At 48.0% G+C, this 71,259-nt stretch overlaps 1 protein-coding gene and 1 long non-coding RNA gene across 3 annotated transcripts; one reads left to right on the top strand and one right to left on the bottom strand.

Moving 5' to 3' along the window:
• Positions 1 to 17,927: 17,927 nt before the first annotated feature.
• Positions 17,928 to 57,650, bottom strand: Adgra1 (adhesion G protein-coupled receptor A1). Of its 2 annotated transcripts, XM_005402051.2 has the most exons (7): positions 56,992 to 57,650; positions 56,009 to 56,215; positions 48,227 to 48,354; positions 46,428 to 46,551; positions 42,138 to 42,283; positions 22,138 to 22,236; positions 17,929 to 21,233 (listed from the first exon to the last, which is right to left on the bottom strand). In XM_005402051.2, the coding sequence occupies exons 2-7, from the start codon at positions 56,009 to 56,011 to the stop codon at positions 20,027 to 20,029; spliced, it is 1,707 nt and encodes a 568-aa protein (XP_005402108.1). In that variant the 5' UTR covers positions 56,012 to 56,215; positions 56,992 to 57,650; the 3' UTR covers positions 17,929 to 20,026. The 2 variants fall into 2 exon arrangements, with proteins under 2 accessions (XP_005402109.1, XP_005402108.1); XM_005402052.2 differs by lacking the exons at positions 46,428 to 46,551; positions 48,227 to 48,354; positions 56,009 to 56,215; positions 56,992 to 57,650 and adding an exon at positions 43,590 to 43,725 and having other exon boundaries at positions 17,928 to 21,233.
• Positions 45,504 to 61,748, top strand: LOC102028746. The gene is made up of 5 exons (XR_263672.1): positions 45,504 to 45,568; positions 55,947 to 56,032; positions 56,657 to 56,875; positions 58,054 to 58,158; positions 60,789 to 61,748. It is a non-coding gene; the product is annotated as an uncharacterized LOC102028746 (long non-coding RNA).
• The last annotated feature ends 9,511 nt before the right edge of the window (positions 61,749 to 71,259 follow it).

Here is a 71,259-nt window from a genome sequence, read left to right as displayed (position 1 = left end):
GGAATTAAACTTTAAAAGACTACAAAATAGAAGACAAATAAGATGCAACCTCATATATCTCATTCACCAAAGGCAAATCCAAGGGACAATGAGGTGGGACAATCTGAAAGCTATCCACCTGGACTCACTGAAGTGAGTTAGAAAGAGCTGTGGCCCTTCCTTGCTTGTTTTGTTGCCTTCTACCTGCCATGAACTGTTTCTCCTCTGCAATGCTTGTCAGCCATCCCACCCTCCTTGGAGCCAGCCAGTTATGGACTAAAACATGTACAAACTGTGAGCTAAATAAACTTTTTCTCCTTTACTTTGAGTGTCAGGTATTCTGTCTCAGCAATGAGAAAAGTAACTAAGACACAATTTGGTACTGAGAGTGGGGTCATTTTATGACTGTACCTGTCCATGTGCTTTAAGAGCCTTTGCAGCTGGCTTGTGGGAAAGGTAAGTGTTAGGAAAGATTTGGAGAATTAGCCTGGAAACGTAGAAGTGGAATGCCTGAGGCTGTACTTGATGAGAGATACCGGTCAGAGCTTGCAACACCATAATGCTGATAGAAATTATGTTGATAAAGACCAGGCTTAAGAGGTTTCTGCTGGGAAGAAAGACTGAATTGATTTTTGGACTCCAGACAGTGTGTGTTATGCCTTGGCGGAAAGTTTGTCTGTATTTTGCTTATGTCCAGAGACTTTGCCTTAGACTGAGATCAGAAGAACTGAGAACACAGGGTTTTTAAAAAATTAGCAGGGAATGGGGAGCTGCAGAACAATATCCTATGCTCTGGTGTGTGTGTGTGTGTGTGTGTGTGTGTGTGTGTGTGTGTGTGTACAACCAGTCTCAGAAGAAAAGAGGAATATATTTGAAGAAACAATAACCAATAATTTCCCAAATTTGATGAAAACTTCATTTTACATATCCAAGTTCTGAGAGAACCTCATGCCTGAGACATTGCCTGAGACTGAGATTAGTGGAGGCAGACTAGGTAATCTGGCAGAAGAAATTTCAAGGCAGTCTAATGTTGAGGTGGTGGCATGGCTATTGTTGGGGGCTTTTAACCAGATCTATGTTGAGAATCAAGAGCACAGAGGTTGCCAGAATGACTTAAAACATTTTGAGTTTGGCCAGAAAAGAAGCTCCAGTAAAGCTGTGGACTGAAAAAATAGAGCAGAGGAGATCTTGATGGCTGAGAAGGAACAGGAGAGTACAAAGGATGGCCTGAGAGCCTGACAAGAAGCAGCAGGAGTCCACTCTTTGCAGCCTCAAAATTGCAAAAGTGAAAGACTTTGCTTTGAGGAGAGAGACCCAGAGTACCACATTTCAGAATGTCGGTAGCATTGGGAAGTTGTTCCTCAGGATTTGGTTCATAGGCACTGGACCCCTACAGTTAAGAGAGAAGGAAGCCTGCTTACTGCTCCAGCTGGTAGCAAGACCTTGACATCATTCACGTGGCGCTCATTTTAGGTGCCTGCAGAATGCAAGGGCTGTGGGGTCAGGAAGGCTTCCATCCAGATTTCAGAAGGTCCAGGAGACCAGGGAGTGTGCCCCTGAGAGGGCAGTGTGTGAAACTGTGTGTTTGAAGCCAGAGGTCCAGTGGAGACCCAAACAGGTTAGAGAAGCCAGGAATATGAACCATCTGAGGTAAGCTTCAAGGAATGAGCAAAGCTAGTCAAAGAAAGAAGCCATGGGTGCTACAACCACCAGAAGTGCTGAAGAGGCAGAGCCACCCAAGCCTTTTGGAATTCACAACTTGCCACAGATCGCCTGAGATTCTGGAAGTGGAACCGTGGGATTTAATGTTTGTCCTACTGGATTTGGATCTTGCTTTGTTCCAATTGCTTCCTATCTCCCTGCTTGTAACTTTTGGAATGGGAATGTTTATCTTGTGCCATTGAATGTTAGTTAGTGTTTGACTTTCTTTTCATTTGTACAATTGTCTAATTGCTCTGCAGCTAAGAGTTTGCCTTGGGGCTGAGGATTTAGCTCAGCAGCACAGCATCTGCCTGGCAAGCGCAGGGTGGTGAGTTCGATTCTGCTACCGGAAAAAAAACCAAAAAACCAAAAAACAAAAAAAAAAGTTTGCCTTAAATCTCAGAGGAGACTTGGGACAATCTGAAACTGTTAGGACTTTGGCAACTCTTGGAGTGGACTAAATTCCTTTTGCATAAAGAATATGCATGACTCATGGGGGAGCAGGGAAGAATGATATGGCTTGTGTTTAGCTGTCCCCCCAAAGCCTCATGTGGGTCATAGGTGGGGCTTTTCAGAGGTGGCTGGATCTACAGTGACACTGAAATTGTTTCATGGTGGAATGCGAGGATGAAGGGCATTAAAATTAAGGTTGTGAGTGCTACCTGCCCTAAGTAGGCTGGATAAAATATAAGGCATAAAGAGCTATGGTTGTCCTTTGCTTATTTTACTACCTTCTGCCTGCCATGAACTGTTTCTCCTCTGCAATGCTTGTCTGCCATGCCACCCTGCCTTGGAGCCAGCTGATTATGGATGAAACCTCTACAAACTGAGCAAATAAACCTTTCCCCCTTTAATTTTGGGTGTCAGGTATTTTGTCTCAGCAAAAGAAAAGTAACTAAGACATGTATCATATCATCCACAAATAATGGTAATTTAACTTCTTCCTTTCCTATCCTTTTTCCTTTTATTTTTCTCTCTTGTCTAATTGCTCTGGCTAATGTTTCCAGAACTATATTGAATAGGAGTAGTGATAGTGAACATTCTTGTCTTACTCCTGATTTTCCTGTGAAAGCTTTCAGTTTTTGATCATTTAGCGTGATGTTGGCTGTTGGTTTGTCATAGATGGCTTTTATCAGATTGAGATAAAGACCACCTATTACAATTTTTTGTAGGTTTTTTTTCATGAATGGATGTTGGACTTTGTCAAATGCTTTTTGTGTGTCTATTGAGATGATCATGTGATTTTTAACTTTGGTTCTGTTCATGTGGTATATTACACTTATCGATTTGCATGTGTTGAACCATTCCTGCATCCTGAGATGAATCCTACTTGGTCATGGTGTAAAATCTTCTTGATAATTTGTTGCAGTATGTTGCCTGCATCTTACTGAGGATTTTTTACATCTGTGTTCATTGAGGAGATTGGTTTGTAGTTCTCTTTCTTGATTAGATCATTCTCTGGTTTTTGTATCAGAGTAATGCTTGTTTCCAGGAATAAGTTTGGGAATATTACTTTCATTTCAATTTCATTAACGAGTTTGAGGAGTAGGGGCATTAGACTTCTAGATTTCTTGTAGAATTCAGCAGTGAATCCATCAGGACTCAGGCTTTTCTTTCTTTCTTTCTTTCTTTCTTTCTTTCTTTCTTTCTTTCTTTCTTTGGTGTATATTCTGGTCTTTATTTACACTTTTGGTTTTTCACACCAGAGAAACAATGTGGTATTTACACATGTATGTCTGACTTATTACACTTAAGAGTATGGTCTCAAGGTGCATCCATTTAGCTAGAAATGTCTCAAGCTTATTCTTCTTTATGATAGACTAATACTCCGCTGTATAAAAAATAACACATCCTCTTTATGCATTCACCAGTTGATGGGCATTTGGGCTGTTTCCAAGATTCGGCTATTACAAACTGTGTTGCTATAAACATGGGTGTGTATAATATCACTGTGATATGATGCTTTTAATTCTTCTGGGAAGACACCCAGAAGGGGCATAGCTAGGCCAAATGGGACCACTAATCCACGTTTTTTGAGGAATCTCTACACTGATTTCCACAGTGGTTGTACCAGCCCCAGGCTTTTCTTTGTTAAATTACTTCTTTAATTTCATTGATTGGTACTGGGTTAGTTAGAGTTTTTATATCTTCTTGATTCAGCTTTGATAACATACATATTGAGGAATCTGTCCCTTTCTTCTATGTTTTCTATCTTATTAGAGTGCAGGTTCTCAAAGTGGATACTGAAGATCTGGATTTCTTCAGGATCCATTGTGATTTCACAGTTTTCATTCCTAATTGCATGGATTTGACTCTTTTACTTCTTTTTTGATAAGGTTGGCTAAGGGTTTGTTGATTTTATTTAATCTTTCAAAGAACCAACTTTTGGATTCATTCTTTCTATGGTTTTCTTAGGCTCAACTGCATTAATTTTTGCTCTGATATTAATTATTTCTTTCCTCATTAAGCTTTGGGCTTGACTTGCTCTTCTTTTTCTAGAAGCTTGAGCTTCAATATTAGGTTATTTATTTGAATTCACTCTGTTTTTCTGATGTGGGAATTCACCACTATAGATTTTCCTCATAGGACTGCTTTCATTGCATCTCATAAATTCCAGTGTGTTGTTTTGGCATTATTGTTTATTGTATAAACTGTTGAAATTTATCTATGACCCACTGGTTGTTCAAGATGGTGTTATTTAATTTCCATGTGTTTGTGCTGTTTTTATGGTTTCTTTTGCCACTGATTTCCAATTTTATTGCATTATTATTTGATAATATGCAAGGGATAATTTCTATTCTTTTGTGTTTACTTAAACATGTTCTATGAGATAGTATGTGGTCTATTTTGGAGAAAATTCCTTGTGCAGCTGAGAAACACATATCCTGTTGTTGTGGGGTGTAACACTGTAGATTTCTACTAAATCTATCTGTTCAAATGTTTGGTTCAACTCTGATTTTTTATTTTATTTTTTTTACCTACTTGATCTGTCTATTTGTGCCAGTGCGGTATTGAGGTATGCCATTACAATTGTATTAGTGCTTAATTGATTTTTCCTGTCAATTAATGCTTGTTTTATATAGTTGGTGCTTGTATTTGGTGCATATGTAGTTATGATTGTTATCTCTTCCTCTTGTTCCCTGAACAAGTGTGTAGCAACCTTTGTTTCTCCTGATCAATCTTGGCTTGAAATCTACTTTCTGACTAGAATATATACCCCTCTTTTTCTGGGTTCCTCTCACATAAATATTGTTTTCCATCCTTCAATTTTCAGTCTATGCATTTCCTTTTGAGTTAGATGTGTTTCTTGTATATTGTTGGATCTTGTTTCTTGATCCATTCTGCTAACCTGTTTCTTTTGATTGTTGAATTGAGGCCATTTATGTTGATGGTTATAACTGATATATATTTTCTTATCCTTATCATATTATTTTCCTGTTGTTGGTTCTTGTTTTAGTTACTTTTCTCATTGCTGAGACAAAATACCCAACAGCCAACAGTTAAGGGAGGAAAGATTTATTTAGCTCACAATTTGTACAGGTTTTAGTCCATAACTGGGTGACTCCAAGGCAGTGTGGCACATGGTAGAGGGGCATCCTTTCATGGTGGGAGAAGACAGCAAAAGCAATGAGAGAGAGAGAGATAAGCCTTTTTTGTCCCTTATATTGTACCCAGTCTACCAGGATTAGGGCTGGGCCAATCCAATCAATGGACTGATCCAGGAATCCCACAATGCTTAATCCCAGCATTGCACTGTGAATCAGTCACACACTCTAGATTCAGCCACCTTGGAAGAAATCCTATGAATGCATGAGACTTTGAGGGGGGAACATCTAGCTCTCTTTCTTTCCTTTTGGTTCAATTGCTTGTCTTACTGGAGGATTCATTCTGTTGGGACTCATGGAATTGTCTTTTTCTAGAATGTCCTTTAGAACTTTTTGGAGTGCTAGTTTGGTTGTCATGAATTTCTTCAGGTGTTCTTTATCATGGAAGTATCTTATTACTCCATCAATTTTGAAAGATAATTTTGTGGGGTACATTAATCTGGGTTAGAGGTTGTTTTCTTTTCACTCCAAGCTCTCCTTGTCTTATGGGTTTGTGTTGAGAAGCCTGATGTGATTCTGATGGGCTTGTCTTTATAAGAAATTTCTTTTCTCTCACAGCCTCTAATATTGTGTTCTTGTGTTGAATTTCTGGAATTTTGAATATTATATGCCTTAGTGTAGTTTTTTTTTCTGATCATGGCTGATTGGAGTTCTGTGTGCCTCATTCACTGTATGTGAAATTCTTTTTCCATGCTTGGGAAGTTTTCTGCCATTACTTTTGTGAACAGGTTTTTTTGTGTGTGTGTGTGTTAGCTTCTGATTTTTCATTGATTCCTATCAATTTTATGTTACTCTTCCTTGCATTATCTAGCAGCTGTTGGATTGATTTTTTGTAGTCCCTAGCTATTCTTAAGAAGTCTTTTATTTGATAATCAATAACTGCAAACCTGTTTCTTAGGTTTGATAGTATGCCCTCACATTGCTTGATCTGCTAGGTATACTTGCAGTAGAATTTTTAATCTCCTGGATATCTGTTTGAATCTGTTTCACAGAATCCAGTTTTTTCTTATATTGGGCATTCATGGTTTCTGTCACTTTCCTAAGCTCTCTGTTTTTAATCTGTTTCTACTCTAGATTCACTACCATATCCTTCTTTATGGTCATTATCTCTTTAGTTGCTAGTGGAACTACTTCTTTTTTTTTTTTCCCTAGAGTTCCATTCATCTGCTTTGCTACTTTCATTGCTACCATTTCAGAAAGTTTAGGTGGGTGGATTTTGATTTCTTCCACCTTACTGCCTCCTGGATTTGCCTTGGGTAAGCTGGAGGTCTGGGGCTGCATTTATTTCCATGCTTTCTCAGTTTTTATTTAAAAAATTTGTTTTGTACTTTGATGCTTGTAAATTGCTGATGGTAGGTAGTTTTATTACTAGGATGGAGACTTCCTTAAGAAGTGATTACTTTTCGGAGATATCTTCTAGGTGTAGCTGGCTTTTGAGTCTGTTTTAAGATTCTGCCTCTTCAATTTATTAGGAATGAAAAGTTGCTGCTTATTTGGCCTATCACCCAGTTCTTTGGTACTAGACTATGATATCATTTATGACCCTCAGACAATTTTAGTGTTGGCATACAAGGGAGAATTACTGATCAACAACTATGTCATCTTGGATAAAGTAGTATAATGAGTAATAACAATAGCATTAAGCACAGTCTAGAAAATGACAAACTGTGGTAACAAGATTTATAATTATATAACAAAATCCAAAATAAATCAGAAAATTATATACAGTAGATTTCCTCTCAATAAAATGATTTTTTACCCTTAGGGGAGAACATTTTAAAGGGATAAGAAGGAAAAATAAAAAAGAAAAGAAGAGAAAGAAATTAGAAGCAAGGTTGAAGGACAGAGGAAGTTTACCCAAGCTTTGGGAAACTGGTGAAGAAGATAGAAGGGAAAGAAAGAAGGAAAAAACATAAACTACATAAAACAAAGCTTAGAAACACTGTTCACACTCGTGAGAAAACAAAAACAAACAAGAAAAAGAAATTAAAACAGTAGCAGAGAGAGAGAGGAGAAAAAAGAGATTTCTCTGTGATTTCAAGCCTGTGGGTATCTTCTAGGGTCTCTTGTGATAGTGTCCAACTCAGGATTTGTCTCTGCTGTCACTCTTAGGCAGGCAAAGTCCAGATCTGTGCTGCATGATCACAGCAAGCCTGCAGTAGGAATGAGCAGAGTGTCAGTTGTGGTGCTTTCAACTTCACTGTTGCTCAGGTTGATCTTGGCTTCTGATTGTGGGGTTTGGGCCCGAGTTTTTCAGCCTGTAACACCCTGGGTGTCACTTGCCAGCCTGACCCCAGCTCCCTAACCCTGCATGTATCCCATGGGTAAGCCTCACTCAGTCACTTCCTGAGAGGTAGCCAACCCATGGCTGCTCCCAGTCCTGAGGTCAGTTTTCCTCCCCCTTAAATGGCACCTGGCCACAAAATTTCTCCAGGGGGCATTTGGCCTGGAGTCACTCACCAGCTTTGTAGTTCACAGCATTTACTGCTGTGTTCCACTGGTGCATTTCTCCATGGAGGCCTCTGGAATCACCCACCTTTACTGTGTCTATAGAGTCAAGTCTCCTCTTGCACACTACATGCCAGAGGTCAGGGAGAAAGTGCAGTTCCTCCTTTTTCTGTGTTGAACTTTGTCTCTTCACTTTCCTTGTGGGCTCTGTTTATCTCTTCAGATCCTTCCTGGGTCCCTAGGATCCACTTCCCTCTTTTTTTTCTCCCCCAAATTGTTACATTCTGGTGTCTGTAGTTTGAATTTCAGAAAATTCTTTACTTCCCCTTTCTCTCCCACCTCCCCTTGCCCTCTTAGTCCCTTGGACCCCTTTCCATTTGCAAAAGATCTATCCTTTGTGTCTTTTGCCCTCTTTGTATTATTTTCTTTTCAACTTTATTTTGGATATTTTTATAAGGTCTATCTTCCAATTCACAAATTTTTTCTTTAACTGTATCTAATCTACCACTACACTTAGTTATTGAATTCTTTCAGCTTATTGAGGGCATAGGCTAGGATTTACTTATATCACATTATTTATTTATTTATTGGTCCCAGGAATTGAACTCAGGACCTTGTGCTTGCCAGGTGGGCGTTTGTGCCACTGATCTATATCCCTGGCCCTATGTTACATTTCTAATGGTTTGTATTCACAGCTACTGTTCTCAGCCTGTTATGTCTTTGAGCAGAGCTGAAAAGGAAATTAAAATTTTAAATAAAGCCTTTCAAGAATGCCTGCCAAAACCAGATGGACATGTCTGGAAAAACCTGATAATGGGGCATTTCTTCCTTTGTGGAACCCATACTTGTTTCACTGATGGCCTTGCCATGTAACTTGAGATGTTTAAACTCTCTTAGCAATTCATGATGTCACTCGACCCTCTAATCACGATGTACCCAAACTGCCTTTGTACCTCCTTGCTTGCCCTTCCTATAAAAGTCCCAAACTCCACTGTGTGGGGCTCTGACTCTGGGAGCAGTTCCAGTCAAGCCCACCAGTGTAAATAAACTGCCTCCTAAACCTCAGCCATTTCTTCCCTTGTGTGGTCTGTTTTCTGTAACATAGCCATCACATTAAGCATGATTTTTTAACACATGTATCTGAAAACTCCCCATTAGCTGCTGCCCCTGTGGGTGTTTTCCTTTTGTCTGTTGTTTCTGCTAGCCTTTAATCATGTGGTCTTTTCTCTTTGTTTATGTGCTTTGTTATTTAAAATTATGTTCAGACTACTGTGTTTTTACATGTATCTTGGAAATCATTTAGGGACTAAGGCTGTTTAATTTTCCCACAGAGAGGGCTTTAGTTTGCTCCTTGGCACTATTTCTGCTAATCTATTTTGAAGTAAATCCCAGAATTAAGTACAAAAAGTAAATTATACAGTATATTTGAAACCTATAGGTTATTTTCAGAAAAAAAAAAAAAAAAAAAAAAAAAAAAAAAAAATAAAAGCACTTTATGGGACAGGGATGCCAGGAGTCAGGGTGTGTATGAGACCGGGAAAAGAGGTGGCCAGGGAAGTGCTGCCAGAGGTCACATTTGGCCAATTTCTAGGAGGAGGGAGGGAGTGAACCATGAAGAGATTTGGGGAAGAGCATTCCTGTAGAAGGGCAGCCAGGGCAAAGGGCCTGATATGCAGGAAAAGAGCAAGGCGTCTTGTCTGGCTGGAGCAGAGTGCATGATATGACAGTAGAAAGTCACTGAGTTGTAACAGGAAGCTTGCTCATGTTGGGCATCTTGTCTAAAGACTGGTGTCTGTGTTCATAGCCTGAGGCTGCTATAATAAATGGATTTAAAAAACTGGAACTGATCATCCAGCGGTTCTGGAGTGCAGGTGTCTGAATCAAGGTGTCATCAGGACCATGTAGCAAGGATTCATTCTGTGCTTTTCTACCAGCTTCTGGTTGCTGCCAGTAATCCTCCGTGTTCTTAGCTTTATACACATCACTCTGATCTCTGCCCCTGTAAACACTTTATGATTTTTCCCCTGTGTCTGTATCTGTGTCCACCTTCCTTCTCATAAGAGCGCCATCACACTGAGTTCATGCGGCCCAAGCTGGGGTTGCCACTGCACTAATTACAAGTGTAATAACTGACATCTACTGAAGTGTGTTTTCTTGTGTTGTTTTTACTGAATGCCATGCATGGATGATTTCTCTCAGGGAGAGATGCAGCAGGGCAGCCCAGAGTTGACTCTGACATTCCAATATAAGGGCAAGGACAGTGAGGGAGGCGTCTGGAGTCCCTTGGGCCCTTCCTATGCATAGTCTTAACCACCTGACCTGCATGGAGAAGGGCTGGGCAGACAGGGACCTGCCTGACCCACCCTCACCCCTCACCACTGTTTCTCTCCATTGCTCAGTCCATAATTGCAAAACCACTGGTCATTCAGTAAGACTACAGATTGACTGGGCTGCATGTTGGGTCAGCCTTCCCTAGCATAGGGGTCACTCCTGGAGTCAACTTGATCTGTATTGGATTTGGGAGTTGAGCAAATGCCTTGTCACCAGAATCAGCATGCTTTTTCCTTCCTTATTTGTGGTATTTCAGGCAATGCATTTTGCTTTTTGTCCTGTGTTCTGGTCACAGAGCTTCAGAACCCTAGGGCTTTCCTGAACAGCAAGAATATCTTTGTTATTCCTAGTGAGCCTCTTTGATAACCCAGGACCTTAGGTTACTGAGGTGAACCAGAATCCCCAGATAGTCTCAGGATGGGGCAGTTACCAGAAAGACAGAGGTGAGAGGGTTGGAACACTCTCCTCAGCTTCTCTCACAGCATGTCTGGAAGGGGGATTGGTTAGAGATCTAGCTCCATGAAAACTCTTGATTAAGGCTCATGAGCAAGGTGCTGCAGGGTGGCAGACAGCAGGAGCTCTGTGCCTCACATATCATCCCATGCAGCTCCTCATCTGGCTGCTCATCTGTATCCTTTGTAATATCCTTTAGAATAAACTGGTGAGTTTAGGTAAGAGTTTCCTGAGTTCTGCAAGCAGTCAAGAAGCGGAGACCCTGCCAGACCTGCCACTGGTATCTGAAGTGGAGTGAGTCTTGGAGATGGAAGGTGGGGTATGAAACCATCTCAGGTAAACAGTGTAAGAGCAAAACTGAATGATGAGACACCAAGCTGGTATCCACTGGAGACTTATGGCTGGCCACAGAAGTAGTCTGTATGAGAGTGGAGGGGAATGGCATCTTGGTCTACTCTCTTACACTAATCATGGGAACAAATTTCATGGTCAATTTTATGTTATGATGGGTAGAGCAGGGCCTAAGGTAGAATGGGCAGTGTTTGCCTTACACCTAGTGGTCTGTGTGTAGCATCCAGGTGATACTTTCTTGGCCTTTAGGTAAACCCACTGCAGACAAATACTGATAATCTGAAAACAAAATTCCAACGTAAACTCAATTAAACTGGCTCTATAAACAAGACACCATCAGGAGCTTGTTGGCTATGCCTTTCCCAAAATTGGAAAAGCCAATTTTGTTCTATACTGTAGGTGCCTGCAAAGAAACAGGCGCCTCTGTGGTTGAATGCTTATGATCTTTAAAAGGAACAGGTTCTTCATTGCATTCACTTAAATAGCATACATCTCTTGGGGAATGGAAAGGTTTGACAGTCACGCACACCCTTACAGGTTTATTCCCCCTGCTCTTTTTTTTCTTTTTCTGGCACTAATCTCAAGCCACCTATGGAGACCAGGACTCTGGGGACTTGGAACCTCCAGGTGGCTGGAGAGAGCTAGAAGGGCACAACAGGCCCCTGATGTTTTGGGAACCCTGTCTCCTCCTTGCTTCCAATTTTATGGAAGTTTCTTACTTTTATGGATACTCTGCAAATTTGCAGTGCCCTTTCTGGCTTCTGCGCATTTGCCTCAGGACATGGATTTGGAAAATTTATCCTGAGCTCACAGGAGCAAGGCTAAGCCTCAGCTTCAGTTGTGTACTTGGCTGCTGCGAGCCATTGCTTCTCAACACAGTGTGACAAAACACAGCTCTTTTTCCAAAGGAAATGAGATTGTTTTGAGCCAGGTATGAGTGCACATGGCCCAAGAACATAGATCCAGGTTACCCTGAATAATGTGTCCCACTGTGGAAGAGGTTAACATGAAATTTTATAGTCACAGAAGGAAAGAAAGTCATACATCCATGCATCTACCAAATACTTTGGAAGGACATTGGGTAGGCAGGCTATAGCAGAGAGAGAAATCTTTTGTATTTCTTTTTTATTTATCTTATAGCCTTCTTAGCCTTAGGTTTGCCAGAGGCTAAAAGTCTGCTAAACTGAGTGATCTGTTCAGACAAGTTTACCTACTAGTAAAAGAATGTTAGAATGGATACAAAGGTTGAAAGTAAATGGCAACTAGAGGGACTAAAGCAGCCCAAGCTGATTTTGGCTCTCAACCTGCACCATTCCACCTCTCTACAGTCATCATGTTCTACTGGGCCAAAGACAGTCCACAAACACATGGCTTCTTCAGAGAATTTCAGTGCCACACCTGTGAATAGCTTTGTTTTGTGTTTTGAGAGTTTAATCTATCATTTATCCTGATAGTCTGAGCAAGCTCTTCCTCTGGGCTTTACTGGAAGATTTCTGACTGTGATACAGATGAGGAGCTGGTTAATGTCAGGATGGACACTTTTGGGGCCCTGCCACACAGAACATCTGGTCTGCATGTTCAACTCAACAGACATTTATTGAGTTCCTGCTGTATGGCCGCTGGCACTGCTCAGGACACAGAGGGCCAGGAGATTAGGGCTAGGAGAATCAGGGCTGGCTGTGGTGGGGCCTCCTGCAGGCCTTTGTCTCCTGCACATCAAGTTCCACACTAACTGCGTTTCTTGTTTATAACTGGTTCAGCATGTGTCTTCCTCTTGTGCAGGTCCTGGCCTGTGGCTGTCTTCTGTGGTGCAAGAACTTATCAGAGTGGGTGCATAGTTCAGGGCAGGATGGTGCATTGGGGTTCCAGGACACAGAGGGCTCATGGCTGTTCTTCATCAGAGCTGGCCTTGGGTGAGTTGGGCCTCAGGGATCCCAGACCTCAGGGGGAAGGAGGTACAGGCGCAGGTGGCCTCCTTGTAGATGGTTTCCCAGTCCTCACTGATGTTATGTCTAGAGAAGGGTTAGGATCAGGAGGCGGCCTGATGCAGGGACATGTTCATGAGCTGTTGAGAAACCTGCACTGCAGCTGGTGGAGCTGATTCTGGACAGATGATACTCAGGTTCTGGTTCCATCCCTGACCAGCACTGGGACTCAAACCTATTCCCTCTTCTGAGTACTAGAATCCTGCCCCACCCAGGTCATTTGGGTCTCCTGCATATTCCCTCAAATCCTGGCCAGGAAGTCATCCCCTCACTTGGCCACTGCCGGTGGCTCCTGGGCCAGGCCTGTGAACACATAGGACTATATGTGTTCTTTGTCTTCCTTTAGGGCCTAGGCTTTGCTTGGTCCTTTCTGCCTCAGGCACCCTGGCACCCCATGATGGGTCTGGGTCCTACCCTGGTCCTGCTCTGTGGCCTTCCTGGGGCTTTCCCTGAGTCTGCTGGGAGGAACTTACAAGGGAGGCTCAGGTCCTGGACTCTTTTTCCTGAGTGATCCTTCCCGGAGGTGCTGGGCTGACTACCACATGGGCTGTCTCCTCCCAGGAACGCTAAGCTACAGCAGGCTTCTGCCGGCTCCCTCCTCCATTTCCTTGCTCTCCATACGCGGAGCAGCTAAGGGGTGCCTGCCTGGCTCTCAACTCCCCCTAGTGGCTGGCATCTGGATAGCTTTATTAATCTGGCCACAGGAGTTTCTGTGGTGTCCGTCTGCCCCATTACCCCATCCCTTCTCTCTGTGTCCATGTAGAGGCCCCAGCCAAGCAGGGAAGGGGGCTCTAGATCTGAAGACACGCTAGGCTGGTCAGCCTTTCTGCAGGTGCAGTGATGGAGATGGACACATGCGGGAGTGTGAGGACTGCTGTGGCACTGTGGGGCCTGAGTACCCTGAGCATGCCTGAGGCCTAGGGGATCACAAAATAGTCTGCAGTCCTGATTCTACTTCCCAAGGTGACCATTTTGCCCAAATGCAAACAAATCTGTTGCTGCTCTCACTGCGCAAGGAAGCTGAGGCTTTGAAGGCTGATGGACCAGGCATGGTACCCCAGGCTCACTCCTCCCTGTCCTGTCCCTTACTTCTTGCTGGTGTGTCAAGTTGTCTCATAGCATTGTTGAGGCAAAAGTGACGTGCAGTACGCTGCATGTTGCTGAAGTGCACAGCTTGGTGGGTTTGATGTGTGGCTGCACTGTGAGGCCATTGCCTCTCTCTGAGACAGGACATATCCACTCCCAGGCTTTCAGTGCCCTTTGCAGCCCAGATCAGCCCTCCCTGACCCCCCATTTTGCTTTGTGACACATAGGTCCCACTGGGGAGTGGTAAGTGGGGTTGGGGCTGATGCTACTGGAAGAGTAGGCAGATGTGCTGGGGAGGTCACGGGGGCAGGGATGACTGCTGGTGGGCAGCAGTGGTGAGAGCAGAGGAGGAGGGCACATTGGGCAGCATGCCTCTACCTGAAAAGGCCCTAGACGGTATGGGCCTCACCTGCCCTCAAGGGGGCCTTACCTGTCAGGCCCCACTAAATATACTGGGGGACACATGGGTGGCTGCACTTCCGCAACCCCCCGTCTCTTCCAAGTGCATGAGAATTTCTCAACAGTGTTTGTAGTCTTGTGATGTGTCACCCAGCCCACCACATCATTGCTGCAGACATCCACCTATTGTCAATCTTGATCATCTTCAGCCTGGTTACGTGAGAATGGAATTGAAGTCCAAACCACTTTGCATCTTCATTTGCTTCTAAATCCTCATACCTGGTGGGAAGAGGTGCGCTCCACTGGGGAGCACATTGGCTCTTGAACCTCCGTGCTGTACTCGGCACCAGTGAGGGAGCTGACTTCTATCTGGCTGCACATGTTCACGTAGAGCCCAGTCTCCTCCCTTACTGTAAGCTGTGTGCCTGCTGTGGTGGTCTTGAAAAAATCTGTCCTTCCATGCTATAGCAAGTGTCACAGGACAGATTTTTAACGATACTCATCTGGTGCAAGTCATTGCTCCTGTTCCACTGAAGCACTCAATCCTTGGACCCTGCAACAAGGCCGAGGGTCCTTGCCCAGGCAACTTACCTAACACCAGCATTCTGCACTAGGCTTCCTGCAGAGATGCAGATTGTGGAGACAGGGTTTGAATTAGCAGACCTCCCTGCGCCAAGATGCAGACCACAACTCTACAGTCCAGCATGACAGACCCAGCACACACTCTCTGTGGCCTTGACTGTGAATATCACTGTCTGCCTTGCCACAAACATCAAGTGCTCATGTGTTTCAGCATGTGCTGAGATGTAGACCACCTTGTACATGCTGACATGAATGCTCACCCTGGGTCTTGTTAACTCTCTCCACCAATATACCCAGGGAGGGGGCTCTGCTCTGAGGATAGGGTGATAACATCTGTGGTCAGGGAGGACCTGAGCTCTGTTGCCCCAACTGCAATGTCTTTGCTGTGGTTTGTGTGTGTCCCCTAAAGGTCCACATGTAACGATTTGGTCCCCAGGGTTGTGCCACTGGGAGGTGCTGTGGATCTTCAAGAGGTGGGGCCTCATGGGATGGGAGGTCCTTTTGTCATTGGGTCATGCCCTAGTGGGGGATTTTGAGTCCCAAGCCCCTCCTTCTTCCTTTTTGCTTCCTAGCTCGTATGAGTTGTTAGCTCTGCCCTGTGCTCCCCATCACTGCTTTGGCATCCTTAGCAGACGCCCAGAGCAATGGACCTCAGATTGTGGACTAGAACCTCTAAAACCCAGTAGGCCAAACCAACCCTCTTATTTTATGTTTATTATCTCAACTATTTTGTTATAGGGATAGAAAGCTGATTAACACAGTGCTGACCAGCAGGGCTCCCCTCAAAGGGGCTAGGCCAGGGGAACAGTTAGAGTTTAAATTGTGAAGAAAGGACTGTGCTTGTTGTTAAACTGGGAAGGTGTTGGCATGTATGCAGAGTTAAAATAATTTGAGTTAAAATAATTTAAGGGTATCTTCTTACAGTGTTGCTCTCAGCACCCATATTTCAGCCTGGGGAGATGGGGACAACCTGTGGCCCCTGGTGCCGGGTGATGTGCAGGACACACAAAGATAAGTTGCCAACACCGGCCTGGTTCTGGGATGTTCATGGTGTTGCTGTGCACTGGAGCTTCTGTGAGTTTGGGCCACAGCCTGGTGAGGCTGTCTGCATCCTCTGTCCTGGGCTTTGGAGGGTTGACTATGGGGCAGATGCATCTGTACTTAAGCCAGTGGCTCCACAGCCCAGGAGGCTCTGGAAGTTGGCCATGGGCAGTGGGAGTTGCCCACATGAATCCTTGCCCCTTCCAGCACCTCCTCCTTCTGGACCCACAGGAGTCAGGCTGGTGGAGCCTGTGGTGGTACAGTCGTTCTGTTGCTGAGCCCCTTGAAGCCTGACTCAACACACAGTGGGAATGGGGGGGTCTTCTAGCAGTGGCCCAGGGATGGACCTTTCCCTCATGCCTGGCCTCTGTGGTCTATTTCTTGCTCTGTGCATTCCTTTGAATGGCTGAGGGATTCAGGTGGCTGCTCAGGTTTTGCCTTGAGACCTTCCAACTTGGCCCTTCTGCTGGCCATCCCTGTATGGCCTCACCAGATGCTTATCAGGGCTCTGCCTCTGCCCTGCACCAGGTGTCTGGTGTTCATCCTTCTTTTTCCTACCTCATCCCTGCCTTCCTTGGGCACACCCTACTCCTGCAGATCTGGCTTCCATCATGGCCAGAGGCTCTGCCATTCCTAATTCAGTCTACAGAACAGTTTTTGGTTGTGACCATAACAAGCAATGTTTCAGCCTGATAATGATTCACAAAGTCAAGGTGTTACCGAGGCCTTCAGCCTCAAATGCAAATCCTGGCAACAGCCATGGTTGAGGAAGTGTAATGGGAAGATGTCCTGGGGATCTGTGGGCCTTGGGGAGGGCTCAGCATTCCTTAGGGCCAGCAGATACCCCTTGTCCCAGGCTGAGGACCATGCAGAGCCTGGCAGTATCCACCTAAAGACATGAAAAATCTCAAGGACATGTAGGAAGGCTAGACAAACTTCTTGCAGCTGCCTCCATTTCCTGGGACACTAGAGCCCAGAGCAACTTGGACGCCCCCAGGGCAGCTGCTTATGCAGAAGAAGGCATGCAGGTCTCATCTTGACGCTACTCCTTAGCCCATCCCTCTGACAGATAACTGACCATCCTTGGGGAGGTGAGAACTGTCCTTGGCCTCCTGTGTCTCTTAGAATCTCAGCTACGGAAGCAGGTGACAAGCCTGGACAGTGACAGGAACTTAAAACACTCCTTACTAGAAACCCCAGGGGCCTTTTAGCTGCTCCAAGCCCTCACAAGAATGACTCATTCAGAGGCTGTTCAGAGAGCTTCACAGAGGAGTTAAGGGCCAGAGAGATGCTCTTAATCTACCTAACCAGCTCTGGCACTGGGTGAGCAGACCTGCGACCTCTCTAGAGCTATAGGGCAACTTCTAGGAAAGACAGCAGCTGCCTTTGTGGCTTATAGACCTCTGGGAGCTTTCTCAGCTAGAATCACCACAGAGCCACCCATGTCCTACGGCACAGGGGACTTTCACTTTCCTGTATACTTCAGGCCATTAAACTTGTTACAGCTTCCCTGTGTGGTAGAGATGTCACCTCTGTGAGTTAGTACGTGTGCAGAGAGGGGGGGGGGATGCCTTCTCATACTGTTTCTTTCTAGAGTGCACATGTGCACGCATGTGCAGACACACATGCACACCTGCAACAACCTCACAAACACAGGCACACACATCCTCACAACCATGGGTGTTCATATCCATAGGACCCACGCACAGCTCACAAAGACACAACACACACATGCAGGCAGCACACCTACATGTGTATCCACATGGACACTCACAAAAGAAGGAAGGGACACAAAAACACCTGAGACAGAGGGCTGGGGTCTGCTTTCCTGACCCGTGTCCTGTGCAGGCTGGCTCCATGCTGCGTGCTCCTCCATACAGTTATGCTGGGAATCTTCGTACTCCCCAAAGAGGACACGTACATGGGATGTGTCACAACACTGGTCTCAGGTGGACTCACAAGGCTAAATCAATATCAAAACACAATGAAGTTCAATATTTAATGCTGAATTTCTTTGGTTGAATGGTGAGGTGCCCTCTTTGTTCTGCCAGGGGTGTGGAGGGCAGAAAGGGTGTGAGGGACCACAGCCCAAGGGAGCAATCTGTTTGGGGTCCCAGCCCCACTTGGACCATTGTCCCCTGTCAAGGGCAAGAAACACACACAGGATGCTATTGACCAGCCTCACCAAGGACAAACAATGCAAAATACTGTATTTTCATCGGACAGTCTGCATCTACAGTGTGCACACAGCATAGGCTTGTGTTCTGTGTGCATCAGCTACGGAAGCAGGTGACAAGCCTGGACAGTGACAGGAACTTAAAACACCCAGAGGTCATTGGTTGTCTGTTGGTTGACCTGTAAGGACACATGGGGTCTGTGTTGGGTGCAGCAAGCTGCAGTAAGTTACAATGTCACAGATGAGTTTATAAGTGTCAGGGCTGACAGCTCCTTACTCAGATACTGAGCATTGGGCTCCGGATGGCACTTCCCACTGCAGCACTGAAGAGTGTGCCCCCCTGGAAGGTGCTGCAGCACGCCTCACGCTCTCCCCTCCGAGGCACGCTCAGGGACGGTTCTGCTCCTGGTGAAGCCCCTTGTCCCAACAGCAGAGCACACTGACGAGTCACAGTGACACTAATCCTGATGCTGACATGAGCATCTGCAATGAAAACCCAGGGGTTGGGTGGATAGAAAACACACACGTGTGTGGGTACCTGTGTAAATGTGTATACACATGTGTGCATGTGTATATATGTATACACTGCAGTATGTGTGCACATGTGTGTTGCACAGGTAGATACATAGAGGTATGCATGTGTGTTTTGTACTATGTGCATACGTACACTCATACACATGCCTGTTCTGCAAGTGTGTGCATGTGCACTTTGCAGTACATGTGCATGTACCTGTGTGTACCCGTGCATGTTTGTGGTATGCACACTGTGTGAATGTATGTGTCCAGGTGTGTAGTGTACGCATATGTGCTTGTGTGCATGTATGTGTGTATACATGTGTGCGCACATGTGCCACAGGCTGGGAGGACAGAAGGAGGAATGCCTGTGCACAGTCCCATAGGCATGCCCCTCTGAACACAGATGCTCCAGCCTCAATGGGAACTCTTCCTGGGACAGGCTACTTCTTTTCACAAAAGGCTCATTGTCATCAACATCTGTCCTTTGATTTGGGGCTCTGTGCCCAGATGAAAATGAAAAGAGAAAAAGAAATTTTGTCTCTGATAACTGTCACCTCAGTCAGCTCCTCTTCTTTGTGGAACAGAGAAGTGCCCCCGATGGAGCGGAGTGCAGTCCAGTCCTGACAGTGGCTGGGTCTGGAAGCTGAGTCTCCATTAAGAAGTGCTTGGGCATCCGCATGGGCCCCCAAGAGCCCGTGACCAGAGGCGGTATGGGGGCCCCATCCCCCAGCATCCAAGATGCTCTCAGGTTGTTAGGGGTTAGGGTTAGGTGAGACGGCAGAAGTGCCAGGGGAGGATGCTGGTGTGACACAGACACAAGGATACTGGAAGGGACCTATGGAAACTTCCCAGTGGGAGAATGCTCTTGATAATTGGCCACTATGGCTCCTGGAACAAAATTTAACACACACACACACACACACACACACACACACACACACCTGTGCACGCACACAATGCCAGGAAGTATCAGATGGAGCCTCTGGCGAGGCTGCTTGGATTATCACCCAGCAATACAGCATAGGTGCAGGGCCCTGTGCTGGGGTCTGGGGTGGCTTCTTCGATAGAATCCTGTACTCTGTTCCTGGGCTTCCCTGGAGATGGGATGCTACAAACAGGAAGCGGGTGACAGTATGTGGACAGTCACATTCCACTTTGGGACTAACAGAGGCAGGTGTGGCCCAAAGCATTTTCCTGCTGGGATCTTTCACAACAAAGGGGACACAGCTCCAAGGTGTGAGCCGCTTCTGAAAGGCTCTGTCATTTTGGTGAGCCTCCCTACCAACCTCATGTGGCAAATGGGTCCCCTCTTTGCTCTGAAGCTCCTCCAGGGACATGGTGGTACTGGTGAGGGTGATGTGTTCCTGTCCCTATTACACAGTAGTTTCATTTTTCCAGGGACCTGTTCGGATGTTGCCCGTCCCATCCGTGCTGAATGACAGGCCTTCTTGAACAGTGCCCTTCAGCATCCCATTCTGGCTGGGGCCGCCAAAGGGCAGGGACTGTGTCCTCCGGAGCATCTCCAAGTGGGCGGGGCCTGGAGGCAGCCTTGGGGGACAGCCGTAGAGTGCAGGACCGGTGTCACTGCACTCAGGCTGGCTGACCATAGGGAAGGGGTCACCCTGGGCACAGCAGGCCAGCGTGTGCACCCCCATGGGACCCTCAAGAGAGCTGGGGGGACTGTCTGTGTGTGAGCTGTGGGGGCTGCCATCTAGGCTGGAGGGGATGTGGTAGGCATACTCGTGCTCAGTGGCAGCTGCCTGGTGCTGGCTGAAGTAGTGAGGCTTAGTTCGGCCCTTGAGGCACCTGTGCAAGTTTGGGTTGTGTGGGAAGGCGGCTTCCTCAGGCATGTGCACATGGGCTTCCTCCTCCATCAGCTGCTCACAGTGCATCTTGGCACAGCAGGGAGTGGCTGGCGAGAGGCAGCTGACATGGCCCTGGGCAGCCTGCAGGTTGGTCATCTTGCAGTGGCCAGTGGGTGGGTGGCTAAAGCCTCTTGGGTTGCCAGGACCCGGTGAGTCCTGCAGGCAGGTGTGCCCCAGTATGTCTCCATTGGCATCGAGTGCAGGGTGAGTGCTGGGCTTGGTGGTGGAGGCGTCCCCACGGGAAGGGCAGCAAGACCACCAGCACTGCCACACGTCCTCCCGCTTGGCGCAGTGATGGATGAGCACAAAGAGCCCCAGAGTCACGCAGAAGGCTCCATACAGACAGCTGAAAATCATGTCTAGGAAGTGGCCCTGAGACACAGCCAGTGCCCCGAAGGTCCATGTGGCCGTGAATAGGAACAGTGTGAAGGCAGCGGCCCGCAGCTGAGCCTTGAAGGAGTGCTCGTTCTGCAGCTGTGAGGCCATCAGGGCATCGCAGGCAGTTGGGGTACCGGGCCGCACTCCATGGCAGTGGCCTCCCTCCGGTACTGCCAACCGCTGCTGCTCTTCTGTGCGCTCTTTGAGCTCATACCTGCGCTCAGGGTGGCGCCGCAGCTGGATGTAGGTGCCGAGGAAGTACACACAGGTGACCAGGGCGATGAAGGCAGCCGGCCCATAGAACGCACCCAGGCTGGGCTCCCAGGCCATCCAGCAGCTGCAGGGAGATGCCAGTCAGTGCGGGCATGGTTGGACAGACTAAGGAGGGTTTCTATAGTGTGTTGGATTAATTTTGTGGGAAGGAAACAGATAGAAAAGGAAAGAAGCCAGAGCATCTGAGATGGGTCAGGGGAGAGGTGTAGGCATTGGCTAATGGGGACAGAACTGGAGCAGTCACTGACAGCTCAGATGTCACTAGATGGAAGTTTGGGGCCTGATCCCAGCCCTGCCAGCCTGGGAGGTGAGGGGAAGTGACAGGAAAGTAACGTGGACTGGAAGAAAGCAGAAGCAACGATGGATGGGGGAGGAGAGTGGGGCTGAAGTGAGAAGAACTTCGGGGGGCTTTAGGGCTTGAATGGCAGGACTGGATGCTCTGGGCCACAGGGAGAAGGTGGGCATGGTGGTCTGAGTGTGAGGGGTTTGACCAGAGCTCTGAGCATGGACAGGGTGTGAGGGGGAGTGGGTTTGTTCATGCTCAAGGTTAGGGTGTCCATTTTCAGCTGACCTCAGGGCCGCTGCTGAATCATTATCTGTGAGGCCCTTCCTATCTAAAGAAAACCAGGCCTTTGGTGTCCAGGCAAAGAGATTTAGCAGGAAACAGTCTGTAGAGAGGAGACAGCTCTACATGTCCAGGGGAAGGGGAGAGGAGCCATAGTTCTGAGTGGCCCCTTGGGCCCAGGATTTGCTGCTCCTTTCTCACCAGGGGCACCTCGGGGAGTCACTGACCCAGACTGACCCCATTGGATGCTTGTGGAGACCAGCTTTTCCCCACCCAGCATCTGGGCATGGAAATAATCATGTCCTTGCAGGGGTCCTGCCACCCTTCCCTGGTGTGGAGTGAGCAAGTGGTTCCACCCTCCCAACCCCTGCTGTCTTGTGGGTGGCTAGAACTCAGTACTCACTATGCTGTGTCCTCATCTTCAATCCCATAATTACTGATGTTTGTGGCAGCCGTGACCCCACAGATGATGAAAGGGATGCCTCCACTGATGAGGTAAAACCTGCCAGAAAGCAGAAGGCATTGACTCCTTGGGAATACCTGAGTCCACTGTTGTCTTTCTGCTTCCTTGGTGCAAATAGATGGCTGAGGGGTCCTGGGCCAAGCAGTCCCTCAGGACAGAGAAGCACAAGCCTGATGGAGGGGTCCTGGCCACTTGGCTGCCTGGTGGGCTGGCTGGTGCCTGTGGGAGGCATGAGCCTGTGGAGCTCCAATCTGCTGCAGACTCAGCCAGAGACATTACAAAGACCCTGGTGGAAGTGGGACAGGCACAGAGGGCTAGAGCAAGCCCGTCCCTAGTAAGGACAGGCTGTGGGAGACACTGAGTGAGATCACTTAGATCCCTTGGGCCAGGTGCTGGTGACTCAGTTTGGTTCCTTCTAGATTTGTCCTCAGCCAGAACCCAGGTCAAACTCCTCACTTCTGTGGGTCAGCCTCAGCTCCACCAAATATCTCAGGGTGAGGAATTTGGGCCCTTCCAACCCTGTGCAGCTCCTGAGGCAAGTTGTTCTCCCCTGGGCCAGTGTCCTGGAGGGACAGCATTCATCCCCATGAGAATTAGGAGGACTTCACCAGGGATGATCAAATGTCAGATACACCCAGCCTAGAGCTTGTGTGCCTTGGGTATGGGGCTGAGGGCACACTGGTTCTGACACCAAGGGTACCCAGAGATGGCCCCTCTGCTCAGCCATGGGTGACCTATTGAAAGGGCCACTGTGGGCACATTTATGAGAAGGGGCAACCCTCCTGCGGATTACAACACACCTGAAGAGCAGGGTGTGCTGTTCCAGAAAGCACAGTAATGAGCCCTCACATTCAAAGGGTAGGAGTAGGAGGCCCCCAGGGAATCTTCACCTCCTAGGATTCTGTAGCTAAAGAAATGGCCTACAAGAATGGAGGTGAAATAAATTTCCTGACAAAAATGTAACTGAGAATTTGTCCTCAGCCAAACCATGCTTTGAGAAATGTTACATTTAGTTCCCCAGTCAGAGGGATGTTGTACCTAGGGGAAAGGATAGAAATGTTAATTACTGGGTAACTGAAAAAATTGTTTTCTCTTAATTTCTTCAAAATACTAGAAACCATCATGTTAAATGAAATTAGACAGACTTGGAAAGCTAAAAATGCCATGTTTCCTCCTCTTTCATGAGAACACAAATAAATGAACAAAAAAAAAATGAATAAAATAAAGGAGAGATGACCGGAAACCAAAAGGTAGATTTTGGAGACAGGGAAGGAGATAGGTGGGAAATAAAAGGAGAGGTGGTAATGGGATTGAAGACTATCAAGATACATGACCAACTTCCCCAACCCAACTCCACCATTTTGTAATACTAATATGCACTACTAAAAATACATTTGGTTGTTTAAAGAGAGAGTTTTAACACCACTGCGTGGAGTTTATAATTTATATAGGGGTGACATATAGCACAGCACAAAAGGTAGCAGGGGGATGGTCCTACGTAACAAGGTTCCTCTTCTTTACAGGAGGTAGTAACTTTATACTGTACATGGATTGTGAAAAGCCTGTGGGTTTTAATCCCTAAAGTCTGCAAGACATTAATAGAAAGGAAGCTATAAATAAAAACAAAAAATATTAAAACAACCCAAAAGAAGGAATAAAAGGAGGAATGAGCAAAACAAAACAAGAAGGAAAGAGGTTAAAAATAGAAAGAAAATACTTGTAATCTTATTGGTTGATGGTAGTTCTGTTCCACCTTAGACATACCTCACCTTGTGGTTTTACTCTATAAAACTCCCTTGCGAAGTGGGGTCCCCGGCTACTCGCTTGGGACCCCTTCTGTCTCTCTTAGAGGGAAGCTTTCTTTCTCTCAATAAGTACTTCCTATTCTTAAGAAAAACAGAATGAAAGCAGAATAAAATGGAGAACCAATTCAAACTAAAATTCTATTAAATTTGAATGGATTAAAAGATCCAGTTCAAAGGCAGAGATTGTCAGAACAGGGGGGGAAAAGACCCAGCTATGTGTGGTCTACAACAGGAGCACTTTAAAAATGAAAATACAGAGTGGATAGAAAAAGCCATTTGTTCTCATTCATCTGTGATCCCCAAAAGTCTGGGGCAGTCATATTATCACCAGATAAAGTGGGTTTTGTGGCACTGGGAGAAAGCTGGCATTCTCTCACCATTGCAGTGCTTGTCAGGATGTACCCAGGAAAGGGCTCCAAATACTTAAATCAAAGTTGACAAGATGAAAGGAGAAATACCTGATTCCAAAATCATAACTGGTGACCCTAAGCCCTTTCTCTTAGCTAGTGATAGGACAGCTAAGCAAAACACAGGTAAAGGAATAGAAGATGTGAAGAATAATAACTGATTTCACCTAATTGCTATAGATCATCACACGCAACAGCGGTCTCCACACATTCTTTTCAAGAGCAAGTGGCATACCGTGATGGATGACATGATATGCTACGAAGTGAGCCTTCAACAATTCAAAGGACTTAAATTATGCAGAGTATATTCTGACTATAACTAAATTAAATAGGAAATTAACAACAATAACATAATAAGGAAAACACAAACATTTGTAGATTTAACGACAAACTTGTTAATAATTCATGGATCAAAGGAGAAATCACAAAGGAATTCAGAAATGATTCTAAGTAGAATGATAAAGAAGATACAACATACCAGAATTTTTGGGATACAGCTATAGCAGGGCGTATGGGGAAATGTATAGCTTTAAATGCTTGTATTTGAAAAAAAGGGAAGATCTAAAATTTAGTGACATAAAATTCCAGTTTAATGATAGAAAAATACGAGATCAAATTAGACCCAAAGGAGCCATAGGAAGATGATGATAAAGACAAGAGAAAAGTTGTGAAGGATGGTTCCATGAAAAAACAAAACAGAACAAAGAAAACTCCAAAACTTCTTAGCTAGATTGAGGAAGGAAAAAAGAGAAAAAGATAGAAGACAAATTACCAGTATTAAGAAAGAGGAGGTAATGTTATATACCTTATAGATATTGAAAAAAATAATAAAATGGTATAATAAAGAGCTACATACCAAAAAATTCAGAAACTGATGAAATGGATAAATTCCTTGGGAAAAATGCGAATTAACAAAATTAAACAAGAAGAATTAGAAAATCTCTGTATCCAATGTCTAATAAAAATTGATTCAATAACTAGAAACATTTACTAGGCAGGTTGGCTGGTAAGTTTGACCACACACCCACAGAAGGAATAACACCACTCTCATATCTGAAAAAGGGAGGCACCTCCTAATTTCTTTACAAGGTTAGCAGTGTCTGACCTCAAAACCAAACAGAGATACTGAAACAAAGTTACACTGTACTGTCCCTCATGACCACAGACACTAGTTGCTCTAAGAAAGTATCAGCAAATGACAACTAGAAGCGTCTTGCAAAGGCCAAACATTATGATTTGATTGAGCTAAAAGATGCAAAGCTAGTTTGGTATCCACAGAAATCAGTGAACATAGCTCAACATATGAACACAGCAAGGAGAACACAGTATTCAATAGGTTCAGAAAAAGATAAAATTAATTCATATTTGTCAAAAAAAACATAAATTAGAAATGGAAGGCAATTTCCTCAGCTTGTAAAATGCATTTATGGAAAACTTATATCAGATAACAGGTGAAGCAAACATATTTTTGCAGATAACATGACTGATTACATGCAATAGTCTGTAGAATCTACAACTATTAGCATTAGGAGATGAATTTAGAAAGTAGTAAGATTAATATCCAAATACCAATTTTATAGTCATATATTAACAGGAAAGCACTGGAAAATAAAATAAAAAATATTTTACAATGGCTTGAAAAGCATAATGACAATCATAATCCCAGCAGATTCTCCTTTTGTAAAGGCTGAAAAATCTACTCTAAAATTTATATCAGAATGTAATTAATGTGGAGTATTCAGAGGCATCTTGAGGACTCACCTCATCAGACTGAAGCCTTACTAAAAAGCCACAACTATCAAGACAATGTGGTCCAAGAGTAAAGACTGTCAAAAAACAAAACAAAACAAACAAACAAACAAACAAAAAATCAAACAATAACAAAACAAAACAAAAAATACAGAAAAGAACACAGTCATTTAGGAGGAGTCCAAGATAGACCAGTCACACAGGAGTGGTCCACAATAGACCCACACTCACACAGTGGAATGATTTTCTGTTAAGACATCGAACAATGTGATGAGGAAAGGGCATTCCTTTTGACAGTGGCGGAAGGCAAGAACTTGGCTCACCCTATACTGTACACAAACTTGGTGTGGGTGACTCATAAACATAAAAGGAAAAGTTCAAACACCAAAGATTTATGGAAAAATACAGGAGAAATTATCACAGTGTGGCGGTAGTGAGAGGGTTTTTTGGTGTCCCACAGAAAAGGTGTAAGTAGAAATGAAAAAACTGATAAGCAAAATTTCAGCAACTTCTGAACTGCCAAAATTCACAACTTCTGCTCATGAGAAACATTGTTAAGAAAATGTATAGGCAGCCAAGGAGTAGGAAAAGTAATTCACAGAAGATAGTCTTGACAAAGGAATGGCGTTCTGGATATATAGAGAACTCTAAAAGAATGAAAAATCCAGTGAAAGTGAGGAAAAGATTTGAGAAGTTACTTCACCAGTTAAGATATCTAAGTGACCAATAAGAACATGAAAAAGTGCTCAAGGTCATAAGCCACCAGGGAAATGCAAGGAGAAATCACATTTTTCTGGAGATGGCCCCCAGTCACTAATGTGAAGACTAGTCACCTCAATTTTGGAGGGAGAGTGGGGCAACTGCAGCACTCCTCACCCAGTGGGAAAATTGGTAGTCTGAAAGCACAGACCTATCCTCGAGAAAGAGACACAGCCACAGGTGTTTAACAGGGAAGAGTATAAATGAGGTAGGGGTTTTCAGGGCTTCCCAGTCTGGCTGGCAAACAGGATGTAACCTGTCAGTTACAGAGATCAGGAACAGAGGCTGAACAACAGGATGTGACCTGTCAATCACGGTCAGGATGCGTGGGCAGAGCAACTTCCCAGGGACCAGATCTGAGAGAGTATGAAAAACGGCAGCCACTGACTTTGTAGCCACTGCGATCTTTCTGTTGTTCTGTCTTCCTGCTTCTGTACTGGTCCATCCTGCATGCAGGATGTATCTTCACTTTTCTCTTTTTCCCTTTTCTTCCTTTACTGTATTATTTTTATTTTTATTTTTTCTGGCTTTTTGAGAGAGAATTTGCTGTGTAGTTCAGGCTGGCCTTGAATTCTATTGCTCAGGGTAGCCTCAAATGCAAGATGATCCTCCTGCCTCAGTCCACCCAGTGCTGGGATTATAGGTGTAAGCCACCAAACCCTGCTGTTCTTCCCTTTCTTCTTTCTGTCTCCCTCCTTCACCTCTTTCTTTCTTTCTTTTTCTTTCTCTCAAGACAAGGTCTTGCTATGTAGTTTGGGCTGGCCTTGAACTCACTATGCAGCCGAGGCTGGCCTTGAACCTGCAGCAGTCCTCCTGCCTTAGCTTCCCAAATGCGCAAGGCTCCTTTACTTTAAATAAAAGTTTCATTTACCTGTTCACTGGTTGGTCTGGCCAATACTTTGGATTGGAGAGAAAGAGTCTAGAACCACTGTATACTGTGCCATCCAGCAACATACACATAAAAGCACAGAAAGACTTGAGCCAGAGAGTTCACACAAATTTTATGTGTGTAGCCCAAATTGGAAGCAAGCAGGTGTTCAATAGCTGGAAATAGATGATACAGTGGAACCCACTCAGCAGGATGGCCCTAAAACATTCCAGGCTAAAGAAGTCTCAGGCAATAAGGCACATGCTGCAGTAACTTAACTTCCTTTTTTTCTTCCTTTCTCCCTCTCTCCCTCCTTCTCTCCCTTCCTTCCTACCTTCCTTTCTTCCTTTCCTTCTTTCCTTCCTTCCTTCCTTCCTTCCTTCCTTCCTTCCTTCCTTCCTTCCTTCCTTCCTTCCTCCCTTCCTTCCCTCCTCCCTTCCTCCCTTCTTTCCTTTCTTGGGTGGCACTGGGGCTGAAACCCAGGGCCTCTTGTATGCTAGGTCAGTGGTCTGCCGCTGAGCCACACTCTCGAGTGATTTTATTCATAGAAGCTGTAAGTCGGGCAAAATCACTCTATGATGGAAAAGAATCATAGTGGTTCCTCTGAGGGCAGATGGGGTTGCCTAAGCTGCTCATGAGGAAGTTGTGAGAATCAAAATAAAACAAATAGCTGGACGTTGTGACACTGCCTGTAATCTCAGTGGCTCAGGAGGCCAAGGCAGGAAGATCATCACGCTTGAGACCAGCCTTGGCAACTTAGTGAGACCCTGTCTCAAAATAAAAAATAAAGAGTGCTGGGATATAGCTCATTCCAAGTGCCCTGGGTTGGGTCCCTAGTATCAACCAACCAAACACTAACCCCTCCCCCAAGAGAAAACAACCCGATGCACAAAACATAAAAAGATAAAGCAGCAGGCAATGAAGGAAGGGAAACACGCATGTGCCTGATAACAGCAACCATCCCAGAAGGTGCTGCCACAGCCACCAGCTTGTGCAGTGGTCACTATACCTTGCAAAGAGCACTTCTCTGAGGATGTTACCCATCCACTTAGTCTTAGGCTGGCGCCACCCTCGCTGAGCCTTGCTGTGGAGGATTACCATTTCACAATACCTGAGTTTCTCCTCTTACTCCCTCTAAAACGTCCTCTTGCCCCTCTCCTTGAACAAGCTCGCCTTCCCCAATAACCTCATTTGCAGAGAATCTACCCTTGACTCCTCTTTAGCTGACTTGATCAAATTCTCCGTGTTGGTGGGCAAGAACACCTCCTGAACTCATTCTGTGTGTGTGTGTGTGTGTGCGTGTGTGTGTGTTTGATGCGTTTCACCATGAATACATTTCATACAATGGGAGAAATCCTGTAAATGAATATCAAACTCTGGCCTGATGAATAGTTTGAGGGTCTGTGCATATTGAAGTGTGCAGCTTACTTCCAGATGCACAAACAGAAGGGAGATGGCTGGATGGTGGGGTGGACAGGTGCAAGGGTGATAGACTGCTGGAAGGTGGCATAGAAAGACTAATGATAGACTCCCTAGGGTTACTAACTTCATGCGTGTGTGAATATTTTCACAGTAAAATGCCGGGGAGGTGGCCCATCCACCTCAGCACGGAGCATCCTCTTGATGTTTCCATGTTTCAGAGGAAAGAACAGGGACTGGATAGCAGGAGCTGCCTTTGCATAGGGCTGCTTGAAGTGGTGGCATCCATAGGCAGGTATGGCATGACAGACAGCAACGCAGGACAGCAGTGAAAGGGGGCAGAGACTCTGGCTGGGAGCTGGGCTCAGTCCTCAGTCACCCGTCACAGTCCCCAAAGTGTAGAAGGCATGGGGAGGGTTCAGTCCTGGTCCCATCCCTGGAGGCCACCAAGACCTATCTTGGCTTTGGGATATAGGGACCCCAGTGGGGCTTCCTGCAGCCAGGAGGAGCTTGTGGAAGGACACATGTCCTCTCAGTGACTGGCTCAGGCTGGACTCCCAGTTCCCCAGACCCACTAAAAGCCCTGACTCCTGCCTTTGCTCCCTCTCTGGAGCCCTTTCCCACTCAGGCCCTTAGTCTGTCCTGCTGAGCTCTGCCTGTCTTGGGAAGATCACAGTCTGACACTGAACACTCTAAGAACCTCTTAAGTACAGTATTCTCTTCATTCCAATACCCTAGCACCCAGCACTCACGGCTGGGACCATGCATATAGCCTCTCATCCCCCCCTGTCTGTCTGCCCATAGCATCCCCTTCACACTGGTCTCTGTGCTGGATTCCAAGGAGATGAGCCCAACCTATACCTTCTGTTTTTGTCCCATTAGAACATGGCCCCCACTGTCTGTGGACAAAACACCTGGCCAATTCTTCCTCACCCCAGAAGCCCTGCTGCTCCTGGAGACATGCCAAGGGGCCCCTCACTTCACTAGAAAGTGTTAAGGCTCTTTGGAAAACAGGAAACCTCCAAACCAACAGGCAGTATTTTCAGCCTATTAAGAAGGACCACAGAAACTTTTGACCAGGGATGACCAGTTCTTGTGTGGTTCAAGTGTATTCATAGACCACAGTCCTAGCAGGCTCAGAGACAGACCCCTGTTCACTTGACTCCTGCCTGGACCCTTTCCAGCCTTCCCTAGAAGGTCTGACCCATTCTATGGGTCTCCCAGAACCTCCTTGAAAGTCTTCTCTGCCCTATGTCAGCGTTCTTCAATTCTGTATACATTGTACCAACCTGCTTATTCACCTGTTGATCTCACCACAAAGGCAGGGACCTCACTGACATGAGCTAGATAGCTCCAGCATATAGCAGGCACCCAAAGGTGGGTAATGATTCTGTCTTTCCTGGTGAAATCAGATGTAACAGGAAGCCCTGGACTTGTCACAAGGATGATTCAAGGCTGTGAGCTTCCAAGGGCTTCCTCTGTTGCCCACCATGAATATACACCACACAGCTAGCCAAATGAGAGGAAGAGAGAGGGCAGTTTGCCAAGAAACAGCCCAACTTCAATGACAGTGTCACAGAACAAGCAGGACGACCAGGCCAGCGAGAGGCTGACCCGGGGTGGAATGTTGGGGAGCTGTTACCCGTGAGGGTAGAGGGAAATAAGCACAAATGCTTTTACATAGAATTCTCTGGATGTAAAGGGGCATGAATGAACCAGGCGAGACCTCCACGACAGCAGGTAGGAGGTGCTGGCATGTGCACGAGCAGACTAGCAGGACAAGGTGGCAGGAAAATGTCTCGATGTTTGTAATACCTGCAGGGACATTTCACAAGGGAGCTTGATGAAGCCTTGGCCCAAGACAGTCCTGTTGAGTTTGTTTCAGCTGTTGGGCTGCAGAAGGCAAGCATAGGCTTGGCCATCCATATCCATTGACCTGATGTCACACATGGGGCTCTCTGCTCAGCTCCCATGGTAGACAGCAGCAGTACAGGAGGTCCCTGGGGTCCTGCTGCTGTTGTGCATGGAGAATCCCAAGACCCTGCTCAGATCTTGCAGAACCCCATGCTACCTACCCAGCTTCTGTAGGCTGTGATTACGTTTCCCTTGATGTCCTTCATAGGGACTGAACAGCCACGTGACAATAAGGGCCTGGGGCTTATTCTGTTCAAAGGAAAACCTGGGATCCATCCCCCTTGTGGTCTCAGGACTCAGGGTAGCCCATGAGAGCAGGTCCCCTGGCATCCCAGGCTGGATGGAGAAAGCCTGGGGCCACTTGGAGGGAAGCTTATCCTAGAGACTCCACATGGGTTCCCATTTTGGCCACTCAGCCCTGTCCATGTTTGCTTTTCCTTTGGCTGTTGACATTCCTTCAGGGGACCGCCATGGGTCCTCCCATGCACTGTGGAGAAGCTGTTGCCACCACCAGCTCAGAGGGCACATCTCATGCACAAATGGTGGCCAAGGAGGTAGCCCCTCCTCTGTGCTGCTCCAGTTCCCCGCCTACCAGGCCTTCCCAAAACAAGGACCACACTGTTTTCGCTGGCTACTTCCCTGCATGTAGAGCCAATCTTGGTCAGCAGAGGGCGCAGGAGGCCACTGTAGTTGCCTCCCAGCCCAGCCACCTCTTTTATTGCTGTTACTGCTGTGCTTTCATGAGTGTGGATGTCTGTGAAGTCCTGCCTTATCCTGTAACTGCCATCCTGCAATCCATAATGGACCCTTTGCACTAACCCCACCAACCCCACCACCCTTGGCACCAACTTGGCTAAATTCTCACCAGCAGGGTCTGGCGCCCAGCTTGGGCAGCTCTCTCCTTGGGAACTCTCATGTGTCACAGTCACTTGAGTGTCACCTTATGTTATACTAAGTGCCACATCAAGCTGCGGGGAGGTTTCTGTCTTCTAGTTATATCAGTCTTGACCAGCATAGCACAGATGACTGTGGTCTTTAGGAAGTGACTTGTCCTATCCACCCCTCTGTGCTCAGCTCCTTAAATTTAACTCTTAGTGAAACTCTTATCTTTTAGATGTCAGAAGAACAAGGTGGGGAGGGCTTGTGTAGGCCTCACTATTAGATACAGAAATTCAGAGAGCCCCATGGTTAGGGCCACATGTAATAAAGCCACATAGAGCCACACAGATAGAGCAGTAGGACTACAACAGACCCTCACCTGAAGACAGACTGGAGAGTGCAAGGACCAGCCCTGAGCACAGAGCCATTTCATACCGGGAAAAGGGACATGTGTATAGTGGGAAGAAGGATGGCCCCGTTAATATTTGGGGTTGGGATAAATGATTGGTCCTACTCAAGACTGGGAAGTTGGCTCCTGTAGAAGTTAACTAATGCTTTCTAGGGATGTCTACATCCTAATCACCAGAACCTGTAAGTGTGGGCCCTTCTATGGCAAAAGGGACTTTGCAGATCTGATTATGTGAAAGATCCTGAGATGGTGACATTGTCCCAGACTGGGTGGGTCTGGTGTAATCACAGGTCCACATAGGAGGGAAGGCAGAGGGCAGGGGAGAGGGAAATGTCCATGCTGCTGGCCTGGAGGATGGAGGGAGGGGACATGAACTAAGAGTGAAGACACCAAGGTGGCCTCTGGGAGGGCTGAGGAGGTGAGACTTTCCCTGGAGCCTCCAGCGGGAAGCAGCCCTGCCTACATCTGGATTTTAGTCCAGTGTACTGACCGTGGACTTCTAACCTCTGGGCTGGTGTATTAAGTCACCAAGCTGTGGGCCGTGTGACAGCAGCCACTGGAAGCTGAATAAGTCCCCTGTTTATGGAATAATCCAGGTAGGTAGGAAGGAGCTGACTGTTGGTGTCAGAGTCCTCAATTGAGATACCAGCACAAAACACATGTCAGCACCATGAACTTTTGTTGCAAAAGCTTACTGAGTGGAAGCAGGGGTCTGATGTGCAGCCACTGGAAGACTGATATAATGCTGGCACAGGCCCCTGCTGGCCAGTGAGGGCCAGACAGTGGGCAAGAGAAGGGGAGGAGAGGCTCCAGCAGACAGTTTCCAAGAAGCAGTGGTGCTCATGGGACGTGTTGACTAAACCCAGTGAGAGTGCGCCATGGAAGGACGCCAGAGCAGCACCAGGGAACCTTCCTACCCAGATGGGGTCCATGGCAAATGAGTAAAACTGCTTTGGAGATGCCTACAGCTGAAGTCTGTGAGCATGTGGGACAGACGCTAGCTGTGACAGGAGGGCTGGACAAGCTGCTGTGCATTGTGAATCTGTCTTGTGCAACAGTTACACGATGGGTTGTAAAATCAACAGGCAGAGAATGAAACACAATGAAAACGATGTGAAATGATTTTATATACACCCAGCTCAGTGTCAGGGCAATATAAGTGTGAGGGATACAAACTCAGGTGGCAAAATGTGAACAAAGACAGTGAAGTGTCAGTGAGGCTGCTGAGGACCTGGGACTGGGACAAGCAGGGAGGTTTCCTGCTCACAGACCATGTGCCATGCACTTGATCCTTTTGGTATTTTTCTGGGTAAAAGCTCTGTCACACTCAGAAAGGGAGAGAGAAAGAGAGACAGAGAGAGAGACACAGAGACAGAGACACACAGAAAGAGAAAGACAGAAAGGTTATAACAAGAAATGTATTTTTAAAAAAGAAAAAAGAAGAGGAAGGGCGTAACTCCTGGTGCAGGCGGAGTGTCCCATAGGAGGGGTGCATGTTCCCTGACCCAGCTGGTTGGTGCTTGAGAGCAGCTAACCCTGCCTGTGCCCTTGAGCCTCATAGTCCACGTCCTCTGTGGAATCTGTGACCCCTACCTTGCACACTCACCTTGCTGTTGATTGAAACCAGTAGTCTCGTAGGAATAAACCAATTTTTAGGACATATAGAAACCATGAAAAAAACCCAAACCCAGAGCACAGCCCTACCACAAGTTCTGTTCACACACAAGCCCACTGTTTGCATGAGTGGCCTGGCAGTCACAGTTGGTCAAAGATGGTATGGGAATGACCATGCTGCTGCTCTGCCCTGACCCAGAACCCTCCTTCCTGGCTGCCCATATCCCCATGGACAGAGAGTCTCTACCATCTCTGCACCCTCAAGGTGCAAGGGACAGCCGATGCCTCGCAGTGCTGCTTGTGCTTCTGCTTGCGCAGGCATACCTGAGTGTACCCTAGTATGCTTACACACACACTACACAGTAGCACATGTACCCTTGCAACACACACTTACATGTACATCACACACAATAATGCACACCTTTGCACACACCACTGTATGCTTATGCAAACGCACCACTCTCATAGCACACTCATGCATACTTATAACATACTCATAGTGATACTTTACATGCATTTGCACACATGCACACTCACACATGGAGAATGTATGCCCACATTATAGCTTGCATTACTTGCACACTCACACAACCACAAAAACATGTACGTACTCTTCTATACACATACTTATACATAGTTGTACATATGTACATGTGTGTACTCACACACAGCTCTCATATAAACACAAACTCACACATTCACACATTTGTATGAACACATACACACACAAAACTCATATACTCACATTTTTACACATCACACATGTACACATTCACACATGTACGCATACAATCACATACTTCACATGCATGCACTCATATGTACATGCTCATGCATACATGCAAACACTCTCACACATACAGTTGTACATATGCACACACAACATGCACACACATGTCCCCAGTCTCACTCTGGGGACAACTTGAGCACACACACACTCATGGACTTACTCTTACCCTCATGCCTGCACACCCAGAGGAAGCACACAGGTTAGGATGTCAGCTGACATACAACTTAGAGAGACATGAGTAAAAGCAAGGCCTTGATATGGGACATGGGTGTCACAATATGAACCTCTCATGGGACTGTGGCAGCCAGTCAGAAAGGGGTTCCTGAAGAGTTCTGTTGTTTATATACAATCGTGCCTAAGAGTGTCGGGAATTAGGCAGAAAGGGAGTTGGGGCTTCAGATCCCTGAGGTGGTGAGACCTGAGAATCACCCAGAAGTCCATCATGGTGGATTCACCTCAGGGGTTTGTGCTCGCCCAGCGTCTCCGCCATTCCATGCAGCTTAGTTGGTAGACATGACACAGGCCCACTGTCCTCCTGGATGGGCAGATGGGACAGGAGCCAGTAAGGGAGCAGAGGGACAGGTCAGAGAGGTGGCAACAATTGCCAACTGGGACTGGCATTCCAGGGACTGCACCCTTTGCCAGCAGTTGTGGGGCTGGGTCCAGCCATGGCCGAGAGGCACTGGTTCTGTCTGCTAGCCCTACAGCTGGTCCAGATGTAAAAACACAGGCCAGGCCCCTCCAGCAGCTCAAGTGGTTGCAGTCAGTCTCAGCCAAATGACCATCACAAAGAAGTCTCTGTTGGGCACATAAAGCTTCAGACAAAAGCAGGCCCTGGGAGCTCCTGGGGGGCTCGGATGGACAGTAGAAGGAGAGAAGGGGTCAAGAAAGGGGCTGAGAGCTGGGGAGATAGCTCAGCGGCACAGCACCTGCCTGGCATGCACGAGGTCATGAGCTCGATTCTCAGTATGAAAGAAGGAAAGAAAGAAAAAAAGAAAGAAAGAAAGAAAGAAAGAAAGAAAGAAAGAAAGAAAAAGGGGCTAAAGATAGGGGCAGAGAGTGGCTGGGGGCTGGGTGTTGAGTGTAAAGTGCTGGCTCTTTCCTGAAAATGGTCTCTGGAAGGCAGGGAGGGACGGGGGGCTGTGTTGGCTGCTGAGGTGTGGCGACCACCCTGGACGCTGAGAAGGCAGAAGGCATGTGGCTGTTCTGAGACACTGAGGGACAAGGCTGCTTCCGCTAACAAGGGGGCCAAGAGTGCAGGTGGCCGAGAAGGTGGAACAAGGTCAGGCACCTGTAACCTACTTCTGGGCTGCGCTGAGTCCTCCACTGTCCCTGGCTGTGCGCTCCACTTGTAAACATGGTCTACATTCTTGTAGCTGAAAAATTCCTTGACCTCCAGTCTTACTCCAGAATGTCTTTTTTGCACATCCCCACCTTAATTTTCCTCTGAATGCCACTCCTTCTGCACTTGCAGCTAGTCTCCATGCAGGAGCTGCCTAGCTGCTGCGGCCTTCCAATGGAGCCATTAATCAGGCCTGGCCAACTACTGCTGGTCTTCCTGGGATGTCTCCAGCTCCAGTTCCTCTCAGGGCTCAGGAGTCCAGGCTGAAGGAGAGCTATTCTTTGGTTCCTTTACCCTGGAGCCCTCACCCTGGCATGCTGTTGCCCACCCAGGGTGGCCCGTGTGTGCCCTGTCCTGTTTATATGTGGGGATAGAATCCATAGCCTCACACAGGTTACAAAGCCCTGGAACACTTTGAACTCTGACGTGTTAGCCTTTTGAGGATGCCCTTGAAGGAGCAACCCCAACATCCAAAATGCACATCACTGAAGACCTCCCTCTGGACTACATAGGTAGTGCTACTCCCTACCCATCCCTGTCATAGAGGAAATCAGATCCTGCCAAGAGACCACTGGGTTAAATCTGATCTGGATACGAGGCTGATGCTAACCAGGGGAGTGTGACGCATGTGGAGACTGTGTATGTGGACCTGGCTCCCAGGAACTGGGGGGAGGAGCCCAGAAACCTCAGCACAGCACTTCGAGGCCATTTACATCTCTGAGATGCAAGATCCATCTGAGAGATGTTAATAATGACTTTAGTTTCAGCTATGGTACAAGAGCTACTTCCACCAATTTGTGTAAGTATACTGCCTCTTAGTCACCGCTGTGTCTCTGAGATCTCTCATGCCTACCTGCTTTCTACAGCCTTTGAGCAGGTGGGGTGGGGCGGTGGAGGAGCAGGGTGAGGCTTTGCATACATGGGGAGGACAGCTGGTGGACAAAGATGGTGGGGATCAAGTGCAGAATGAGATCAGCACACCCTGAGCTGCCACCTGCAGACCACACTGTGACATGCCATGTTCAGAAATGTAATGATTAATGAGATGCATTAAAATATCACAGCACCATTTGCTAGGATTTGCTTGGAGGCAGGTGCACACGCATAAGGTGACACGATCCTTTTGTCGTGAAGAATACTGGGTTTTCTGTATTAAGTCCATGTCCCAGAATGCCTTTGCTGAAGTGTGGTCTTGAGGGGCTGTTGCTGGATATGGACACCAGCTTCGGTATGACCAGCTCTGGCAAGGATCTGGACCCTTCAAAACGCTGCACAAGGGATCCAAGCAGCGGGTTTGTACTGGCTCCTATAGTGCCAGCAACGGGACTTGTGGAGAAGCCATAGGTTTTCCTGTGACTCCTGCCCCCGTCAGCCACTACGGTCCCCACTCTGTTTGGGTGAGGGGGTGCAGTGCCCGGTGAGGGGGCTGAGGGCCCTACTGAGTCTATGGGTTAGAGTGTGCGGCACTGCATCCTGACGGCCAATTGTGGCTCTGGGCAAGCCTCTCTGAACTTGGTTTTCCTATTTGTGAAGCTAGGTCTGGGCCAGGAGACTAACCCTAAGGGCCCTCCCGGCCCAAAGCCAGAGGATCCACTGGGAGGGGTGGGAATGCATACGGGGGCTGCTTCATGAAGCGCTCTGGGTTTCATTGCACCCTGGAGGCTTTTATAGCACACGAGTGCCTCAACTGCCCCTCTTACATCCCCTTGGCTCCATGAACCCCATGATCTCCTGAGCAACAGACACCTAGAAGAGGGTAGGTCAGCCATGTTCCCACCTCCTGCCCAGCATCTGTCCACTTGCCTGTGACCCCAGCCTGCTGGAAAGCAGCTCACCTGAAGACAGGTTCACAGGTGTGAGTTCAGCATGGAACATCGTGTTGGCTGTCCGTAGGGCTGGCATACCCTGAGGGGCCCAACTATGTGTAGGTCAAGCCTGGTTCGTGCCCGAATGTGAGCATGTTTCAACTGCATGGCAGTTGTTAGAATTTGCAACTATGCCCTAAGAAAAGGTTCCTGGCTGAGAAGGAAACCACTCTCTGCTGAGCAGAGAAATACCTAAGCAGAGCTGGGAAACAGAACGGTGTCCTTCACCGGTGCTGGCCTGTCAGGTTGAATATGGACCCAGTTGTGGTGCTACTGCAACTCTCCTTCCAAACAGACACCACCAGCAGACCTTCAGTAATGGAAACCACGTAGGCACACAACACATTACAAAATTAGGATATAGTTACGTGTAGCTAAATTGGAAATTAGGCTCTGAACACCTACAAGAGCATCTGTTGCTTCTGAAGGGTCTTCCCTTTGGCTAATGGAGGGAGCAGAAAACATACAGACCTGGATTCTCAGAGACCTTCCTGAATGAAGACTGATCAGCAGGGTTGGAGAAAGGCACCCATGGTGGGGAGCTGGCCCAGCCAACTGAAACCTATGCAGGCTCAGCCTCACTAACTTACAGGGTGTGGAACATGTCAAGAGCAGACCGTGTGTAAAATCCAAGCATGGGCTCAGGACTGTGATCACTGATCCCGCCAGCGGTCCCAGCTGTGGCGATAAGATTGAGCAGTTAAACTGAAGACAGAGACAGAGAAGTGCTTTGACTGTGATAACTAGAATTCAGGGAAATAGCAAGGCTGGACTGTGAAATTTTGGTGTGAAGTCCTAAGTATGCACCTGCTTTGTGAAGAAGGGTCAGCTTGAGGGACACAGTACTACACCTGTTCTTTCTTTCAGGGTTCTTACCCATGTCTTCTCTTCCATATAGTTAGCAGTGGACTGATTCAACAGCTTTCCTTTAAATGCAAGCCTTGGGCAGGAGGCAGTGGCCTCAGGGCCCAGGTTGCTCTATGAGGGGCCTCTTCCATGGCTGGCTCTTGGCTGGAGTCTGGGAACTTGGCTTCTGGCATGTCACTAGCAGAGGCAACTCAGCTTTCTAGGCTACATATGTAAGCAGTGTGGTGTGTGCCAGGCACCTGTACTCACCCTGAGGGCCTGCAGGATTTGCTCCTGTGGCCATTCTGTGGGTAGAGAACACCTGTGGCTAGTTCGGGTAAGAACCCTGAGGAGAACTGAGCTAGCCTCCCTGCATGTAAAGTGAGCATCTTGCTGTGTTTTGCTGCAGGAGGAGGGGAACAGGTCTTTTGTGTTCAAAAGACCCTTCAAAGCAGCAACTTTGAACCCTTTCCCTGGACCTCGCAGACCCTGTCCACTATGGCTTTTGTCCTTGCAGCCCTGTCAGATGACTTGCTGCATAGAGGAACCATGTTCAGGAAAGCTATACCTCTGTGTCCTGAGTCCTGGCCTGTTCTTCATGGTGGGTAGCAATGGGGTCCTGCTTGCCCACAAGGGTAGTTAATCCAGCTGGTCACTTACCTTAGCAGGCAGAAATTACACATTGTTGTTCAACAATGTCTAGATCAAACTAGATACTGAAGTGATTGTCTGGAGATTCATATACTGGGCCCTGATAGCTGACCAATTCATAGTGCCACATGTAACGGGCAGGAGCTAGTTGTCAGACTCTGATGACACAGACAGGAAAGGAATACATTTGTGGCCCTGAGAAGGGTAGTTCTAGCTCCTTGTGGTCACACTTGAGGTGCCTGGCAACGTCTGGGAGGAAGTGTCAGTGAGATCTGTGTTTCTGAAAGTCTAGACTGATGTGGATCCTGGAATGGCCACAGTGTAATTAGGCTGTGAGCATAAGTCCCATGGGCAAGAGCTGAGGGTGTCAGACTTGACAACGGTACCATGGAGGGCCCAGGTGAGGTGTCCTAGAATCAGAAAGGATGCTTGGGGTGCTGGCGTGGTTGGGGCAGTGCCTCCCATGAGCTGGATGGGAGGTGTCCAATGCTGCCCATCACTTGCATCTGTCTTCTTAGGGTCTACCTTCCTGCCTCCCAAGGTTCATCCTCCCATCTTCCCACACCATTCCCTGTTTAAGCCACATCCTGCTCTGCCCTAGGTTGACCTCAACACACTGAGCAAGGCTTCCTCCTCTGGAGCTTCCCAGTCTGGAGACTGTCCCTTCTGACCCCTTCTCCAAGTTGAGGGCAGCACTTGTATTGTTGGCCTAAGGGTCACACTAGGTTCCGCGTAGTGTCTAACCCACAAAGGCTAAGGTAGGACTAAAGGGTAGGAACTGAGTCACATTCAACTTGCAGCAGTGCCTGCATGAGAGATGGCAGAAAGGCCCTGAATCAGCTTGATGAGGTCTGGGAGAAGCCTGCTGTGGAACCCAAGCCCTTGGTACTTCCTAGAGGTGGTGGACCTGCTGGTACACAGCCTCACAGTCCCACAACTTGCTCAACTCCTTACACCCCATAAAAGCCACAGTGGTGATGTTGGCTGAGGCCACCCACAAACAGGACACACAGGTTACCTGCTCTTTCCCTGTCCATAGAGCCAGAGGCAAATGCAGAGATTTCCAAACACAGGAAGGAACAAGACACATGTCTCGCTGCTGTAGGGAAGATCTCTCCACAGAGACAAGCTGTGCAATGATGCGCCACTGTGATCAGGCTGGTAGTTCTTCACTCCTCTTGCTCTAAAGTATCAGTGCATTTCTAGAGATGGTGTTTCTTTCCCTGAACATTTAATGATTTTTGAAAATTAAATTACACACTCTTAAATAAACAATAGCCAAGGATGAAATTTAAAGAAAATACTTGAGATAAATGAAAAAGCCACACAACACACTTTGGGATAGAGCAATGCAGCTCAGAGGGAAATTCAGCACTGTAAACGTCTATATAATAAAGGAGGAAGTTTTCAAATCAATCATCTAATTTTTATACTATAAAGCACCAAAAAAAGAAGAGCAAACTAAACCCAAAGCTGGTGGAAGAAGGGACATCATAAGGATCAGAGCAGAGGTAAAATAGAAAATAGAAAAAAACAGAGAAAACAGATAAACCAAAGTGGGTTCTTTAAAAAGATCAACAAAACTGGCAAATCTTTCCTAGACTGCCTAAGGAAAAGAGAAGATTAACACTGATTTGGAGGTTCTAGCCAAAGCAGTTAGGCAGGAGGAAGAAATGGAAAGTACCCAGACTGATATGGAAGCCCTATGCACAGATGATGTGATCATATATGTACAGGAAATCTTGAAGAATTAACTGAAAACTACTGTGTCTAAGAAAGCAATTCAGCAAAGCTGCAGGATACAAGATCAACACACAAAAATCAATTATATTGCTATACATAAGCAATGAATAATCAGAAATGAAAAGTAGATCCCATTTATGTAACATTATAAAGAAAAACCAGGAAAAACTTAGCCAAGGGAGTGTAAGATTTGCGTGCTGCAAAATTACAAAGCATTTCAGGAGGAAATTAAAGACCTTAGTAAACGAGAAGGCCTATTCTTATAGAACAGAAGAGTTAGTCCTGTGAAAACAGTAATACTTTTACTGTGGTTCCCATGTAGGACCCTGGCAGATTGCCTAAGGCCTGCGTGGGTTACCCTGGGTCCAGCTGGTTACTGATATCAGGAAGTAAACCAAAGTCACAATCACCCACACTTCAGCACAACTACTGCAGAGGGAACAGAGGGTCTCATGCCAGTAACTGGGCAGCTGGGGAGAACGTGCCCAGTGTATGGACACACATGTCTCAGAGCAGCTGGGCTCCAGTACAGAAGTGATCTCCCGTTTACCAGCACACTGCTCCTTAGCCCCATTCCAGGACCCTGCCCTTACCCCAGCTTCACCCCCTACCCCACCTGGTCTCACCCAGAACTTTGCCTTGCCTTCCCCGTGCTGTCCCTATCCTCATCCCTGAACATTGTTCCTTAATCTCCATCTCTAGACATCCCCCACCGCACGCTGCCCCAAGCCCCAGCTCCCTGCAGCTCCCGGACCACCTATGAGGGTCAGATTATTCTCAGGCACAGAGCTGACTGGTAAAAAAATTTGCCAAAACCTGTAAAGGGTGTGTTCAGGGCAGGGGGTCCTGGGATCCAGGGAATGGAGGGGGGCTTGGGTACCTGAGCAGGGGCTTCTTGGGGAACGGTGGCTGGTCTGCGCCTGGGCATGGCAGGGCCTTCTTGGTCACTTGCTTGTAGATGTTCCTGGCGGTCACTCCAATCCACAGCATGGTGGAGAGTGTGGAGTAATGCAGCACGATGCCCACCTGGGAGGGGAGAGTCATCAGCCAGGCCCACCTCTGCCACCACCTGCCCCAGAGTCGCTGACTTGCAGAGCGTAGCCCAGCCTTCTGCAAGCCTCAGTGGGCTGAGCCCCAGCAGCCTCTCTACAGCCCTTTAGTGACAAGAAATAAGACTAGTAGGAAGATGGAGGGACACTCCACAGGAGTGGCAAAGACCCTCGAACTGCTGTGTTTTGCTCTCCATCTGCAAGAGGTGGCGTGGAGTCAGCGAGGAGCCCAAGGGTCTGCGTACTGGTGTCCAAGTGGTGTCCATGCCATTCCCCCATGTGGGCCCTGTGTGCACACCCCTCCCTGTGAGCCCCCGCCTGCAGGTCCACCAAGTGGAAGGAGGGCGCTGCTGTGCAGCAGAGCGCGCCCAATGTGCCATTATCTGTGTCATTTCATGTAGGAAAAAGTACTACAGGGATGGGCTCGGAGGACCCAACCATGCATGTCAGAGTGACTCATTACTATGGAAACAGCCAAGTTAAGTCCCATCCACAGCACTTAGGCGCTAGCTAATTATGCATTCCACGCTCCTTCATCTCCATCTGATTCCATAAAACGAGGTTACCTTAGAGGTAATAACCTGACATTTCAAAATGACAAGTAAAATACTGTTATAATTGGAAAGGACATAAATGTTTAAGGAATACAGAGATTCCCTGAATGAAGTTAACATTGCACCATTACAATGATTTATCAAATCCAGAGTTCAATTTTTACTTATGAGCAAACTCTGCAATGATTGTTGAGGATTTTGTAGGGTGCAAAGATCAAAAAACTGTTTATGGTTTTGAATGCGCTCTCCATGCAGAGCTCCTGTGTCCTGTGAGTTGTCTTTTCCTTGGCTCTCCTCACCCTCAGCTTGGGGGTGCTTGTGTGGGCCTCTGAGCACACAGGCCTTACCCTGGATTGCCTGAGAGCGGGAGGTGCCAGAACCTGCCAATGAGACCTCTCTGCATTGGAAAGCAGTTGGGGCAAAGGTGACCAAGCTGGCCTGGCCCTGAGTTGAAGGAAGGTCCCTCTTTCTTTTCAGGAATCTGTAGGGTGGCTATCATTATTGTGTACAAACAGAAGCATCAGGAGGCCTATCCTAAGAAGAAGCCTGATCCTCAGCTTTGGTACACTGACTCAGGGCCTAGAGGAGGGTGGGGAATGTTGCCAAGAGGACAGTAATTGAGCTGGGATGTCGGCTTTTTCCTCCTCTGCCTAAGCCTTGCTTAAGTGTGTGTAGGTTTGGGGTCACAAGAAGGTATAAATGGCAGAATTCTGTCTCCCAAACACCCACTTTAGGCTAGACACACGAGGAGGTCACAGGGATGCTGTGCTGGCTTCCAGAGAGCACTCTACTGCAGTGAAGAAAGGAGGCGGCAAGCAGGCTGCCCTCCCTCGCTTCCAGACCCAGGGCCAGTGCTGACGCACATTCATTATGTGGGATCATCGGCAGCCGTCTGTTTTTGTTTATGATGTCACTTAGTACTTTAATGAGACTCACGGTCATCTTTCTGTTGCCATAACAACTGTCTGTTCTCTCCAGCCATCCAGAGTTCTGGACCACTTTTCCTGTTTGTTCTGCTGTGATGCTGAGCCACAGGAGGAAGGGCCTGGAAGTGGTGGTCACAGGTTGTTGGTAGAGGAGGAGGCAGCTCTAGCTTTCAACAATCTGGCTTTTATTTTGCTTCTCCTCAGGGGTCTCCCTCTCAGCATTTGATGGATGTAGATGCTGTGATGGGTGAACTGGGCCTGCTTTCCTCCATACCTGCCAGGCTACAGATCAGAAACTGCCTGGGCTCTGGCCTACAAGCCGTCAGTGGTAACAGACACTCACATTTCTGTCCACAGGCATAGCGGGGTTAAACATCTAGGTGTGATGGGAATTATTACCTCGGGGCTTGGCAGATTCATTTAGAGCTGCAGTCCTTAGCCCCTGTTGCCTCTGTTGACCTGAGCCTGACTCTGCTCCTACTATTAGCAGCTCAGCATCTTCCAGTGCACTGATGACTTGTTGCTGTGTTTGTGCACACCCCCACCCCAGTGGTGGCTCCATACTGCAAGCCCAGTGGGTGTGTTTCTGACTGTTCTGTGCACCCACAGCAAGTCCCAGTACCAGGTTGTTATGTTTGCCAAGTGAGTGGGTGAGTGAGTGGCCTGGTATGTTCTGGAAATCAGGAGATCAAGACAGCATCTGAAGGGCCACAATCTTTCCTATGCCACCAAGCAGAGGTCATTCTGTCTGATGGGGATCTCGAGGGTTGTCACAATGGATTGAACATTTCCCATGTTAGCATGAGCTCCTTTAGAGAGGTGAACTCTGCAGGTCCTTCCAGACCCGCCCTCGCGCCCTCCTCCTTACCAAACATCTCTGCTGGCCTTCATGTGGCCTTTGAACTCCATGGGACACTTGGCCTCCAGGAGCCTTGTCTGAGCTGGTCAGAGCATGGGGACAGTCACAGCTTTGATGCAGGCTCCTAGGAGGGTTTGTCTGAAATCCTGAGGTGATTCCAGTGGGCTGTATGGCTGGCCGGTCCTAGCTGTAGAGCTCCTGGTAGCAAAGTGCAGTCATAAAAATAACGACCCACTTGATTGTTTTTCAGATAGCTCCCAGGCAGGCATTTACAGCAAGGCATAAATGGGGCTTCCTGTGCTCCCTGTGGTTGTTTCCAGCTCGTGAGAGTCTGGAAGGCAGAAACTATCTGCCCCTCCCCTCAGCCTCCCTTCATGCTTGTGCCGCCAACTGTTCTGCAGACTGATGCCTCAGCGGGGTTTGGACATGACATGCAGGCGCACATTCCAGGCATCTTCTGATGCCCACGGCTCTGGGGCTGTAGCAGTGCCTCCCAGACATGGGCAACTGGCTCATACTCCCAGCCTCAACTTGGATCATCTGGGAAAGTATGGAGCCCCAGGACTGTGCCAGGCCAGCGTCAGGTGGCTCCCTACACAGGGAGGGAGGCATGTGCTCCCAGCCTGGATTTTCCCTGAGGCACCTCTGTGGGAAGGGCTTCTTGCCCACAGACACTTCAAGGTGAGTCTTGCCTATGGCCATCTCTGCAGGTGAAGAAGTCAGGGGGTGGTTAATTGTCATTGACATCAGTATGGGGTCACACAGGCCCAAGGTAGCTGGGTGAAGGCTGCATCGGTGGCTGTCAATAGATTTTGGTTGAGTTCACAATAACAAAGGGGCAAAGAAGCAGGATAGTGCCTGAGGATGACATGAGCCCAGTCAGATACTGGCCCATGAAGTGACGGAAACTGCAGGAGTCTTTGGTAAGTTTCCCTGGGTCCCTGGTCCTGGTCTCACCTGTGGGCACAGAGCCAGCCTGGGGGCTGGATGTGCATACAGGTGCTACCCTGGAACTATAGCTGGGCTCTCCTCCTGGGTCCAGAACCACAGCCCAATGGGAGCAAGACTAGGCTTGGTTTTCATGGGAGGGTCTCTACCATGGGTTCTGCCACACGCCAGAGGTATTTTATATTTCCTTCTTTTAAACCAAACTAAATCACCAGTGTAAGGAAGACCCATTTGTCAGCTCTCAGATCCTTCCAAGATCTCCCTTTCCCTGAGATAGGACAGAATTGCCAAGGGTACTGCCCACTGAGGACAATCTGGCAACCTCCAAATGCCACAGCCCCTCCTTCTGATGGCAAGGTAAGGTTGGCCTCTAAGAGGCTTCACTTGGCCCCTCCTGATCCTGCCCTGCCGGTTTCTTCAGGAAAAGCAGCTGTGCCCAATTCTCAGGAAGGTCACCATTTGCTGAACAGTAAATGCCTAGATCAGCAGTGGTGAATCTGTGGCACACGTGCCGCAGTGGGCTTTTTTCTATCATTCAAAGCTCTAAAAGGTTCACCATCGCTGGAGCTGCATATCACGTAGGTCTCAGGACAAGCTGGTCCAATTGAAAATAAAATGTTTTATACAATCAAATGCTGAGAAAAACAATTGGCTTCAGATGGAGTGAAACTGTAATAGAGACCTGCTAGATACGTGCCTAACTTCATAAGCAACAGCTGAGCGAATACTAAAGTATTAGTTCATGAACAAGACAGTTAGCACACATTTCCCCTTTGGTAGGAATGTTGATAAACACTCATTTTTGTGGCCCAGTGAGACACAGACAGCACTCACCGCCTGGCACAGGATCGGGTATTTGGTGCGGTTGATGCCACCTGCGAACACAGTGAAGGTCAGAGCTGCATGGAAGCAGAAGTTCAGGAGTGTGTGCCGGCCTTTCCTGCTGATCCGGATGGCACTGTGGGAAATGGGGATTTCACATTAGGAACCAGCAGTTCAAGGAACAGCATGGAAACAGGCACTCTTGTCCAAATGCAAAGCTCTGTTCACAGCAGGAACAGCGAGCCCTTAGAGGGCCTGGGAGCAACATGTCCAAAGGACCAGATCATGGGGCAGAGAGATGACTGTGCTGTGTGTAGCTTGGTGGGCTGCCATTGGACAGCTGTGGGTAGATCACCTTAGAGTGCTGTGCCTGGTAGGGCTTTTGCAGACTCTTGGCTAAATTGATCATTTAACAGTGAAAGTGTTAAGGCCCCGAGACTATACCTTATCCACAGTCTCAGTGATAGAAGTCATGCCCCTGACTCCCAGAAGGCATTCTGCCCTCTCTGCATAGATGTCTGCTCCTCAGGAAGATGGGGATGGCTATGTAACTGTGAGCATGACTCCAGGAATCGCAGTGCCTACGGCTTGGACTGGGACATTGTCTATGGCTAAGAACATCACCATGGTCAGAAACATGTCTAAGGTTCTGCCCAGCTGGCCATGGCTAGAACTGATATTGATTAACTTATAACTATGACCTCATCATAACCTTGAACAGGTCCAGGTTTCTTCCCATAATCACAGCTTCTATGGTCTAAATGTACACATTACTCCCAAATTCATATGTTGAAACTTAAATGCCAGTGTGACAGTATTGGGAAATTAGGTGTTGGAGTAGAGCCCTTATAACTGGGATTAGTGTTTTTGTAAGAGACCTCGGAAGGCTGCCTTGCCCATTTCACCATGTGAGGTCAGAGGGTAAAGGAATGGCACCAGGTACCAGGAAAAGGCCCTTACCAGAAACTAAATCTGATGGCACCTTGTTCTGGACTTAGGTGCCAAACTCCAGAACTGTGAGAACTCGATTTCCATCCTACACAATTGTTCATAAACCTCGCAGTGTGTAGTAATTTTTTATAGCAGCCCAAACAGGCTAAGACAACAGCTTTGCACTCTCCTAGACCTCTCTTACGAATGTGGCCTTGGACCTGCTCACCCCCGCCTTACGACCATGGCCTCCGGTGAGCCTGAGCTTCTTACCATGACCTAAGTCTTGATACACTCAAGCTTTTTGCCATGCCTGTGCTGACGGCCAAGGTCTGGGCATTACCCATGACTTTGATTATGGGTTGGACTGTGGCTGTGGCTGGGACCCTTCCTCATACCTTCCAGTACATCTCCAAGCAATGCAGTGAGTACACCCTCACTCCTGCTTTCAGACCAGGGGGCCAAAAGCAAGCTCAGAAGTATAAATCTGACTTTTCTCCTCTTCCTGGATAAACAGACACAATGCAAAGGTACAATCAAAGGTTTTACAGGCCTCTGGGCAGGGCCTCAGTGTACCTGAATCAATGCCCCATTTAGAAAGGTGCTTCACTTAATTTGACAAGAACATGGAGGCTGCTGTTGCAAAGACCTGATGGAGGTCCAGAATGGAAGAGGTGGACTTTCTCTGGGCACCGTCCCCTGCTGGCTGCCATGATAGGCACCCTGGGTGTGGACAGTCTTGAGCTGGTGTGCGGTGTGTGGAATACCTTCCAGGAACATTTGCGATGTGGACTGGGGGAGGTCTTGTGTCAGGGGTTTGCACTTGAGGCTAAAAGCGTGGTATCTGGTAGCAGGATACCACTCCCTTGTGCCAGCCTTACCTCTGGTGCATGATGTAGGTGATAACGGAGGCAAGGAGGCACAGCAGCATGACCGCAGTGCATGCATACACCACAGGGTGCAGGAACTCCCCTGGGTACTGGGGCAGGGAGAGGACAGTCTTCAAATCCTAGAAAGGAAGCAGAGACCGGGGGTGACTGTGTAGCCAAGGGTCTATACACACAGCCAGTTACCCTAGTTCTCACCTTCAGGTTCAGCCTCCCTACTCCGAGTGGCTCAAGGTACTTTCTGACTTGAGCTTTGCTTTGTCAATCACTCAGTAGGGCAGACTGGTGGCTGAGAAAGACCCTGGTCAATGGGTGCTCACAGAGGGGGTCTGCAGCGAGCCAGTCACCTGCACAGGGTTGGTCTTTTCCTCTCCTAGGTCTGCTCAGCCAAGAGTGTCTATATGTGGCTTTGAAAGCAGCTCCCAGAGGGAGGTAGCATTTCTGTAGTGCCAGACGCCTGGCTCTACCTCCCTTTCTGTCAAATGCTGCTGGCAGAGGGCAGGGCGCAGCACTGGCTTCTGATACGTACTTGTCTGTTGGCAGCACGCCTGCTCGGGTGTCTGGATGGGGCCTCCGGAAAGGCAGTGAAACATCAAATTTCCCCAACCCACTTCTGAACCTCATACCCCTTGACATTCTGCTTTTAAATGTCTCCCAGGGGGATTGTGTATCACATTTTAGCAGATCTGAGTGCTGTTGACTCAAGCTGATGGAGAAAGAGAAATTGTTATAAAAAATAGACATAGGACTGAGGACCTTGCTCTCATTTCTGATATCCCCAACCCCATTGTGCATCACAGCCAAAGTAAAGGGTTCAAGGTCCTGGTTCAAAGGAGAGCATGTTTTCTCTGTGGAAGAGGAAAACTGAATGTCTCAGTTGAATAATGTTAGAGCTGCTGGAGATTTGCCCCCTGTGGGCCCCGTGGGGTGGTGCCCTCATCCTCATGCTTCAAGCAGAGGGCCAAGTCTCTGGTCCCACAGTCCTAGGGAGATGTCTTAGTCAGGTGGGATGTTAGGGATTGCTGCTCCCCAATCCTTTAGTCTCTGGACCATGGATAGTGCAGGGCAGGAGGGGCAGGAGTGGACCTAAGCAGAGCATAAATGACTGGATGACATGGGGCTTCAGGACTCCAGGTGCCTTGTAGCCCATCTTATCATCAGATCATAAGCTCATGATGGAGCTACCAGCTGCAAGGTATCAGGGTACCATGGTTTGAAGCAACCTCTTCAGTAGATCTCAAGGCCAGCCTGCTCCTGATTGACCAGTAGTCTGGCCATCCTTAGCCTGAGGCACTGGGAAGGCCCTCTGGCCTGGATCCCTGAAGTCTGGTTCTACTTAGGAGGGAAGCCCTGTCCTGGCCTTCGTCTCTTCACCCCAGGGCACTTCCTCCAGGAGTGTGGGCAGTGCCCCCTGCCTCTGAGGGGTTTTGAGAAGGTAAGGCTGCCTGGAGATCCCTGCCCTTGCCCCCTCCACCTTTGTAAAGAGGACAGTCCCAGACCCCAAAGTATCAGATGCCTCCTGCTGCAGGGTGGGCTCAGGGCCCCATCCAGGGGCACCTAAGTGGCTGCTTCCTCCTGGACACTTGACCTGCAGAGGTAGCTCTCACAAATCTTTCCTCAGCGCCCACCTTCTGGCATATTTGGCATCTGGTGATGGGGGCCCCTTCTGTGGCCTTCTGAGTGTGAAAGTCATTATTCTGTGTCTGTCGTGGTTCAGTCACTTGTTGGCAAATGGAAATAATTCCAGAAGTTATAGGAAAGCATGTTTCCTGGTGCAGTCCTGACATGAAGTTATCTGACAAATTCTGTGTTTCTGAGAGGTGGGAAAGCCCTAAGGCACTTTTAAGACTTGAAGTTCAAACTGGGCATAAGTGGTGTCCCCAGATTCTTGTACACGTGGGTCTTTTCATGGGAGTCAGTAGCTTTCCGCCCATGACACTGACCCACCTTGGCCACTGTTATAACTACTTTCAGATATATGTGAGAGGGTTTTCCAGTGTTGTGTGCTCCTTGAATCCAGTTCAAGGAATGTGGGCAGCCAACACTTGCCAGGAGGAGCCTTTGAGCAACAACGGGCACCTGTGGGGCGGGGAGAAGTAGTGGGACTGTTTCACCAGGGTTGTGTCTGCTCTTCCTTCCTGGACACCAAGCACCCAGACTCATGACTCAGCTCAGCTTTGCAGTATGCTCTGATGCTACCAGGACGTTTCCTCTATGGTCACCCAGAACCAGGACTTTGCACCAATCCTGAAGGGCCCAGGGCTCCCAAGTCCTCCACAGGCTTCCTCGGGGCCACTGTCACTGTGGAGCGAATACCTTCTGGGTTGGCCTTTTGGTTAGTTTCAGATTCCTGTCCTGTTGGGGGAGGGACCTGGGGGGCAGGATGGTCATGGTGGGTGGATGGCTTAGCTTGTACAACCAAAGCAGTACTTGAAATGTCCCTGATGTCCTTTGTCTGAGAACTGTATCCCATCACATCTGTCCCCAGGGCCTACATAGAAGAGAGCTTGCATTTGGAAGCATCTTATCTGTAGGTTTTAAATAGCATAACAAAGCACCTTCCTGGAAGCCAAAGGAAAAGTCAAAACAGTGCCTCATGCAACAGGCACACCTGTGCAACATGCAGACCTCTCAAGGAGCCAGTGTAGGAGGCAGAGGTGTGAGAAATGCCACGTAGCTGGGTTATGCAGGAGGCTGGACTTGAAGGCTGCATCTGCTTAGGGGAGGGGACTTGATTCTTGTCTGAAGGCCCAGTTTTGAGGTGAGCGTCCATAAGTCTGAGAAGCCAGGGAGGGGCGCATCACCATCACCTATGTGAGGACATTTCTGTGACTATGGACAAGATGCCTTGGGGGTCAGCAATGAGCTTTGTAAGAAACAGGGATTTGATTTGGTTTCTTATTTTTTCTTTCTCCAAATTACAGTTATCAGCAGTGACTTTCTACATTTTTAGAGGTGACATTTAAAATTCAAAGTAGGTAATGCAAAATAGAGATATATTTTATATTTTAAAGTTCACACATGGGCAAGTTCCTCTCGGAAGAGTCTACCGTGCAAATGTTCCTCAGGCAAAATTATGATGATGATCTAGTATGTGGTTAGACAGAATCTTCCTGATGGGTGGACAAGTCCCTCTGAGGCTGTGAAACCACAGCACTCTTTGGAGCAGCAACAGTAAATGAGCATGGCTCTAGGTCAGATGACTGGGGAAACAGCCAGAGCATCCTCAGGGGTAGGACAAAGGCCAGAGGCTGGGACGCTGCTCCTTTCTGTGCATACAGGAGGGCCTGGTTGCAGAAGCCACTTTGGAAAGTCCTCCTCTCTCTTGGGAAATGTGGATGTCCCCTTTTCTGTGGGCTGGCCTTATAGCTAATAGTCCCACTAGCATCCTGGCCCCGACAGGCAGCAATTTGTATTCTCTCCCCTTCTTGAATCATGGCTTCCTTTTACATTTTTCTCTTATTTTGGTTGGATGTACCCTTTTTTGGTGTTTTCTGCAAATTGAATCAGGTGTTCAGGAGGACAAAAAGGCGGAGAGATGGGAAGAAAGTGGTCAAACAGTGATGTATCAATTGTTTGATAAAAATGCTGCCCTTTTGTGACAGCGAGATGTGGGAAAGTGCCCTCTTCAAATGCCACTGTCTGAAGTCACACTCCATCCTGCAGTGAGGGGTCCATTGGCCAGCCTTGCTGGCTCCAGCTGAGGCATTAACTGGGTTTTCCCTGGTTCTTCTTCCTGGTTCTGTGCCAACTCAGGTTGATTTAATTACAGCCTTATGCATTTCCTTGTCTGTCTTTTTAATGATAATTGCATTTTATTGATCTAGCAACCTTTCATGAAAGTGTTTGGGGGAAAGGCAGAAGATAAATAATTTCTCATTTGAGAAACAAATTACTCTAATTGGACATTACATAAATATAGTTTGTTCTGGTTCTCTTTTTGAAGGGGTACATAGGCTAGAGAAATTATAAAGAGATTTGGAGAGAAACATGTTAAAATATCAGACAGACTTCTAGACTGGAAGTTACTTGCTTAAATTTCATAATTTAAGGGAAAATGTTGGGTGGGACAACAAACTCCATCTTTGAGATAAAGGTAAATTTAGAAGTTTTTAGTAATTTAGATATTAGACTGAATAAAAATCAACAGACTGAAAATTTGTTAAATGTTCTGAAACGTTTGTAATTGTGACATACAATCTTTTGTGGGCCTCTATGAAGGCCCATAAATCAGCACATGAGGGTCACACATTTTCTAACAGTGTAGATCTGTGACTGTCTTACCCCCTTTCTTTGTCCAGGTCCTGATTCTGGTCCTTCCAAAACTGACCTCACATGGGTGTCTCCTGTGCTCCCAGCCTTTCTGACTCACATTTTGGGGTGCTGCAGGGAAATGGCTCTTCCCTCTGGCTTGCCTGCATCCTATGGAGCTATAGTTCTGGGGTCAGAGGTCTCCACCCTCCATCTATCTGCCTGGTCCCTATGGGGTCTTAATCCCATCTGTTTTTTTAAATGGGGGGCATTGATGTGTGTAAAGGGAAATAATAGCCACAAGGGTACTTTAATGCACTGTGTACTGGGGTTCTCCACTACCCCAGGCAGCTGGACCAGGCCTGGCTTCTGACTCTCCTTGCCTTGGGCCCTCTGAACAATGTGGCAAAAACCATTCCACTGTCAGTAAGGTCAACCCTGAATCCAGAGCAAGTGGAGATCCGGCAAGTTGTCTGGGCTTCCAAGCCCTGCTGCTGGAAGTTAACACACCAAAGCAAAGCCGCTAAAATCCAGACATGGTGCCCCAGCACTGGCAAAACACTAGAGGGTCGGGAGGCACATCTGATCAGCCTGACTCAAATCTGCAACTACCAGGAATAAGTAGTGCCAGGAGGCTACCACACCACCCTACAGGCACCATCTTACATACACTATATTACCTCACACCATCCAATATATACCATCCTATACCACATCATATACCACACTGTGTATGCCATCCTAAATGCACCATTCCACATATGCTATCCTACATATACTACCTCATCCTACATCATGCCAAACTCTACCATCTCATTTCACACTAACCTATGCCACACCATTCTATACCACAGCAATTTATACTACATCTTTCTACATATAATATCCTACACACACCACATTATTCCACACTGTTCCACACTCCAACATCTATTCCACCCCGTGGTATACCATGGTATACCATCTCGCACCACACTACCCTATATCATCTTATACCATCTCATATTGTACCACACTATTTGATCCCACACCACACTATATCACACATATACAACACACCATCCCACTCCACATCATCTTTCATCACACCATCCCACACCACACCATCCTACGCCACATCAAACCACACCACATCATCCTGCACTAGCCTACATGCCATCCTGCACCCCCCCCACTATTTCGCACCCATCACACTATCTATTCTATTTAATTCTTAACACCAAGAAGACCAGACCTGTGTGTGTAAAAGGTTCCTTCTTCAGTTCACCAGACTCAGAAATTCTCAAGAAAGTGGAAAGAAAAAAAAAAATACCAAGACCTGAATAATTTTTACTGTAATTCACAGTAAAAATTCACATTTTCACAGGAAATTCACATTTCCTTCCCTTTAAGTACACACTTTCTTGGAGCTAAGTATGAGGATTACAGATGACAGAGTACAAAATCATATGTATCTCAGTGTCTGCTGGATTTAAACAATAACAGCACATATTGCAGAAACAAGCTAGACTGTGTCTGCTTTGTTTATCATCAACTGTGAGGCAGATGTACCACTCATGGGTGGAGGTGCCCTTGGCCTCACATATCCGATGTGAGTCCTGTAGGACATGGCCACTCTGGAGAGGAGTGACTCACTGTCCCATTGGAGGGCAAAGAGCCAGATAGGAGCACAGCCAGGGAAAGGAGCATGCCCAGGGAGTGGAACATGGCACAGCCGCAGGCTTGTTGGAAGAGGCTCAGAATCCAGCACTGTTGTGTTCAGAAGAACATGAGCTACAGCTTGCAATGGGGAGCTGAGCAGGCTGCTTGCTTCTGGACAGATGTCAGGGACGTTCCAGTGGACATCATGCTGGTGACCATGATGCATTAGCTGAGGTTGAGCAGGGCCAGGACCACCTTACCCTTCCTTGTCCCTGGGCTTAGGTGCGCTTGCCCAAGCATCTGCAGCACAGTCTCCAGACATTCAGAAAGTAGGTGCCCCAGAATCATGCAACCCCACATATTTTCTGTGCTTTTCAGACATTCTCACAAGGAAAATGTTAATGTAAATGTTATTTATTAAGAATAATAGCCCAACACATTGCTGAAATTCCACATTCTGCAGGTGCAGCTGACTGGCCATCTTTACCGTGTGAGGCAGGAGGTGCCTTGATGGGCAGCATAGAGCTGGTTGGACCAGGCAGGCCCTGGTGTAGAAGAAAGATTTCCACGGGGCTGTGAGGGACCAAGGTGGGTCCCCTGCGTGGACTGACTGACAGGGAGAGGCGAAGGTGGTGCTCTTCCTGGATGGGAGCCTATGCATAGGAGATTATCTGAAGGTTCTCTAGGCTGGAGACAGGTGTGTCTGAGCCAGGATCCTGGACCCCACTCCACCCCCACTGAAGGTCCCAAGAGGTGGTGTTATGGCTGCTCTTGCCTCCTAAAGAACTTTCAGTTGGCCTGTTACCTGCCAAGGGCTGATTTCCATTTTGAAAACATACTAAATTTGAAGACAGAAAGCCACGGATAATGCCAACAGAAGGCTGGTGGCCATGTTGGGTGGGGCATCTGGAGACAACAGTGAAAGAGCCCCAGGGCCAGCCTGCTGTCCTCAGACAGCTGCCTGGGTCTTGTCCAGTAACCTTGTCAGATATCTGAGAGGGAGGCTGTTGATGGCCTTCAGCCTCAGAGCTCAGAGCAGCAGTATAAGGTGATGCTGGATTTTGGCAGAAAGCATCTCTCATTTGGACATTCTGACTCCAGCAAGAAGAAAATGCAATAGTGACTCAGACAGAACGCTGCCTCATGAGGCAGACACTCTGGCCTGTACTGAGGTGCTCGTGCAGCGTCTGGGCCGCGAAGGCGCTGTCCTAACAGGCCATCAGCATTCTCTGCACGTGCCCCTGTCAGCTGTCCCTTACAAACACACACAATGCATTATTTACTCTCCTGTCCACCTTCCCACAGTCCGGACTGGTAGCAACCACAATAAAACCATGCAGGAGCCTTTGGAATGGGCCCCCACTAAGCCCCGGACACTGCTTCAGCCAGCTGACCACATCATACCTTTTATTTCCCCCTCCCAATCACTGCCTTGACTACTGAAGCCCACTGACTTTCTGCTAGGCAGGGGCAATGGGACAGGCCTTGCAACCTGGCCAAGGGGCACCAAATAGAAGGGATCCCAGCTCGGGGCCAGACAAGGCTCCCTGGAACATGGAGGCAAGTCCTGGGAATGGACGCCATCCTCTTGATTAAATGATTCCACACTGCCGTACGGCTGCAGCTAATTAGTATGAACAGCACTGAGTGAACCAGCAAGCGAAAGGAACCCGCACAGGCAGCCCGAGACCCAAGCCCTGTCACGTCTTGCTTTTCCCTGCTCTGCCCCATGGACCTTCTCCACCCCAGGAGTGAGTTTGTGCCAGACTACTGCTAACTGACTAACCACGACTTATTTTCTGGCCTGGGTCTTCTCCAACAGGGGTGACAGCCCTTGGCCTGGCCGGCTGGCTGGCAGATCTGCACTGAGCTGGGAGTACTCACCATGAGCCCTGCAGAGTTACTGAGGTGAGAGCACCGGTGGGGGCGGTGTGGCCCACAGAGACGATTATGTCGCGCCCTTCTCCCCACCAGGCTCCATGGCCATCCAGAAGGTCAAAGTTCCAAACAGCAGCTATAAGTCAAGCTCCAAGGCAGTGTGCCTCAGGGTGACCCTGATGGGCCGGGTGAGGGTCCATAAGCTGCACTCATCTGCAAAGACAGCACTTGGTCAGAGGCACAGGCAGAGAGGGCCCTTCTCCTGTCTAGCTTGAGGTCTCCCATGCCTGTTATAGGTCAACACCTGGGTGCTGGCAGGCCAGGGAGCAGCCAGCATCTTCTGAAGTTTCCCCCTCTCAGCTCCTCTAGACCTGGGCCAGCCTGTTGGAGTGGCTGGCTCAGGCTGTGCTTGTGATATTCAGGGGATCCAGGTGACAGACTGGGGCTTGTGAACCTCAGGGACTTCAGAGGGACATGCTAGCAGCCAGACACTACCCTCTTGGGCAACCTTTCCTCTCCTTATTTAAAAATCAATCTGTGCTCACCATCCCAGTACAAGAACTAAACTCAATCATTTCGGGCTGCCCAAAGCCAAATAAACATGTCTGTCAGTTTAAATCAAGAGAATTAAATAAACCTAAATTAATCTCCCAGCACACAGCCTGACCTGGCAGGCAGAACCCTTTGCTGCTTATCGTGGCCAGACTCGGAGGCTGGCGTCTTCACACGGATGCTCGTGCCTGTGCTGGAAGCTGCTTGGCTTTGGCTGTGGTTCTGTGCCTCCCCTTCATTCAAAGTTATTCAGAATCTGCTTCCCAGTATCAGGAGTTGTCTCATCTCTGGGCTGGCATGTTTGCCTGAGAAGCAGCGCTGGTGAGTAGACACCGCAACCAGCAGCTCAACCTTTGCCTTCCCACGCTCGTCCCACTGTCTCCCTGCCCCAAAGACCCTGCACCCCCAGACCCCAGAAGGAAAGCCCAACTTCTCACCTATTTTGGCAAAAACAGCTGGAGAGGCACCAATCTTGTGCTTCCTGTCACTGGTGCATTGTGGCGGGTTCCTTGTGTCGGCAGGGAACAGCTTTCCATCACAAGAGGCATTGGACTGGAGCTCCAAAGTGGAGTTATCAACAGATTGCAGGGCTGCAGCCTGGCGACAGGCTGTGGCCAGTGCACAGCGGCAGCGATAGTGCTCTGCACTGGAGAGAATGAGTCAGAGGCGGGGAGAGCGGGCACTCAATGCGAGCTCAGCGGGCAGCTTCCAGGATTCTGCTGGGGGATGCCAGCCGCCTTCGCCCGTCTTCTGTGGCGGCAGCTAGGGATGAGGAACAGGCCGGGAAGCAGGAGCCGTAACCATGGGGACTGGGGGAGGCACGGATGGCGGCAGCAGTGGCCGGGCTCCCTGCGGCAGGGTGGGAATGGTTCTTCCCAGCCAGCCCGGCCAGCCGCCTGTCACACTGCAGAGCCGATTTAAAGAGACAACCGACCAGGGTTTGCCGCTCGCTTCCAACAGATTCAGACAACTCACATTAAAGCATTTCCCTGAAAGGAGGACAGGATGATGTTATTTCATTTTTAAAGATAGTCCTTGTCTGTTGAGGGCTTCAAGAACAGAAATCTGAAAAAGGAAATTGATTTTGGAACAATTTTCATAATCCTTATATTACAATATTGTCAAATTCAAATACGGCAAAACTGAGGTAAAGTCTGCTGAATCCATCCCAGCGTGAGTCAGCAGGGCTGGTCTTTCCATGTGGACAGGGTCTGGCTGGGCAGGGAGCATCCCACATCTGGGGCACCCTCTCCTGCAGCTTGGGTGACACAACAGGGCACTGCGGAAGAAGGTCATGACAGAGAATGCCAGCTCGTCCCACCCGCAGTGGGCAGCTTTGCCTAGGCTGCCTGAGATGTGGGTCTGGGTTGGCTAGGGACTCTTCACAAGGTTAATGCCCCTTGGGTGGTGCCAGGATCAAGGTCTGCCAAACATGATTTGGACCTGCCCAGTCAGGGAACCGATACCTTCTTTCCCGTTCCTTGGTCTTCACTCTGCAGGGACTTCATTCCCCTGAATGTTTAGATGCTGGCATCTGCTCCAAGGATCCTCAGTTCCCTGCCATGCTGGATTTTGAGGGTCCTGAAGCTGGAACTCCTAGCAGGGTAGGTGTTGCCAATACGAATCACAAAGGTAGAATCAGAGTGGTGCTACAGCTCCAGCTTCCACAGCTTCTGGGCATGCTGCTTCTGATCAGGGTACGGCTGGGTGCCCTTCATCCCAGGGTACTCCTGGTGCCCCTATGGGGATGCAGCAATGAACCATGAACTTCACTGGAGGGAACCTAGGGGGGTTTTTCTCCTCCAGGTTTCTGTAAGTCATGGAGGCCTTGAGGTATCCTGACTTTTCAGGATGGCCCCAAGGGATTGGAAGGAAGCCAGGAGCACCCTGGTGTCACTTGGGCAGTGGTCTGAGAGAAAGGGGAAGGGAGAAGGGCGAGGATGGACCCCAGACTAGGGAGGTCTGTTTGACACCTGTGCCCCTCACATTTCCATGGAGGTGACCCAGGTGTGTGGTGCAAGGGTCAACACAGGCCACCCCTCTCCCCCTCAAGGGGCTCCCACGCCATCCTGGTGTGGTCTAGAGCCCCAGAGGTGGTCAGAGGAGGCCCTGGCTACCCGGCTTTCATGCCTGGCTCTGGTGCCCGGCTCTCTGCACAGTTTGCATGCTGTCCCCAAACTTCCTCACAGAGAAGCGGGAGCCGGGGTGGGCCGTGGCTTCAGAGTAAGAGGGTTTGAGTTGAACCTGATTCAAAGCCTGGGGCTCAGGCTTCATGGGAGCTGGGTGTTGGACCACGTAGCTCTGCCCACTCATAGCTGTCTCAACCCCCTCTGTGGCCACCCCGCTTCCTAATCCTTAGAGCGCCTACTCCAGACCTACTCTGGGGTGGTGCTGGGGGCAGGGATGCTGTCATGCTCCACATGGTTCACCATACTCTGAACTTGAAGCAGAGAAGCACCCGTGTGGGAGGGGAACTGAGGCACAGAGCAGTCGTGTGCTTTGCCAGTCACCCACCCTGCCATTTGCTTCTGCCCTGGGAGCTGCCTGGTCATTAGTGCTGGACCACAGATGAACCTTTCTTGGGAGCTCAGTTGGCTCTGTGGCTGTTTTGTGACCTCAGGGAAACTTTGAGACTGAGGCCTTCTTTCTCTCAACACAGTGGCGGCCGGAAGTCACGGTCCTGTGCCTCAGTGAGGTGGTGTCTGGGGAAGTGTTTGCCACTAGGCCTGCCTGCAGCCTTTGCAGAGCCCTGGGATGTCTGCACTCGCCCCGTCCCAAGGTGACCAGGTGGCAGTTCCCAGCCCTGAGCTCTTCCTCATGCTGTTCCTCAGTGAGGCCTCTGTCTTGTGGCCTCACAGATTGCCATGGGACACAGTCCCACCATTATGTTCACTTTTCCTAGTTTTTGCCAAAAAAAAAAAATGTACCTACTTGGTGTCAAAGAGGTACATGGCTAAGAACACATGCAGACCAGCTTTGTTTTTTAACTGGCCGAAAGAGGAAAGAAAAAATAAAAAGGACAAAACCAGGACAACAGCAATCAAGTAAATCAAAACTTAAGACCATTTTAAACATATGCCAATAAGGATTCTTGTTGAGGAAAAGATAAAATTCCTAGGTGAGGAAAAGCTATCTTCTACCCTTGCATGTAGTCCTCACTCAAGGCAAATTTGTCTGAAAATTGCTTAAAAAGATCTCAGCCTGGTCCCAGCAGAGACACAGAGGAGAGGTATCTACATTTGCATCAAAAACAGTTGCATGGAGGAAGAGGTTTGTTGCATGGAGTTGACTCACGCAATGTTTGACAGGACAGAAGTCTCAGGTGTGTGCTGATGCAGTCATCCATGGTAGGATGCTGTCTTTGTCCTGGAGGCCTCGGCTCTGGATGTCAGGCCAACTACCCAGTTGTCCAGGGTAATCTCCTTTACCTAGGATATGAACAGTCAACTGGTTGCTGATGTTAATTAGGTTTATAAATCTCCTTCTCAGCAATACCTCGATTTGTGTTTGTTTGAAAAATGGAGGGCAGTATCTCCATTACCTGCAGCATTTTTGGGCAGCTTTTTTGGGCAGCGCTCCACACTGAAGTGTAGGTGACCAATCAGAAGTGGGCATGGCTGGGTGCTGATGAAGAGCAATCTACAGGCACCAAGTATTGAATTTCACATAGTTTTCATGTGCAATGAAACATTAGTTTTCTGAAATTTCTCAACAATTTAAAACTGTAAGAATATCCTGCTCATAGGCTGTATGTGAACAGGTGGTGGCTATGTTGCTTCTGAGGCCATTGTCCCCATCCCTGCTGCAGAAGGCCTTGTTGAGCGAGGACTCAGAAGAGCTTACAGTGGAGGTGGAACCACAGCACCACTCAAGCCACTTTCTGGTTTTTGGTTTTTTGGTTTTTTTGGTTTTTTCTCCGGTACCGGGAACCGAACTCATGACCTTGCGCTTGCCAGGCAGGCGCTTTTGCCGCTGAGCTAAATCCCCAGCACCTTCAAACCACTTTCTGGTAGAAATCCTAACGCATCAAAGACTGATAACCTTCAAAAGAAGCATTTATGAGCCTCAACCCAACAGCACTGAGAGCTCAGTTTTGAAACTATGGCTCTTGTATGTTGTACATTTGTAGTTTAATCAGCATCAAAGATGCATTTTTCCCTCAGTTTATAGGCTTCTCCAGCAGATGTATGGTACATGGCTTCCCATAGCTGTCAGTCCCTGTTCTCCTTTCCAGAAATCTCAGCTTGTTGGATGTCCTGTGAGAGATACACCAGACAGTCTCATTGCAGGGTAGGTAACTCTAGCTTCCTCTTGGCCAAATTTGTGGCCTCCCCAGTAGCCTGTGAATCTTTGAATCTGATGTAAAACCCCTTGACAGGAAGACATGGAGTGGCTTGTTAGATATTGCTGCTTTCTGCCAAGGGTGGCTAGGAGAGCCTGTGGAGCCTCCGGTAGGGCTTGCTGCAGTGGGTACTCCTTCCTTAGGGATAAACCCCAGGTGGAGCCAAGCTTGGAAGGAGTAGGCCAAGGTGCCTGCAGTGGCTAAGGGCCCAGAGCCTGGGGCCGAGGGGGGCCTTGCTTCCCTCTGTATCTCATGGCTTCCAGAGTTTGCAGACTGTTTATGGGAGAACAGGACACAGGACACAGACAAGCAACAAAGTGGCCTTAGGACAGTGCTGCGTGCAAGATTAAGGCAATAGAAGATCTCACTGATGTTTGAGGGCACTCAGGACACTGACTGAGTCGTGTTCCCTTTCCTGGAGGGTCGAAGGCTACTGAGGACACAGTGCTTACGAGAAACACTACAGCTCTGGAATAAGGATGGCCTCAGGCGTAGCTGCTGTCCTTGCCAGATGGACCTCTTTCCTGGACACTACAGAGTCTCTGCAGCTGCTTGCTTTCCAGCCATTTCTTGGAGACTGAGAGCCTGAATCAGAAGCCCCAAAGACTGGAAATGGTGGCTTCTGAGGCATGCAGCCTGGCTCTGGAGAGCTTGGGACCCATGACCACCAGCCGCCCCATGTGTATGGCAGCTATGTTTTACAGAGTGGAATTAAAAATGGCTCTTCAGTTGCTGTGGAAACCAACAGCCCCCACCCCCTGCATCAGTCTGAATTTGTGCCAACCATTTCTGACAGATTTAAGCCAACAAACTTGTTCTTGCCCCGAGGGGAAGCCAGGTTTGAGAACCAAATAATAAAATTAATAATCTTAAAGTATTCTAATGCTGCTGTTCCTTTAATATAGCACTCACTGGAGCCCTGAGAGAGCTTAGGGTGAGTCTCGCCTCTGTCTACAGCCACATGGAGGCTGCTGAGTGATTTTATGCAGCTCCTGCTGACCACTGTTTGTAATAAACAGGAACCTTCTGGGTTCTTAGGTGAGCTCCAACTCTGAAGAGCATCCATTGCACAGCTCTGTGTTCAGGCAAATCTAGGTGACCTCTCAGCCGGGTGTGGGTCCCTATCATGTTAGGACTCCAGGTAAAGAGCGATCAGGCTCCACTGTTCTGGATCAAGCTGTGGGAATTCTCCAACCACAGGGTCAGGCTTGGTGAGAGGACCCCTTGTCCTCTGCCTCTGAGGCCCCAGGCCAAAGTCACTGTGGTCTGGCCAGCTGCCACATCCTGGGCTTCAGATCCTTTCCTTTCTTTAAGAAGGCACAAAGGCCCTTCTTTTCCTTCGCTGGATCCTCAGGTTGTGGAATGTATGGAGGGGATAGGCAGGATGAAAGAACTATATCAACATGGGTATTCCATCAAGAGACCCTACCCCTCATGCCATGTTGACAGAGGCCCCAGAAGAGGTACCCATGGCTCCTGCCCACCCTGCTAGTTCCATCATGGATTATTGAGCCATACAGCCCCCTTGCCCACTAAACCCACCCAAGATCCAGATAGAGCAAGCCTGGGACCCTGCTGAGAAGCAGGTGGGAAAAGTTCGGTGTGTGGGGGATTTATGCTCATTATGTAGGCACTGGAGTGCTATGGCAGGAGCCTAGGGGCAGAGAAGGAGTCATAGGTTTGTGATCAGTTGTCATAGTAATGTGGGATGTGCTATACCTTTATGCCTTTGGCCTTCTTTAACCTATTGTTGTAGGTCTTGACACCTCTCCATGGTGCAGACAGCAGCAACTGCCACCTGCAGTGCCACACAGTGGACACATCAGCTCCAGCTCCACCCTGCTTGTCAGAAGAACGCCACAGCAGAGATCCCCAAGCCCCTGTTAGTGATAAGAATCCAGCTCCCACTGGCCAGTAACCTCGAGGCACTAACAAACATGCAGTCTGAACCCCAGCTGTTTTCCCCAAATCCAGACAGCCCTGGACGTGCCAATGGGTGGCCCTGGAGAACATGATACCACTACATAGAATCAGGGCTCTGCAGACCAAGGGGGGCCACCAGTGGTGCTTGTTAGAGAATGCACACCACAAATGCAGGTGGGGTACAGCTTGCCACACTGGGCAGGCTCACCTGTCTTCAAAACACATCATCACTGGTACCTCCCAGGGCTGAATCATACCCTGAACACCTCACCACAGGCAAGAGGCAAGGAAGCTCTTATGAACTCTGCTGCAGAAGACTTCATGTGCAACATGGAATTTTAGTGAGGGCTAATCACTGTGAGAGATAAGCAATACACAAAAGAGATGCACTGACTAGTTTAGTAGCCAACATTCCTATCTCCCTATAATGACCCATGACATCAGCTGGCAAAGCACACAGGCACCAGGGGAAGGCTTTGCAGAGATAGGAGGCACAGTGAAATTCTCCAGTTTCATGCAGATAATTTCTTCTGGACTCAGGAGTTAATATGGGTCTTTGGGAACATTTGTAAACATGGAGCTTTTACAACCAGATCTGCAGGAACTTTCCTGCATCAAAGCAGTGCTTCCCCTCCTGCTGGCTTTGGGCTGCCTGTCTTGATCTCAAATGTGGATAAAGACAGAACAGAAACATCAATTAACCAGACAGTTTTATATTTTAGGGATCTTTCCAATTTCTAGGCCAAGAAAATCAACCAGCTGACCTGATTTTTATGAAAAGATTCAGCCTGGTGAGATGTGAGCCAGTGTCATGGTGTCCTGGCACCCTCTGGGATAGACTTCATCTTTGGGTTACTCCCAGGAGTGGAGATGGCTGTGGGGTCTTGCTGGGTCCTCTCCCTGCTCTGTCAGAAATGGGATGTCACCTTGTGCAGTGGACAGGGATGTTATTCTTGGGAAGTGGACATAGAGAGGATGAATTCAAGGAGAACTAGGCTCCTGGCCACACTCTACACCTGAGTGCCATGCTCAAGCCAAAAGTAGGCCCAGTGGGAATGAGGAAGGTAACTGAAGAATCCTGCCCCTTCTAACTACTAACCTTCTCACCTTCCTGCAGCCCATTCACCCACTCCCCTCACCATCCCCCCCGATTGTTCATCTAATGCCTTTCCTCATCACTCATGAGCCATCCAGTGTGTCTGAGGGTCAGGCCTGGATTCAGATCACAGGGCCATTTGATCTGGGACAGTGTGAACAGTGCCGGAACAGCCAGTTCTTGAGGACCAGATTGCCTGGACAGCTCCTTTATGGGTATAAACCTGCCTGGCCAGTTCTTCCCTGAGTATTAATCTGCTTGGACAACTTCCAGGACCAGGCTTCTCAGGAGCTGTCCCTGGTGCTACTGAGAACAATTGCAGGGCTGAGGTGCTTCTGCCCAATTCCACCTCCACTTTTGCTGGAGAGGCTTCTGTCCAGATCCCAGCCCGGGTCCTGCTGCCTGCACCTGCCTGGGCTGGCCCATCTGATGAGCCCTGGTGGCATGACCTTGCTAGCTGCCTGCCCCTTGGCAATGGCCTACCTGCCCTGCTTGCCTTCTGCCCAGTCTTCTGGCAATTAAAACAATTTTATCAAATTAGATGTGGTAGAAAGGAAGTCATTTCACCTGGTAATTTTGTTAAAATAATTATTTGTTTAAAGATTAATGTTACCAAGTCACTGGTTTTTCTAGCATTAGCAATTTTGCCACACCGCAGGATGGTTTCTGCTTCTTCACATCTTAAAACATTTCTCTTTCTCCATCCAAAATGTCTTTAAAAAAAAAATCTTTGAGCCTAAAAATAATCTTTTTATTTTTAAATTTGTAATAATTTTTTAGTCAGTTATTCCTGCTTTGAGCCTATAGTAAGAGAGGAAATTTGAAACAACCTACGTATCTAACAATAGGGGGTGGGTTGGAGTAACTGACACATCCACCCCCTGGCCACTGGTCAGCCTGTCAGGGAGAGTAGGTAAGCTGCTGGTATCAGTCCTTATGTACCCAAGCACCATCATGTGCTAAGTGTGTGAGTGTGCACTAGTGCATGCAAATGTGTCTGAGTGTATGTGCAAGCATGTATGTGTGAGTGTGCATGTGTGTAAATGTTCACAAATGTGAGAATGTGTATATGTGTGGGTGAGTGTGAATGTGTGGGCGGGATCTGAGCCCAGACAGGGCTAACCATACTGGATGTGCAGGGTAGTAAGTACTCATTACCTTATTATTTTGTCTTCCTATTTTCAGGTATGATTTTCTTCACTGCATTTGTTTTATTGTTAAAAACTCAATAAAACCACTTCAAAGAATTCAAAATGAAAATTTTATACTTGTGCTATTTAGGTTTTTTCCAATGATTTATTTTTGTTATTTGGTTTGTTCCAACCTCTGCCTACATACAAAGCAAGGCAAAACAAACAAAAAACCCTGAAAATTCCAAACAAAAAAATCAAGAAGTAAGGGAAAAAAGCAAACATTATGATAAACAGAAGCAAAAGTAGAACTTCTTCTTTTTTATTTTAAAGAGAGTAGTAAAAGAAAGAAAAAGAACAATAGCAGCATGCCAACATCACAAACATAAACAAAACGAAGCAAGAACATTAAAAATGATACAGGGTTTCAAAAGAAAATGAGAGGAATTAACAGTGGTTGTTATATTACATATTGTTATTTTCAACTACGTTGCTCAGATTACCAGATGTAAGAATGGAAGATTGTTCAAACCATTAAAGAGAATAAAAAATAATTATTAGATAAAACAGATAATACAGAGTTTCACTATACACGATGGTAAGAATTCACCAATAATTGTTCCATCGCATATTGTTGTCTTAAAATCAGTTACTAAGATTACCAGAAATAAACATGCAAAATTGGTCAGAATATAAAAACTTTTAAGCATTAACTGTTCCTTTCAATATACTATCAGTCATCAGCAGCACAGCTATCCCAGATATATGTATATATATACACACACACATATGGCCTTCCTTCTTTCTTTTTTCTTCTTTCCCTTGTCCCAGCTGTTCCTTCCTTTGAGTAATTTCTTTCCCTTTCGTATCATCTATGTACATTTTGACTTTTACTTACTCTTTCAGGTTCCTATACCAGGCTGTGGGGAAAAAGGAACTCTACTGCACTCTTGGTGGGAGTATAGATCGGTAAGACCACTGTGGAAATCAGTTTGGAGATTCCTCACAAAACTAGGATTAGATGTCCCACTTGACCCAGCTATTCCCCTTCTGGGTATTTTCCCAGAATAATTAAAAACATCATATTGTAGTGATATGTGTGCACCCATGTTTATAGCTGGTCGGTTTGTAATAGCTAAATCGTGGAAGCAACCCAAATGCCCATCAACTGAGGAATGGATAAAAAAACATGTGGTATTTTTATACAATGGAGTATTACTCAGCTATAAAAAAGATAAACTCGAGGCTTTTGTAGGTAAATGGATGCAACTACAGACCGTACTCGTAAGTGAAAGAAATCGAACCCACATGTGTAAAAGTAGAAACTCTTGACCCCTGAGAGAGAAGCCCAACTTTCAAATGTGAGGGAAGTTTTCACACTCCAGACCTGCAGGGTGCTCCTGAAAGTAGAGACCTTCCTGCCTGGGGATGCGCTGGGGCAGGATCTGCTGGGGACGCCTGGAGAGGTGTCTGGGGTTGGGGATGACAAGATTAGCATCCTCAGTAGGAGATGTCAGAGAACAACCTGTTCCACACGTGTGCAGTCTCATGGAAGCAGGCACCCATGGGCTTCCACAGACCACTCATTCCAAACAGATAAGTCTCGGTGGAGCTGGCTTCATGGAGAACTGCAAACTTGTCTTGTAAGTTGTTACATTTTGAATTTTAGAACTTTATGAAAGCTAAAACCCTCATTAATTTCAAAGTACGCAAACTGCAACTATGTGACCAGTATAGCCATATGCTCCACAGTTTTCAGCTGGAGAGGTCAGCAAAGGAGGAACTCTAAGAAGGTTCATGGGTGGTAGGGGTGGATGGTAGAGCTGTTGGAGGCAAAGGCACACATTGCCCTCTTCTCTGCTTCCAGGGTATGGGTGGCAGAGCCAGCAGCAATGCCATGTCTGTGAACCCAGACCCCTGGATCCCAGTTCCAAGGTGCTGTGCATGGTGGGCAGCCCTGGCGAGGGTGAGGAAAGGATGGCATTGAGAGGTGCAGAGACAGAAGGCAAGAGAGCAAGAGGTCACTGTGTCCTTCACCCTTGAAACCCCAATGGCTGGTTGGAGGATGGGAAGGAAGGAAAAGCCCTGCCTCACTTGCCCCTCCTCCTCCGGGACCCCCTTACTTGCCCACCATACCAGCATCATTGTCTGTGCCCCCAGATGGGCCATGCTGCCAGAGTTCCTGTAGTAGGGTGCCAGCCCCAGAAAAGTGTCTTGAGGGCGACATGACCCTGGGACAGGTGGGAGTGATGGAACCAGACTTTTAATGGCGGATGGGCCTGAGGACACCTAGCATGTCAGGGACAGTGCCCATGCCATTAGGGACACTGGGGAATAACCAGGGGTGCAGACTCCATCACCTTCAGGATGAAAATGCTGCCCCAGGCATCAAGGCCAGACCTGCTTGTCCTCCCCATGTACATCACACCACAGGAATTGGGGGGCTCTGTCATACTCTGTCACCTTTAGCCACCTCAAACTTCTGAAGAATCAAGCCCTGCTAATTCTCATTTTAAAGAAAGATTCATGATGAGGTGATTCCTTCTGGATGCAAACTGGACCTGTGGCCTTTCTGGATAACCTTCCAGGTCCTCCCTCAAACTTCTCACCTACTCCCATCTGGCTGGGTAGCTTCCAATGCCAGGCAAAGCCAGGATCTGTATAACTCAATAGGTGGCCTGAAAAGGGACAAACAGGCCATAGGCAAGCTACATGACAGTGCTGGACTGTGTTGAGCCAGTGAGACTGAGGCAGATCTTGGACCAGGCTTTAGCCCCAATCATTCTCGGTGTCATGGATCGGAGGAGTGAGCTAGCACCTGGAAGCCGTTGGCTCACTTCTGATGCTGGAAGTTTCCTGACCAAGGGTTGCCCAGCAGGATTCTATAGCACCCAGATGTGGTCATGTAAGGGCAAGCTGTGCTGTGAACAATGACCCCCTCTTCTGACCTAAGCTCCCTAACTTTCTCACGGTTCCTGTGTGGCCTGTGTAGGTGCTGGCCTGGGAGAAACCTTTGGTGTCTGGAGAGACAAGTGGGAGGCCATGGATGTGGGGCTCCCTGTCTTGGCTTCCTTTGCTATGAGGGAGGCAAAGCGGCCAAGGGATCTGAACACAAGCTGGCTGAGTTACATCCGGAGCATCAGCCTCCATCTGGAGAGTTGACAGATGGGTGAGACACCGTCTGTCTGGGCCTAGCAGGCCAGGATGTGGTGCTGTTGGCAAAACCTCAGGCACAGAGGGCAACCACTGATCAGGCTTCTGGCAGGAGGTGCCAAGGGACTACACTGAGGCTTGGAGCCCAAGACCTGTGTCTCATTCCTGCTATAGCTACAGTTCAGAGACTGGCCTGAGCCTTCTGCTTTGGCTCTGAGAAGAACAGAAACCTCTACCACTTTCCACTACAGAGCATGTGGATAAAAACCTAAAGGCCTGCCCGCTTCCTGCTCCGATGCTTGGCCAGTCCCTGGGGATGAGATGTCACATGAAGACTGATATTTTCACTCTGAGCTGAGATGGATTGTGAAGAACACAGCCTCATGGGGTTTTACTCTACCATAGTTTGGGGCAGTTCAGTAGAAATGTCTGTTTCTGGGAAAACATCCTCAGACAGCTTTCAAGTATGGAAACTTTTCATGGGCTGATGGGTGCCCTGGACATCCTGAGACTCAGTGGCTGGTGGATGTCTGCTATGAGCCCCTGTACATGGAGAAGGCAGTTTAGCCCTGTGTTCATACAGTGCTTACTAAAGAGACAAAAGACAGCCCGACTCAGACCTACTCCTCTGCCTATGATGACACAGGACCTCGGCCCTGGTCTCATCCTTCTGGGCCTTTCTCCAGCAGGGTCTCACCAGGGGGCCTGGTCAGATGCACATTCATGCTGTCATGGTCTGCTTTGGTGGCCTTCAGCAGCTCCACCATGCAGTGGTGATCCCAGGAGATGCTGGGATCCCAGGTGGTGCTGTGTTCCTTTTGGGTGCCTCTCACCCTGACTGACTGTGATCCCTGCTTCCTCACCCCCATAGTAAGTCCCAAGCCTTAATGGTTTCATGTTTCCTAGTTTGCCCAGTAAAAATTGCCAAGAAGCAATGACCAATTTCAGCTAATTTCTAAGTACTCATGCTGAGGTCTCTAAATGTATGGTCCTCCTGCCAGGAGCCAAGTCTCCTGAAGGGGTGTTGTTCCAGGCTTGGGGAAAGAAGAGTGAAAGGGGAGCCTATGGGGTCAGCTTGCAGCAGAAAACAAGACCACCATGGCTAGAGTCATCTCAGGATGACTCAGGAGCTGCCAGCCACAGTAGCTGTGGGAGTTGACATGAAACATGATGACAGAGCACCAAGTTGTTCTATCAGTGGAACTCACACATTCAGGACTGAAGCCACTGGGGACTTTGCCTACTTCAGACCCTGCTGGGCAAGGGCCCTGCTCTGCAGCTTCAGCCTTGGTCCCAGGAAGGACCTTGCACCCCAGTTGCCACTATGTCCCAAGAGCCAGGACATTGGCCAGGCTTGGGGCTCCTCCCTCAGGGGCTTACTGGAGCACTGTTTGGAAGCTCCAGATTTTGGGATGTGTGTGTAACTGCATGGTGGAGGCAGGAGGGCAGGTGAAGGGTACAAGACAAGGGTCAAAATAATAATATTTCCAGAAGCCATTTTCCCAGGTGAATTCTCAGTCTTTGGTGATTTGTTGCTTAGGAAGCTAGGAGAAATAGACATCTTATTTGTAAGCAGATGCCTTTCCATCTGCATGGCTGCCTCCACCTGGGCAGGTTAATAAATTCAGGTTGTGAGCAGCCCTCCAGCGCTCCTGGAACGGGTGCTTTGGGAAGTGATGTTGAAAGCACTCTGATCATTCCTGCTTAGCATTAAAGACCGCATGAGAGGAAAACACTTTCAGATAGATGATATTAAATTGGAAATAAAATTGAAAAGCTTGATGTGCAACTCCATAAATGTGATACTTACGGTTTTTAAACTTTAAACCGGGTGTAACAAACATATGTGAAGCCAACAATTTGCCTCAAAACCACTTGGCTTGGTTCAGCTCCACAGGGGCACCCTGAATCCCTGGTGACTGGCCCTTAATGGACATTCCACTCATGTGCAGTGCTGGGTGGGCTGTGTCCTATCGTATCGTTCTTGGGAGCTCCCCAGTGTCCCCTGTCCTACTTGGTCAGAGAGAATGTTCTAAGGCTGATTCTGAAGCCTGGAGCTAGGCTTTTTTTCCTGCTGACCTTGGTCTTCCTCAAAGAACCTCATCTGTGATCCACAGGGCCTCTTCTAGATGATCTGGGCCCCTGACCTGTACAACCTTACTTCCATGGGTGTCCTCTGCAAGAGGCTGGCCCTGATGATTGAAACAGGCTCTAACCCAGCCCTGGAAATTCCAGACCCTCAAAAAGCTGGTACAGAACAGAAATCCCCTTCTACATCTGTGTGGAAAACCTTTATGTGGCTGTGGTCCTCAAGAGGGGCTGTCTATCTCCAGATGTCCCCACCTTATGCTGGCCATCCAAATGACCTTCAAGTCACATTCTCCCTGTGATGCACATTTGTGTGCCGTGAGAGGTGTTTCCAAAACAAACACACCTAGATTTCCACTGTAAGTGGTTTCCACAGCAATGCAGTCATTGGTAGGGGTGCCCTTTTGCAGTGGACTGGACCCCTGGCTTCGGGTCTCCTGTATCCAGAGATGCAGAGGGAACCCAGGACCTGGTATTCTCTAGAATGACTCCAGGAGCCTGTTGATGGATCCAAGGCTTCTGCAGGACATGCAAAGTCTTGATGTGGGATGTGGAGAAGGTATGTCCCTGTTGTTCACTGGGGGAAGGGGTGGAAATAACCATAGCTTACGGTAACAGGGGACAGGAGCCAACCTGAATCAAAGGAGTCATCTATCCTCAAGGAGTCTTCTATCCTTGCAAGTAGGCAGGGCTTCCTGGAGGAGGTAGCCTTTGAACTGTGCTTTGAAGGATAAATAGGAGCCACTGAGTAAGAAGAGGCCATGCAAGGGAAGGAGCAGAGGAGCAGGGCCTGGATAGGGAGAGGTCTGCATGTAGAAGTAGGGGCCCTGGTGTGTATGAGAACTGAGTGATGCTCACAGGGCCTTGAGGAAGCTTCTAGGAAGGGAATCCACAGAGTGTCAGTGGGAAGAGGCAGTTTACTCAACAGCAGCAAGAAGCTGGGAGGGTTCAGGTGAAATACTCTTAAAGTCAC

This window comes from Chinchilla lanigera, unplaced genomic scaffold, assembly GCF_000276665.1.
Source record: "Chinchilla lanigera isolate Chin_1 unplaced genomic scaffold, ChiLan1.0 scaffold00076, whole genome shotgun sequence".
NCBI classification, from domain to species: Eukaryota; Metazoa; Chordata; class Mammalia; order Rodentia; family Chinchillidae; genus Chinchilla; species Chinchilla lanigera.
This window is presented reverse-complemented; position numbering and strand designations above follow the sequence as displayed.

Bases quoted from the DNA above. Each gene is read 5' to 3' on its own strand.
- Adgra1 (XM_005402051.2), bottom strand. The intron at 46,552-48,226 runs GTAAGGCTGGCA...CATTTCCCACAG, and splicing joins ACCTACATCATGCACCAGAG to TGCCATCCGGATCAGCAGGA. The intron at 21,234-22,137 runs GTGAGTACTGAG...ATCTCCCTGCAG, and splicing joins GAAGATGAGGACACAGCATA to CTGCTGGATGGCCTGGGAGC.